This window comes from Bidens hawaiensis, unplaced genomic scaffold, assembly GCF_021521415.1.
Source record: "Bidens hawaiensis isolate Kalapana, Puna unplaced genomic scaffold, B.hawaiensis_p1.1 tig00034178_1, whole genome shotgun sequence".
In the NCBI taxonomy this organism is placed as follows: Eukaryota; Viridiplantae; Streptophyta; class Magnoliopsida; order Asterales; family Asteraceae; genus Bidens; species Bidens hawaiensis.
The window spans coordinates 40,254-112,342 of record NW_027495890.1 but is presented as its reverse complement, the minus strand read 5'-3'; the positions used below and the strand labels follow the sequence as shown (position 1 = coordinate 112,342).

At 38.0% G+C, this 72,089-nt stretch overlaps 2 protein-coding genes and 6 pseudogenes across 3 annotated transcripts; all 8 read right to left on the bottom strand.

Annotated features, from left to right (window-relative positions):
- Positions 1 to 1,350: 1,350 nt before the first annotated feature.
- Positions 1,351 to 3,596, bottom strand: LOC143585830 (protein HOTHEAD-like; annotated as a pseudogene). The gene is made up of 5 exons (XR_013144604.1): positions 3,500 to 3,596; positions 2,749 to 3,390; positions 2,168 to 2,556; positions 1,514 to 2,049; positions 1,351 to 1,402 (listed from the first exon to the last, which is right to left on the bottom strand). The product of XR_013144604.1 is annotated as a protein HOTHEAD-like (transcript).
- A 15,355-nt stretch (positions 3,597 to 18,951) lies between these two features.
- On the bottom strand, positions 18,952 to 19,290 carry LOC143585828 (uncharacterized). The gene has a single exon (XM_077067518.1). It carries the CDS (start codon positions 19,288 to 19,290, stop codon positions 18,952 to 18,954), a length of 339 nt encoding a protein of 112 aa, XP_076923633.1.
- A 3,884-nt stretch (positions 19,291 to 23,174) lies between these two features.
- Positions 23,175 to 23,873, bottom strand: LOC143585821 (dehydration-responsive element-binding protein 1D pseudogene; annotated as a pseudogene).
- A 7,399-nt stretch (positions 23,874 to 31,272) lies between these two features.
- On the bottom strand, positions 31,273 to 32,363 carry LOC143585827 (rop guanine nucleotide exchange factor 3-like; annotated as a pseudogene).
- An 8,161-nt stretch (positions 32,364 to 40,524) lies between these two features.
- On the bottom strand, positions 40,525 to 41,118 carry LOC143585820 (ethylene-responsive transcription factor ERF026 pseudogene; annotated as a pseudogene).
- A 2,943-nt stretch (positions 41,119 to 44,061) lies between these two features.
- Positions 44,062 to 44,624, bottom strand: LOC143585826 (ethylene-responsive transcription factor ERF025 pseudogene; annotated as a pseudogene).
- A 15,534-nt stretch (positions 44,625 to 60,158) lies between these two features.
- LOC143585825 (putative F-box protein At3g16210) lies at positions 60,159 to 61,098 on the bottom strand. The gene is made up of 2 exons (XM_077067517.1): positions 60,385 to 61,098; positions 60,159 to 60,335 (listed from the first exon to the last, which is right to left on the bottom strand). Exons 1-2 carry the CDS (start codon positions 61,096 to 61,098, stop codon positions 60,159 to 60,161), a joined length of 891 nt encoding a protein of 296 aa, XP_076923632.1.
- A 1,786-nt stretch (positions 61,099 to 62,884) lies between these two features.
- On the bottom strand, positions 62,885 to 63,307 carry LOC143585816 (ethylene-responsive transcription factor ERF026 pseudogene; annotated as a pseudogene).
- Positions 63,308 to 72,089: the final 8,782 nt, after the last annotated feature.

Genomic DNA, 72,089 nt, shown 5'->3' with positions numbered 1-72,089 from the left:
GAAATTTGGTTAACTGGTTTTCAATCTTGTTCATAAACCATGGGTGAAGTTAAAACACACAGGTGTAACCGAAACCAAATTGGTTAAGCTATTAAGACAATGGCCAATGCAAAGCAGTTAAGCTGTTAAGACCATGGCTAATGCAAAGCGTTTATCTTGCATTTGGGTTATATTGCGCATGCATTTGAAAGACTATAATGGAAAAGGAGGTGCGGTGATGTTTGTAACTTTGTGGTGAAAGTGCGTTGTATTTGAAGCATTGTGAGAGAAAATGAGAGAGAAGACGGAAAAATGTAACGGGCACGGTGATGGATATAAACATTATTTTTCCCATGATAGAAAATAAGAAAATACACACAAAAGACATATCAATCAACACTTCTTTGGGAAGAGTGAAACAATCAATAGAATTAGGGGTGTTCATGGTCTGATTGATGTTTTTCAGGTCAAATCGTGAGCCAAACAACTAGTAACGGTTTGGTTTCACATTTTGAGCTTTAGGCCTTTATAAAAAAATACTTTACTTTCATAAAAGAAAAAAAAATAAATATGGCCCATGAACAATATAATGAACCTTGGCCCAAGTGTCATATTCGGCCACATCAAAGTGGCCCATCTTTAAGAGAAAAGAAGACCAAAAAGATGTAAGAAAACCCATAAATTCATATATTCGCATATCGAATATTTGTTTTTAAAATTCGGTTGCTATTCTAAAAGGTTACCCTTTAAAAGATAGTGTTCTTTGATTTTACTCTTACTCTGGCAAAAACTAGCACGTGTAATTCAGCTTTATTTGATTTTACTTAAGTTGAAGGTAACTCTATAATTAAACCATCCGAACAATTTTTTTTTAACTTAAATATGGCTAGCTAGATTTTTCTTGAATGGCCATTTCGATCATCGATGGGCCACTAACCCACCTAATCATCTTCATTCCACCGAGAAAACCCCTCTGAACCAACCTGACCCTGTAACCATACAGTTAGTTTGATGTTATAGTCTTTAATATTATTCTATTTTTGTGGATCATTATCACATGCTATGTGTTCTAGTTCGGTGATAATATAAATGCATGACTATTTTTAGATCATGTACACAATAACAATCATGTTTGGAAATAGCATATGATGTTGATGATACATAAATGTTTTCATATTATTTTGCAATATTTTCAACCAACTCTCTTATTTTTTCTATCTTAAAGAAACCATTTGACATTACATAGGTACTTTATAAAAACATATAATAGTAATAACTTATGAAATTAAGAAAAAAAAATCAAAACATGTAATTAAACATCTATGCTTAAAATATATGATAATATATAAAATTGTATATATGAAACACAAGCTACTTCCTTTGATGTGCAGATCTTTCTTCTAGCATTTTTATGCCCATATACCTGTAATGGTCATAATGTATAACAAAAGAAAAAAAAAACTTTGTTAGTTGATATTTTAATTTATTATTTTTCTAAATATTTATTGAACAACATGAATATATATATATATACCTTCCAAGCATCATCATAGTAGCTTGAGGGTTTGTTCCGGGGGAATTTAGAAGAGTTGAACTATCAACGACGCGTAGGCCAGCAACACCGATAACTTTATAGTTGTGATCAATAACTCTATCAACTTGGCAACCACCATGATAATGCCATATTGTCATCACAGTGTCTTTGCAATATTGCGCTAAGTCAAACGGGGCGTTCACATGTCTAGGTCTCAAATTTAAAGGCAATGCAACCACTAAAGCGAATAATTCTTGAACCGATAACAAAGGATCGCGAAAATTTGACAATGGTTTTGATTCTAACACCTTTATAATGGTTTCCAAGCCTTCAACGCACGATTGAAGGTCTCGAGGGTCTTGGAAGTAGTTAAACGTGACTTTAGGATTATCTTATGGTTTTTCTGTAACGAGCTCGAGACTGCCAAAAGAGAGTGGGCCCATCACCTTTTCGAGGATTATTCCGGTGTTAAGTCCTGATAGATCCAAGGCGAATTGATGGCCGATAATGGATTTGAACTTGTCAAGACTTGTGGTCTGAAATAACGCAACAAAACAAAAGGTTCACATGTAAAAGTGAATTATGTGGTTCTTCTTACTTTTAATATATTGTTAATTATGAAATAAACGCCATAAAATTCTAAATAATATATACCTGGTTAGAAATAAGTCCAAATTTGAAACCCGCTTTTTGTATTAATGGCAAGTTAATATGGGTACTAGCGGCTTTAATGAAGCTCCCAAATCGGGTAATGCCCACAACCTCAATCAACGAAATCTCTACGGGCTGGCGTGAAGGAACGAGTACTAGATTCATCGGGTTATCAGACAGCCCCTGTCCAACCATGGGTTGATCCAACACCACCTTTATTCCATGGGCCATTAGATGTTCCGAAGGCCCAATTCCACTCAACATCAACAATTACGGGCTCCCAAGCGTGCCCGCCGATAATATAACTTCGTTCATCATTGACCCTTCGTTTAAAACCGCCGTGTGCCTTTTCCCTTTTGAGTCCACGTACAATACTCCATGGGCCCGTAGCTCTACACCGTACCCAAAAAAAACACAAAATTTTAAAATATTTATTAAAACGTGTAAATTTTTTTCGACGTTCGCTTAACCCGACCCGACAATTAAAAAAATAAAAAATAAGAAAATAATAAAAAATAAAAAAAGTTTGATCCTAAACAAGTTTTAGACTTTTAGCCCATTACAGTTGCATTCAATGTGGTTACCATGTGGTTTGAATAATATTTGGTGCACAGTTGCATTCAAGTACACAACAATGTTGCTAGGATCAGCATACTCTAACAAATCGGCAGCCGTGTGCCACTTGCCGTCGCGGTCAAAAATGCTACCGCCGACTTTCGTTCCATATATATGTTCATAAGTAAACCCGTTATCCGGCAACACTCCGGCTTCCAACAACCCGTCTCTAACCGCCGCCTGCCACACCAACACATTCGGCTCAAACGCCACTTTTTTTTCAACCCACTCAAAGGACTCCTTCACCAACTGCGGGTCCCACCCGGCTCTGCTGACAAAGTCAGCACTAGCCCTGGTGAAAAAACCCGCGTTCAGGGCGGACCCACCGCCCAGAACGCGAGCCCTTTGGTTGACCACCCCGTCAGTGGACACAAATGTCTGGGAAGCCGAGGTGGGACCCAGGTTTGCTAGTGTGTCTAGGAAACCGTTAATGGTGTTCACTGACGGGATTCCGTAGGGTAAATCACCTCTTTCGAGGACTAGAACTTTTGCGCCTTGTGAAAGTGTCGCCGCTAATGCACACCCGGATGTCCCACCGCCGATTACTAGTTAGTCGTAGGATGACTCCGTCAACGCTTCGGTCGCGTCTTTAGCGAATGTCATATACGGAGCTGAAAATAATTAAAAAAATTATTTTTTAAACGTTAAAATAGATTTTTTTAATTTTTCATAAAAAAAACTGTGTTTACATCGAAACAGAAGGCAAATCATATTACGTACGCTTTTCAGAGGTGGAAGATGAAGCGAATAATATTATGATCGAAAACATGAACCGAAAAACGAAGGCCGATCTCCGTGTGAAGCTGTTGTATTCCATGAGAGAAAACAAGAATGCAATGAAGTGGATGAACAACCAGCGTTGGGTTTAAGTAATTGCAAACAATATTTTGTAACGAGTAAGTGACGACATATAACCTTCACCTTATATTGTGCAAAATTTCCCATCCGTTTACATATTATATATATATATATTTGAATTTATTGCCAACTAATCAACGTCTATCACTTAATTTATTAAGATACCTAGTTTTATTTTTTTGTAATGACATAAGTTCTAATCATTATTGATTAATTTGAGTTTAGGGATGACAATGGGGTCGGGTTTGGGTTGGGTTTACGTATTCCTAAGCTCATAGCTGATTATTAAAGCCTGTCCTATACCCATCGGTATTAATCAAGAAATTACCTGTCGGGTTTCAGGTTACCTATCGGGTTTTGACAAAACACCCGTCGGGTATACCCGGCCCAACCCGTCGGATTTGTATCGGGTTTTGACAAAATATAACTAATCGGTCACAAATACGATTACTGTAAAGATAAAATGTCTCAAATAATTGTTATAAACAAGTTTAGACAAATAATATATTTAGAATTTTTATATTTATAATGTTTAAAAAATTATGTCGGGTAAATGGGTCAACGTTATCGGGTAATCAGGTATTTACAAATTCCAAACCCACGAAAAATTTCAAACATAATCACAAACCCTAATAGATGATGTATACTATTACCTGATCCATTTATATCAGGTTTCGAGTTCCCATTAAGTTCAAGTTTCACAGTCATCCCTATACGAGTTTCATTTAAAAGCATGTATAGTATCATAAAAAAAACATATATTATGTTGTTCTCTTGACATATTTGTAAGTCATGATTGGGCGTATAATTAAGTATTATATGATTATGTCTAATGATAACTCCAGTATGTGAATTTATTATTATTTTTAAATAGAGTCATGTCTTAAAAATAAAACCAAAACCTTTTGATTATACGATAATGATAAGAAATCAAGGATTTTGTTTATATAAATACTCATCACAAGTAGTATTTGATGATCTTAAAAAGTGGTCACATTGGAAAACATCTATGTTATTTTTACATTAACGTATAAATTATTTATAAAAATGCTGTTAAATGAGCGATTTTTTTTAATGATGAATTTCTTTTATTTAAGGGATTTAAATCCCATTTGTGTGAAATGTGTGAAATTTAAGTAGATTTATAGAGAGTGTGAATTAACCAATTCAAAAAAAAAATCATGAAAGTATATGTACTTAATATAAATAAATAAAATATAATTTAAAATAAATCCCAATAAACGTGCATGCCTGTTATTAACTAAAACAACTTAATAAGAGTAAATTACTAGATGAATGCTAGAATGCTCAAACCAATGTAACACTCAACTTTTTAAAGTCTTTTATGCTTTGATGTTTGCATTAAAGACTACTTGTATAAATCATAGTAAAAATGAATAGAGATTAAATGGTAGATGGCTACATGCCTACATTCACATGTACAAGGTTAGATCTGTATAGCTTTAATCTGCCACATAAATGTTCTTTTTTTTTTATTTTGTCATAATGTTTTGCATATGAAAATAACTTGTTTTGTTATTTTAGCTTTATCTCAATTTCATTTATAATCATTTTTATCTATCTATCTATCTATCTATCTATCTATCTATCTATCTATATATATATATATATATATATATATATATATATATGTATATATATATATATATATATATTATTCTAACTATTGTTTTGTACTTTGAAATTAGGGATTTTGCAATCTTAAACCTTTATCAAATTAAACATTTAATGCATTTCAATACTTCATTAAACAGATGATGATGAAAATGTACACTTGTTAATTGATAACTCATCATAAAACTTTACAACAAAATTTTGTGACTTTTTGGCCAAGAGGCAGGATTCATGTTCACATGTAACAATCAAACAAAAGACAAGGCAGCAATCTGCTTGTCAATGGAGCTTATGGCTACACATCTTACATATTTATTTTCAAACTTTGTACACCACTAAAAAAAACGTTTTAAATTGAAAAACATACAAATTTCCAAATATCATTTTATTAGATTTTATTAGGATAGCAAAATGTAGGTGTACATAAATCGTATAACACGACATAGTTTGTTTCTCAACCGACTAGGCGCTCAAATTGTTCGATTGCAATTATTTTCTGTTTTCTACTCGGTTTTATATAATGATAAAGTGTTCGATCTATTGAAGATGAAAACAAATAAAAGTCTTGTCGAATCAATTGCAATAGACTACACATACTTTAACATGTTACCCAACTTGCTATCATAAAAATTTTTTTTCACCTTTTAATGAAAGTAGAAAGACGTGCAAGACATTCCTCTACTTATTAGGCTAGATTTAGTAGATAAAAGTTATTAGTTATTGTCGCTTTTCACCAGTTTGGTTCGTGCACCTACCATCATCATCGTCGTCGTCGTCGTCGTACTCAGTAATCCCACTAATAGCAAAGTTATGGTAGGGTCTGAGGAGGGTAAGATGTATACAGCCTTACCTCTACCCCGTAGCAATAGAGAGGCTGCTTCCGATGAGACCCCCGGCTCGATAGTAGTTTTGTATCAAGCCATGGACATAAGGCACATAACACTCAATCATCGGCACACCGGCCGATTGATGCATATACCCTTGTCTTTCAGCTATCAACACCACCACATGATGCATGATTAACCTTCCGCCATTTTAACGTTATTTTCACGAGATTAGTAAAATAACGTCAAAATTAGTGCACTTTCACTTTTGCTCACCCTATGGTTCACACATATATACATTATATGTGCGCACCGCAAGCAGGGTTCACACATATCATTATATCGTGCACCTACCATGTTGAATAGAATTGCGGTTATATAAGATACCGTTCATTTCATAACGATTAACCAATGAGAACCGCCTAAGCATGTGTGAATAACGCTTTAATGGAAAATGTTTAACGAAATAAACTCTATCTCGCTCTGTCTACTATTTATTTGATGTTATTTCACTTGTCACGAAATTTAAATAATTTATTAAAATATATGCATATATGCATATGCATATGCATATACATATACATATGTGTAGTTTATATCCACACATGCATTTAAGCTAAATACAATAAATACAAATTTTTTAAAAACAAATCTCAAAATATATTAAAATTTACATGCATTTTAGTTAATTTATACGCTAAATAGTTTAACAGATAACGGTCCTCGGAATTCTCGACAAATTATTAGGTTTAAAATGAACATTGTTTTCTTTAATTGCACACACGTATATAATGAAAACGAACAATTCACAACTATATAGGATTGGCTACAAGCATGGTTGTAAAAATCACCGGTTAATCCAAATTAATCGATAACCCTTACCCCACCAGTAACTAACGATTACCACAACACTAGCTACAAGCATGTCTTATATTACTTACATAGATGAAAATGGGGTCAAGTTGCCTAGACTTACCAACTTTGAATCGGACCCCGGACAGATTACTGGTAACCTGGGGGTTAGATAGATGTTTCCCACGAGGGGTTAGACCCTTGGAAGATGGTTCTTCTGATAACCTGCAAAACAGACACCGTGAGCTCGTCACTGAGAAGGGGGGGGGGGGTTCCTCCTTGTGACCACCCTCCGGCGTGAGAATCAGACTAGATTGTTCTTTAAATATAAAAGTATATTAAGAGATTGCTAGAGCAGATATCAGGTATAATATGATGATATAAGATAAGATATGATAATAATGTGATAAGATGAGATGGTCATACCATTTGTAGTATTTATAGCCGAAGGTAGGTTTCCAAGGAGGTATGGCCGGCTGCAACAGTGTTCCTGTTCCACCAACAGTAGCCTACGCACGTGCCCTGCTGGTAGTTGGTGGGTAGGTAGCGGCTGATAGTGACCAGACCTGCTGTATACTATTCCTTTTCCACCAACTGCCGGCTACGCACGTGGTATGACAAGAGTTGGTGAGTAGGCAGCGGCTAATAGTGACATACAGTGTAGGAGCATGTTGCTCGCCATACTGTTGTCCATAAGCTGTCGTATCTTTAGTCAGATCTTTTTCCCATACCTCGTCAGGTACAGTACAGAAGATCTTCCCGTATCGTACGGACTGGCTTATTTGGGCGGGAGTATTCCCCCTCCCGCCCTTGTGCGGGATTGTTCCCGGCTTCGCTCATTCCTTCAGGTGACACTGAATGAGAGCTAAGTGCCTTGTGCGTGTAGCCATGCTGCGTGGGTGGCCTTCCCTAATGGCTTGTATCCGAGGCTGCGGGGACAGGCGGAGTCCTTCACCATTGGGAGGCATTTCCTGCGGGACCAGCTTGCGTACTGCGCGTAAGGACGTCACGTCTCTGAGCATGGTTGGTCCTGCGGATCCAGTTGGTTTCTGCGCAGACGTCCCTGTTTAAGGTGAGTCTTGCGGGTACAACTGGGCTTTGCTGGGACCTACCTCTTCAGTGAAAGATATAATTGATTATCCTACTTAAAGAACAAAGAGTTGTGTCAAGTGGTTCAATCGATACCGATGGTAGCATGTTAGATGATCCGGTTATTGAGGAATGATTGCATTTTCGATAGTGTTCCCTTTATATTGTAAAAAATGGTGAATAGCATCACACCGGCTTTTCTTCCTGTGGATTAAATAAAAGAGCAAAAGGGCGAGACTTGAACAAGAGATGTGGTGCGTATTCAACTTTGTGGATGTCCCAATTTAAATGTTTGATTCCCTTGCATTAGTCGTTTAATATTATTTGTATTTTCTTATGTTCTGTTTTTTGAACTACTTGTATCTTATAAGTGGTCATTTTGTTTATAATAATATTTGGCATTTCAAAAAAAAGTAATAATAATAAAATAAAAATGGTGTATTCGTGTCATTTGTTGTTGTTAATGCTCAAACTAATGAGAAGAAAAATGTCAAAGACCTTAATAATTAATTATCAAAGTGGTAACTTATGTGACTGATAAATCATTTATGATCCAGGCGCCTGCGCCTGCTCCCGCTGGTTCAGTTGCTCACTCTGAGCCGACTGTTCCAGCCGAGTTGACGTCACCGCCGGCCGTGAGTGCGATTTTTACAGCATCCTTCACCGAGCCGGCGGTTACGATTGCTGCGGATTCTGCGGCAGCGACTGCGGCGGCTGCCACCATGCCCCCGCCACCGGCACCGACGGCCGGCCCATCAGGTACGCATGGGAGTACTCGCCAATCTTTTCCACCTTCCCGTCTGCCTGACCTCTTGGATGGGTTTCCTTTGGGTTCAGGTGATGGGTTCGGCGGCTATCGGCCTGTTATAGACCCTACAGGTGCGTAGGGTTCCTTTGGCCCTTTTTCACTTTTATTTTTTATCATCTTTTTCCTAACTGCTTTTTTTGTTTTTGCAGTGTCGGATTCCAATGAAGTGTATGTTCCGCGATGGAACATCCGCCGAGGAACAACCCTTCGTACCCCTGTGGAGTGCGTGGAATGGGCTCGCCACGCTGCTCCCCATGGTGCGTTGAGGGAAGCCATGGCTAGCTACCAGGAGGGTAGGCTAACCAATGAGCTTCGGGTTCTCCAGGCCCGGATGCAGCCGCGCGTCGAGCTGCTTTGTCGTGAAAACGACAAGTTAAAAGCAGCTCGCGCCAAGGAAGTATCTCAAGCGCGGGCTCTTCGGGAGGAGAACCAACAGTTAGCCGCAGCTGCTGCGGAGAAGGAGAATGCCTTCAAGGCCCTCGAGGTTGAGGTTCAAGCGCGACTCGAGGCCCGCTCAAAGGCTGCCCAAGCTGTTAACGAACAGCTTCGGCTGGCTAAGGAGACTGCGAGGAACGCAACCGAGAGGGCCACCAAGGCTGAAGCCGTTGCTGAGCCTTTACGCGTGGAGAACGAGGAGCTCAAGGCCAAATTGGAGGCTCTCCAACGTGCTCATGATGCCTTGGCGATGGAAGATGCCAAGAAGCTCCAAGAGATCCTGGACCAGAGGGGCGTGCTTGATCACACCGAGCGGAAGCTTAAGGGCGTTGAAGAGGCTGCTGCAAAGGAAGTGCTACTTGCCAACCTTAACCAAAGCGAAGCCGAACGCGCCCGCACCCAAGCTCAAGCCGCCCTCCAAGAAGCTCTGGTTGCCAAGGAATGGCTTCTTCGAGAAGCGTTGACTCAGGTATGTTTAGCTTTACGTCTTCACGCTTTCCTTTGTACATAGAAAAGGTGTTTGACACTTGTATTTTCTTTGTAGGTTGTGCATCGGGTCTTCTCAGAGACTACTTACGATGATGCCATGAGCGCAGCCCTCAACGCTTCTCATGAGGATGGGGAAAAGGTCGGCTTCCTGCTTGGTCTAGGGTTCGTTGAGAAAGGCGTCCCGCCTTCCAACTTCCCTTTGTTCGATGTGGACACCGAAGCTGCATATGACCAAGCGGTGAACCAATATGCCGCCTTCCCGCATCCGGTGGTGGAGAAGGTGAAGGAAGTCGCTGTTGCTGATGATGGGCTAGCTATATCAAAGCTTTCCTTGAACTGCCACGCTCTACTGATGGGGCTGGTCCAAGTGGAAGTGGCCCTGAAGCCTGATCCTGAAGATCCCTTCCCACTGCTAGGATAGTTTTAGCTTGTACAGATGTATTTATTTTTTCTTTTCGTAGGCGGGTAGTTACCCAGCCATTCTTGTAATAATTCGTTTGTGAAATATAAATCATTTTGCGTATAAGATTGTTATTTCCTTCTTCGGGTTTCTTGCTTTATAAACTTATGACTTGCATACTTAGTTTAAATTAGCAATTTTCCAAGTGTTTAGAATAAGTTAACCTGTTGAACGTGGTTGATAATGGGTTAAAGTTTTACTTCCTCTTTCGTGATTGTGCGGGTAGAACCGTCACTTGCACTTAGTAGGATGGCTAAACTTTAACCTTCATCTGACCTGCGTGTAGGTTTTCCTCATCTTTTGAGGATAAGTTAACCTTTGAACGTGGTTGATAATAGGTGTGAAGTTTTGCTTCCTCTTTCGTGATTGTGCGGGTAGAACCGTCACTTGCACTTAGTAGGATGGCAAAACTTTACCCATATCTGACCTGCGTGTAGGTTTTCCTCATCCTGAGGATAAGTTAACCTTTGAACGTGGTTAATAGGTGTGAAGTTTTGCTTCCTCTTTCGTGATTGTGCGGGTAGAACCGTCACTTGCACTTAGTAGGATGGCAAAACTTTACCCATATCTGACCTGCGTGTAGGTTTTCCTCATCCTTTGAGGATAAGTTAACCTTTGAACGTGGTTGATAATAGGTGAAGTTTTGCTTCCTCTTTCGTGATTGTGCGGGTAGAACCGTCACTTGCACTTAGTAGGATGGCAAAACTTTACCCTTATCTGACCTGCGTGTAGGTTTTCCTCATCCTTTTAAGAATTTTGTTTTGAACCGTTCGACGCGCGGTTGTCAATAGGTTAGTGTTCAGTTTTCTTTTATGATTCATGCGGATAGACCGGCACTTTCATTTAATGGGATAATTGAACTCTTCCCCTTCAACTGACCTGCGTGAAGGTTTGTCACGTTATTGGGTTTGTGCGGGTAGGACCGCCTTCCCACGCAACGACTTCACGTAATGTGAATGCCGTCACCAGTGTTGCATAGTTTAACCGTTCGACGCGCGGTTATTGATAGGTTATTATTCAGTTTCCTCATTATGATTCGTGCGGATAGACCGGCACTTTCATTTTTGGGTGCTGAACTTTTCCCCTTCAACTGACCTGCGTGAAGGTTTTGTCCTTTATGGGTTTATGCGGTCTTTTGCCGTCTTCCCCATGCCACGATTCTTCACATAATTATGCGGTAAAGGCCGGCATATTAGTGTTCAGAAAAGTATAAATGTAAAATCATCAGCTTCGATGTTCTAAAGAGAATCATTTCCATTAGAAGTGGCTCTTGGCCTTTTCTTTACAAATTGGAATTGATTTACATGCAAACTGTGTAAATGAGCTCCCTTCCATGTTGTTGGGATGGGAGTGCCATCGAGCCGATACGCACCTGGTTCGGGATCTCGTTCTTTACGCAGCATGTAGTCTCGACATTGAAGCTGGAATTTTTATTCGTGTTTTCCCCAGCTGGGGTTCTACACGCACCCGCCTGCTCAGCCTTTATTGCGCCACGAGGTGCGCGAGCGTCCCATCTCTGACAAATGCTTCGACCATGTCTTTTACGTCTATGCATTCTTCAGTGTTGTGGCCTTTTGTCTTGTGAAAGTCACAGTATTTGCTCCGATCAGCATCGTGACGATGTCGGATTATTGGAGGCTTTGGCCACGGGAGCTCTTCAGTGGCGAATATCTCAGTGACGCTTTTGGTGAGTGGCGTCCATCTGGAGTTCCGGTGCGGCTGTACATTATCCCTTCCGCCCAATCGATGTTGCAAGCCGGATGAGGTGTCAAAGTTTACCCTTGACTGCCAAATGCCTAGCTTCCGCTTTTTATTTAGTCGGGCGGTGAGGACGTTGTCTTCTCTCGTCTTCTGAGTGTAGAGGTTTGTGCTCTGTGGGAGATCTCTACCCAGTTGCTTCTCCGTTTCCGCATAGCGTTTTGCTGCTGTCATGATGGCATCCCATGTGGATGGCATGCCATCTTTACCCGTTAGGGTGCGGATGAGCTCTGGGTCATGCGCGCCCTGGATGAAGGCAGCGCGAACAAGATCTTCGCTGATATTGCCCAAACTTAGCTTCTTTGAGTTGAAGCGAGTGATGAAGTTTGGCAGAGATTCATCTTCTTCTCGTATGCATTTGAGGATTGTCCATTGCTCCTCGGTATACTTCCGTTGATGGCTGAAGTGTTGTCTAAACTTCTGCTGGAAGTCTGCCCAGTCGTAGATGTGGTTGACCGGTAGACGATCAAACCAAGCTCTAGCAGCCTCAACAAGCGTCATTTGGAACATGTAACACCACGCGGGTTCCGTCCAATTGCTGACGGTTGCCCCCGCTATGAACCTGTTCAAATGATCGTCTGGATCAGATATACCGTCATATGTGCCTATGTTAGGCATTTGTTTGGCACTCTTTGGGGCGATTGCTTCCGCAATGTCCCTTGCAAATTTGGACGTTCCCGCATTTGCAACGTTTGGTCTGAACGTTTTGGAGAAGTCTCGTGGACTTCCACCTGTGCTTTTTGGTTTGAAGGCTTGTCCAAAATGCCTTTTCGGTTGGGATTCCATTTCCTTACGCTTCACTTTTGCCCTATGGCGAGGGTTCGCGTCGGAGTCGGATTCCTCCGAGTCATCCTCCCAGTATTCGAATTCGTCGGCCTGTTGTACGGAACGCAAGCGTTCGTCCAACTCAGCCTGGAATTCCTTTTGTCGTGCCTCCGCCCATGCCTTAACTTCATCGAGGGTTTGGCGGGGGAGTCTTCGTTTCTCAAACTGGGTATCAGTGGATCCCAGTAGGCGATCATTTACTGCACTTGCCCCAGCTTGAGTAACTGGGGTAGTGTTCGTAAAATTTACTTCACTTGCCCCGGCTTGGGTAACCGGGGTAGTGTTTGTAAAAACTGTGTTACCGGTATTCCCCCCAGTAGCTGGGGTTGTGGTTACCGGAATTTCTCTAACCATCTTTGTAGAAGTTTGAAAAAACTGGAGAAAAATAAAGTTCTAGCTTTATGCACGGATGGCGCCAATGAAGAAACACTAACCGGACCCCGGACAGATTACTGGTAACCTGGGGGTTAGATAGATGTTTCCCACGAGGGGTTAGACCCTTGGAAGATGGTTCTTCTGATAACCTGCAAAACAGACACCGTGAGCTCGTCACTGAGAAGGGGGGGTTCCTCCTTGTGACCACCCTCCGGCGTGAGAATCAGACTAGATTGCTCTTTAAATATAAAAGTATATTAAGAGATTGCTAGAGCAGATATCAGGTATAATATGATGATATAAGATAACATATGATAATAATGTGATAAGATGAGATGGTCATACCATTTGTGGTATTTATAGCCGAAGGTAGGTTTCCAATGAGGTATGGCCGGCTGCAACAGTGTTCCTGTTCCACCAACAGTAGCCTACGCACGTGCCCTGCTGGTAGTTGGTGGGTAGGTAGCGGCTGATAGTGACCAGACCTGCTGTATACTATTCCTTTTCCACCAACTGCCGGCTACGCACGTGGTATGACAAGAGTTGGTGAGTAGGCAGCGGCTAATAGTGACATACAGTGTAGGAGCATGTTGCTCGCCATACTGTTGTCCATAAGCTGTCGTATCTTTAGTCAGATCTTTTTCCCATACCTCGTCAGGTACAGTACAGAAGATCTTCCCGTATCGTACGGACTGGCTTATTTGGGCGGGAGTATTCCCCCTCCCGCCCTTGTGCGGGATTGTTCCCGGCTTCGCTCATTCCTTCAGGTGACACTGAATGAGAGCTAAGTGCCTTGTGCGTGTAGCCATGCTGCGCGGGTGGCCTTCCCTAATGGCTTGTATCCGAGGCTGCGGGGACAGGCGGAGTCCTTCACCATTGGGAGGCATTTCCTGCGGGACCAGCTTGCGTACTGCGCGTAAGGACGTCACGTCTCTGAGCATGGTTGGTCCTGCGGATCCAGTTGGTTTCTGCGCAGACGTCCCTGTTTAAGGTGAGTCTTGCGGGTACAACTGGGCTTTGCTGGGACCTACCTCTTCAGTGAAAGATATAATTGATTATCCTACTTAAAGAACAAAGAGTTGTGTCAAGTGGTTCAATCGATACCGATGGTAGCATGTTAGATGATCCGGTTATTGAGGAATGATTGCATTTTCGATAGTGTTCCCTTTATATTGTAAAAAATGGTGAATAGCATCACACCGGCTTTTCTTCCTGTGGATTAAATAAAAGAGCAAAAGGGCGAGACTTGAACAAGAGATGTGGTGCGTATTCAACTTTGTGGATGTCCCAATTTAAATGTTTGATTCCCTTGCATTAGTCGTTTAATATTATTTGTATTTTCTTATGTTCTGTTTTTTGAACTCTTGTATCTTATAAGTGGTCATTTTGTTTATAATAATATTTGGCATTTCAAAAAAAAGTAATAATAATAAAATAAAAATGGTGTATTCGTGTCATTTGTTGTTGTTAATGCTCAAACTAATGAGAAGAAAAATGTCAAAGACCTTAATAATTAATTATCAAAGTGGTAACTTATGTGACTGATAAATCATTTATGATCCATTACGTTTTAGTAAAAGTCAAGCCATTGTTCAACAAACCTAAATTGCAATCAACACTCTTCCCATTTTGTCCGCTTTATGTTTTTTTTAAGGTAAAATATAGATTTATTATTATTATTATTATTATTATTATTATTATTATTATTATTATTATTATTATTATTATTATGTAAAGTATAGAAATACAAATAATTAATGGGTGGTACTCCAATAAATATAGTGAAGATGAGCAAACTTTTGGGTTATATTTTTGACCATTAAAATGATAATTTTTCTAATTTTCTTGATATAAAAATTTTCTTTCACTTTTCTAGATTTTTTGGTTAACAAGTAGGAAATAAATGCTTCAAAAGTGGCAAACGCATGCATTTTTTAGTAAATCATTATTATGTTTCAACTAGTACATGCTAAAATATAATTTTGTTCTCTCAAATCGCTTTGGATCCGTCCGACGTGCCAAAAAGCCTGGTTTTTTTTTTATGTTTTTTTTGTTCCAAACCGGTTTCAACCTGATGTACACCTATTGGATCAGGCTAAACACTCTTACCTCCAAACTGGTTTTAAACCCGATCCAATTTTTTTCAAACCAGTTTTGTGCTTGCCTTGATCAACCAAGACCAGTTTTCACCCGAACCGGCATGGGATATAACCTGTTTTTTACATGTCTAGTCCACGATATAAACATTATAAGTTTCGGTATAACCGTATAACGGTTGCAAATAGTTGGGCCACATCTTAAAAGCAAAAGGCCAGAACTATTCTAGTAGGCTCTTAGCATGGATCAAGTTTGAAAAACCTATGGGCCTGAAGCTATCAATTGGCCCAATAAGAAACCATCTTTGGTCCAGTTAACACTAGATATAAATTATCATAAAAGCTTGCTTGGTATGTTTAAATTCGTTGCGTTCACTCAGAAGCTTGCGGTATAAAAATAAAAGAATCCCAAAATAATAATAATAATAATAATAATAATAATAAGAACAACAATAACAACAAAATTTAACTCAATCTAGCGCCTAGCTGTGAGCATGATTCAATTCGGTTTCAAGCTAAAATTGAGCATATAACTCTGTAAGTTTATATAACCAATCGGTTTTGGTTACAAACTGTTCGGGTGCTGGATTAGATGGATCATTTAATATGGTTAACCGTCATTATTTGCGGGCTTTAAACGTTTGGTTCAAGCATAATTTAAGTTATTAAATCCATTTTTAATTTGGATCAAATAGAAAATCGAAAAAATAACCAATGTCGCATAAATTCATTCACCAATGATTATTAAATATATAAGCAATGGTAGTTACACAAAGTTTTGGCTTAGACGAAATGGGATTTAGTAAAAATACGAAAGCAAGAAGCATGTGTGTAAAAGTTAGTATCTTTTAATAAGCAAACTATGTGTTCATCAAATAAATAATTAAACGTCAATAAATGATTAATTTCATCAAATGAATAATTTTGACCAGTCTCAGATAGCGATGAGCAAATAGAACCGGGTACATTTAGTATTAATTTGGTACCCACATTTGGCCCTATTTTTTGCCTTTGGTGCCGGTGCCGTTCGTGTACTGAAAGGGCATTGTACCTACCGAGCATTTTCGATATTGATACCCATTTTACCAACTCAGGTTATTATCATTGTTTATAGATAAATAAATAAATAAATAAGCTTATAAAAAAGATTTTGATCAGTGTACGTATTTATTTAACCTTTTGGTTTTATATTGTTTAAGAAGGGTCGGTGATGATTTACTATGTTGGTGGAAGACTAAAAGAGAGAAAATAGATAAAAAATAAAAGTAGGTATTTGTGTGATTATGTGTTTAATAAAAAACGAGTCTTCGTATAATATTATAAATGATTTGAGTAAGGTTGACAAATTAAGTGTTGGGTGGGGTGCATATAAAACATATAAATATCATAATAAAAAGTTAGATAAATAAAAAGCATAGCTTGATACTAAAACTAAATATCTCATAGGCGGTATGTTTAAGACTTGTTTGGAAATTAAAGATACTAAGCAAGGCTATGTTTGATGTTTTTAACTACACATCATTGTTCAGTCATTATAACGTAAACATTGAGCTTTAAAGTGAACCACCATTTTCACAAGAATGAAGTGGTTTAAAATAAAAAATAAGTTAAACAAAAAAAATGTATGATTGGTTGATTGCGGATGGACCCCATCTATCACACTTTTTGACGCTGTGTAATTGTGTTGCTTAGAGGTGCACAAACCGGTTTAAAACCCAAAACCGGTTTGCGTTGAAACTGGATTGGCTCGGGTTGAACCGTTTTCTTGACCAGGTTAGGAACGGTTTCGGTTCGGATTTTGATTAGTTTCGGTTCGGATTTTGATCAGTTTCGGTTTGGGTTTTGACCGGTTTCGGTTCGGTTAACCGGTTTCGTCAGAAAAAATTGCAAACTGGTTTCAAACCTACGGTTTCAATCGGTTTCAAACCGGGTCTACATATTCGGTTTCAACCCGGTTCGGTTTTGGTTCGATTATTAGGTCAGCTCAGTTAACCGGTTCTTTTTCGCAGCTCTAGTGTTGCTCATGTTAAAAGGTAATGCGGCATGAGTTTGACGCCTCATGAAGTCCTCAATATAATATATGTTGAATATTCATATCTAGTGTATTATAACTCTCGTATTCACTCATGAAACATCATCACTCGAAACAAAAATAAGCAAGTTCAATGAAAGTTGTTTAGATAAGGGGGGACCACTTTGAATTTGATGGTGGAAAAGAGTTTTTATATCATTCGGCTTCTTATTTTACTTATGACGATTTTAAGTTGTTTGGAATATTCCACTATAAATTATTAAATATTAATGACTCATATTTTATCTAAAAAAAGAAAAACCACAATAAATGACACTGAGGTAAATAAAACAAGACATTGGTTATTCACACACCTTATCCACACACCCTTTAACGTGGAGTTTCATACGATCGTATAACCCCTATACGATCGTATGTAGGGTGTGTGGATAACTAAAGGGTGTACGAATATCATATCCCAACAATAAGCCACTTTTATCCTAGCTTCCTAGGGTATTTGTTACTTAATACATTTTTTTAAAACAAGCTAGCAAGATGCTAGATGCCAAACAAAACACAATATTAGAAAACAAAATTGCACCAATCTTTTCCTAGTAGGTTTTTCAAAGAGGTACGGTTTTTTTATACAAAGAAAGGCCAAAGATTTGATGTCTTCTATCGTTTAAGAAACACATGACTTGTTTGAAAAGATGGCTTCGAATCTTAACTTCCAAATGCACCAACACCCCGTAAGAATGATCTTATGATGAACTTTTTTCCCATTGACCCAAGATGCAAGATTCATGTAAAATAAGCTAAAATCACGAACCTTGAACACATAAATTAGAAGAATATGACACCAATTACTAATAATATACCTTACCAAACTAACGAAGTAAAGTAACAAGTAAAAAGGTGTTCACAAGTTTCCTTATGATCCCCATATAACCAATAACCATTGTTGCAAAAATCCCAACTAAGCATCGATTAATTATAAATTAATCGCTAGTTCTTACTTCACTGATTAATGGCTAATCGGCTAATTAATCGGTCAATTGTCAACTCCGGCCAAAATCAGGATTAACCGACCTTTTTTGATGAGGTTATGGCCAAAATTGGCGGTTTCCGAATAGCTTTAGGCCATAGTCAACGGTTTCCGGCGAGATCCAGCAAAAGACAGTGATTTCTAGCGAGATTCCAGCCAATTTCCGACCAAAATGTATTTGTGTATATATAAAACTGAAAATTACATATAAAAATGTGTGCTCGTATATATAAAACTGAAAATTATACATTAAAATCTGATTTGATTAATCTTGATTAATCCTGATTAATCGATAGTCCACACCCCACCGCCCGACTAGTGTTAGCGATTTTTACAACACTGCCAATTACTATACATTTTGGTTTATAAACTACACAATCATAAATTTCAAAGCTCCATAAGTAATAAACTTGTAACATTAACACATCTAATTGATAGTATATGACACGATACGATATATGCTAATTCATGATTCTCTAGTTTGTTTATTTATTAATTAATTTATTTATTCATATAAACACACACTATTGAAAAATACAAGGTGAAAAATCATAATAAAATTCATAAATCTATATATACTTCTTATGACTGAAAAACGTGACGATGAAATTATCATGTACCAGAAGAAGGGGTGATCTTGATAACAAGACCCGGAAAAACATCATCCGGGTCATGGATATGCGGGTTTCTTTCAACGATAAACGGGTCGCCACACTTATCGCTTATCGTGTGAAGCGTTTCGCCTTCTCCCACGACATATATCTCGTCACACGGCCGTATACTCATCACTGGCAGCATGTTTACTCCTCCGCCTCCGGCCGCAAGCGAATAATTATACTTTTGATCTTTGAAAGCACCAGTGAGCATGAGGGTTATTATGGCTGTTGCACAACAAAATGAAAGAGTATCTGCTATAGCTATTATTGTTCTAGGTTTCATGAACTCAACCATGTTTAAATAACTGAATATAAGTTTAATAATATGTATTTATATATGTATAATATGAGAGTGTGTTTGTAGTGGGATTTGTGGGAAGACTTTATGGCTTGATATATGGTTAGTACCACCAGATTATCACTTATCATCACCCACCCACCCACTTAATTAATTATAACTCACATACCACACCCAAATAATTAATTAAAATCAATATGCTGCTAGGTTAGGTGTACTATATATAATGTAAAAACATGTATAAACCCTGAAACTAGAACGGTATATTAATTGATTAATTTAATACCAAAGTTGAATAAACATATTGTGTTACTATGTTTTTCTAAGTATACATTTAATGAAACAGTTAATAACAGAAAAAAAATAAACAACAAAAAATCTCAACCATAAACTGATGAACCACTCGCCCACTAAACCGCACCCACTGCTAGTAGTAGATTGTGAATGGTCACCATGGTGATCATGTAGCCATTTTCCTATATATGGGACCGTTTCTAAATCAACCTTTGATAACTAAAAATAAAAGACATGCTTATAATGTTATAACATGAGAGTTAATAATGACAAAATACTAAGCATTTTTTTAGGACCAACAAAAGATTTATATATATAACAGCGCTCGGGAATTAAAAAAACCCAGCTACACCATCAGAAAAGAAAAAACAAAACATACAACAATCCGTCAAAACTCAAAACAAATGTAAAAAGTTGTGATGATTGGAAACAAGAGCGGGACATCATTGGGGCCAAGGTGGGCCATATTCCCTGACTTTATGCTAACTAAAACTAAAATTTGGGTGTGGATAGTCAAATTGTAATTGGATCATTTTGTTCAGTATATGAATGAAAAGATTTTAGATTTAAAAAACGGTCGTTGGACTGAGTTGTAATTTTTATTCTTTGTCGTTTATGTGTAAAAACAGTTTTTTTATGTAGTGTTTATTTAGGAAAAATTTTGGGTATTTTATGTGTAAGAACTTATTTTTATTTTTTCTAAAGATTTTTGTCCTCTAATGTAAATGCTTAAGTTTCGTCACTTCGTAGAAATGTAAGGGTTTGTATCGGTGAAGAAACTTCTTTTTTAAGTCTTAGATGAAATCTAATGTGAAAGTTGAATTTTTGCGTTTATGCTTGTAAAAGATACACATTGTCAAAGTATATAACAGTTATATTTGTATATACCTTGTAAACTTACACCTATGCAAAAAGAAACTTACAATTTTTTGTAATAACAAGATAATATATTGTTTGTGAGACAACCTTTATTATTATTATTTTTTTGGTACACACCGATGTTTTATAATAAAAATTAATGTAATCAGAAAAAACATCTCTATCTAAATTAAACTTTGTGAAAGTTGTAAAGGTGCATTTAACTTAATAGCAACAACTCTCAATAAAAACTACTAAAAAGTGATTGTAACACAACAGTAGTATTCGTCACATCATAAAACGATATATATTATTTTATTTTGAAAAAAATCATAAAATGCTTAAATTGATTATTTTATTCTAGTCATCTTGTGATAACAAATTAGGCACGTATAGTAACAAAATTGAAACCAAACCAAAAACCGAATTAATTCGAAGAATCTATTTTAACAAAACACCTATATCATGTTTCGTTCTTTTATTCTACTTACCTGCTAACTTTGTTTATAACAAAAGATAATTAGTTAAACATAATAAATACTTTATTTAATATTATTAGGTTTAATCCCGATAAATTATCTTTGTCTCACCATATGATCGATCATCATCACTTACTCACCCACTCAATTAATTATTACTTTACAATTTACATCATAGACAAATCATTAAATAAAATCATTTTAGGTGGATGTTGATTGATTAATTAAATATATAAGTACGTTAGAAAATACATGTCGTGTGTAGATGGCTCATACAACCAGTCAACCAAATTGTTCTACGTAATGAAATTACTAGAGAACATTTTTTTTCTTTTCTTTTTCTAAATACGTGTTTAATAAAACATGTGATAGCAATACGAAATAAACATCCAACAGAACTGGGTGCATAGAGAAACTGCCAGACTGGAGGTGTGATAGTGATATATTCCCAAACACAACCGTCACCCGCATGTGACCAAACAATCTCAACCTCAAACCGATGAACCACTCGCCCACTAAACCGCACTCATTAGTAGCCATTTACTGTACTCCATTTCCTAAATGGCTAAATGTGTTAAATTACTTGACTAAATCAACCTTTGATATATATAACTTAAATAATAAACAGTTAAACAATAAGCATGCATATAAACATGAAAGGTAATAAGCATGTTAACGAGGAAATGACAAAGTACTAGGTAGTAGAAGGTTTTGAATCATCGATCAATCATATTCTTAGGGTGCACATAATGCATCCCATTGCTTGCTCCCCTCTCATCAGTCATCCCCAAGCCCGACTTCCAAATGGTAAAACATGTGTGATGCTTTGACGCCTCTAGACATTCTTGTTCAACCATGATGGTTCGAAGGGTTGCTTGGCATATGTTAGCAGCCCCTGTCATGTGACACCCTAGTTACTTATTTTTATTTAGCGTATTATTATTATTATTATTATTATTATTATTATTATTATTATTATTATAAATAAGAACTTTGGTGCCGCTTGGGGCACCTATTGGACCACATGTCATGTTATCATTAGGTCACATCATCTTCTTTGTTTTAATTCCGGTATCGTAACATACATAAACGGAATCGATCAAATTCGCGTTGACTCTCCGCCGCAGTGCTCGGGTTTTACCGACCAAATTTGCCACGCAATGCGTGAAAGAAAATAAGCGTTGTTACCGTTGCGAACTTCTTAATATGTTGATTTTTAGTTATGTGAGCGGTGCTACTGTTTTCTGCGTTAACGTACAGATTAATTTTTTTTTAATTTAGTGTCGGTATCTTAACGAACTTAACCCATATCAATTGAATCCACATTAGTGCGCCATCGCAACAAGACAGTTACATAAACAGATCCCAACTGCCCGGCGCAATACGTCGGGTAACAAAACTAGTATATATTTAGATTTAGTAATTTAATATTAAAGAAATGGTGGCTTGGTAATGGAATTAAAAGAACTTTTGCTGGCCCAAACGAGGAATCAACAACAAAAAGCTTTGAGCAAACTTAATGTGGAAAAAGGGCCAAAAGGCCTATCAAATTAATTAGTGGGCTGAGAATTGAGATTGAGAGTTATTGGGTTATTGTTTTATGGTGGGCTTTAAATGGATCCAAACCGGCTAATAATAAATGTTTTATATGGGTTTTATTTTTTGGTGGGCATAAACTCATAAACTGATCTCGTAAATTCAATTCTTAATCGATTACTATAAAAATAAACCCAAAATATTCAAACTAATCTACTCTTAGAAACAAGAGATAAAATATAGACATTTGAACTTTTTTTTTTTCAAAGCATATTATATTCACAACACGAACTAGCAACTAACTAGCCCACAAAAACAACGAAATTATAATTTCCCAACATTGAAATTACATTACATCAATATATCCAGCCGACTCCTATTTTCTTCAATCTTGATTCCACCCAAAGATAAACATCTGAACTAACAATCCTATTTGCATGGAACAGATAATCTAGGTCGGGTGGGTTGGCTGGTCAAGTCTTGTGATGGCATGTTTGTATCAACTCTCTTGAAAACGTTCTTATCCTTAAGAACACATACCGTAGAAGGATAGGCGGTGCTTCATAGTAACCGCCATTCGGTTCTACTGATCGCATTTGGAGAGGTCCTAAAGAAATATTGATAATGAAATCAACCTTTATTATGTTTTATTGGCTTAAAAAAGGTCTTGCTTGTATATATTACAATCACATGTTCTTGCTAATATACTCAAAGGGCTAAATCAGTGAATTCAAAAACTCCATAAAGACACGTCAACATAAAATTCCACGTCATCCTCAAATCCAACAGTCCTAGGTGGAGGCAACATCATCCCTTCTGCCATGTCAGCAAGTATACCCTCCATCCCAAAAATACTCTCATCATCCACATAAACCTCATTCCCAACCACATCCTTATTTTCCGTCATATCAGCCGACACATCAGATTCCACAGACCTAATTACAGAAGTTACATCTGACACATCAGATTCCACTGGCCTAAACGCCTCTGCAGCCTCCTGAGCCGCCTTCTGAATATCCTTCACATCACTAGACTCCGGAACCGGCAACCGCCACACCGAGTCCGCAAAATTCAAGCACGCGCCCCGACCCCGCATCGCCAGGGCCGCCACGTCATGCGCCCTGGCCGCCATGTCAGCGGTCGGGTACGTCCCGAGCCACACCCTTGTTTTTTTATTAGGCTCTCTCACCTCACACACCCATTTCCCCGAATCCCTTCGCCGCACTCCCCGGTACACCGGGTGCCGCGTCTCCCTAAACTTCTTCCTCCCGGCTCGCTTTTTCGGGTTTTTCGATGCCAACATCACCTCCTCATCCGAAGTTGAACAAGATGATTCCATTGCAATATTATTATTAGGTGAGAGTGAAGTGTATGATGATTGGAATTGGAAAAAGGTATCCATTAAATAAAAAATGTGTGAAATTGTGAAATATGAATTATAGTTTATGTTGGTGTGAGTGTGAGTGAATGTGAAATGGATGATATATATATAGATATAGATATATATAGTTATATAGATATGTATAGAATAATAGATACGGAAAGTACATATAGAGACAGAATATGATAAGCGAAATGGACACGGAGTGAGAGATGATAAGGAGACAGCTGGGAAGATGAAAGTTAGGAGAAAGTGGGTTTTGACGGTTAACTTGAAGCTGGATTACAACTGTTAACTAACTGTTGAACCTTTGACCATCTTGACTATTTCTTAGCACATCAGCCACTTGATTATTATCTTTATTTTTAATTAAAAAGGTGACACTTATGTCACGTCATTTTCAATTATTCATAAGAAAACAAACCATGAAATTGTTTGTTTCACACCGGTCCCAAATTCGATCACATGCTCTAAAGTTCAAACTCATAAGGCTGAGGGGTGTGGGGGGGGGCGCGAGAGGGGGTGTGAGTGGGGGCGCCAGCCAATAATATTGTGACGTGTGGCAGAGAGAGAAACTTGATAAGATGGGTGTTGGTAGTGGTGATAGCGCCCCGGGCCATGGTGTGGAGGGGCGCGAGAGGGGGCGCGAGCGGTTTATTTTTTTATTTTTTTATAAATGTATTAAAAAAACGTATTATTAAAAAAACAAGAAATTATTTAAAAAAACACACATTAATTAAAAAAACACATTAATATATAAAAAAAAATTAAAGTACTAAAGAAAAACATTATTCTTATTATTCGGCTTCGTCTTCTTCGATCAACCTCTTCCGGATACGTTCCTTTTGTTTTTCCATCAGCATTTGGTCGACCGGATTTAGGTGGCTGAAGTCTCTTGCAAGGAAGTCCAAATCTCTCATTCTTTTTTTTTCCTTTTTGTCAATAGAGACCACCTCCATGGTTTTGTTGAATTTATTGAGGGATTCAACAAGATCGTTGATGTTTACGGCTTCCCCCTCAGCCGGTTTTTTCCCCCTGGCGTCCCTTCCCAATGGCCGTCTCCTCGGCGGTGAAGACGTTTCCTCCCCCGCAACGTTTAGGTCGAATCCAACCCGGCAATCCGACCCGGCGGAAGTGCTGTACGCTCCAGACGAACTAGTTTTAGTCCGTTTCGGCCCTACTTCCGCATCAAGGTCCGGCGCCACCAGCTCAACCCACTTGGAACACCTTCTCAACCTCTCCCACACCTTTACATCGTCCCACGTCTTCACCGTCCCATACCTCCGCAGGCACTCCTGCCTCCACTCTTCGACAGTGAAATTATAGACCGCCAAATCGTCACTGCCACTTGGTCTCATACGACCGGCGTTCCTGTTGAACAGATTAGTAAACAAGCCGACAAATTTTCTGATTTCGGTCCACCGACCCGAAATCATATCGGCGTTCCGCTCTGTACTCCCAACGAGCGAATAGAACGTCTCCCTAACCTTTGTCCAAAAGACCTTGCTCTTTTGGTAGTCCGCTGCAAAATGCATAATAAATTTGTATGTCATTTAACTTTTTTATTTAACTTTTTTATTAAAAATCATTTTTAAAAACGTTAAAACAATTACCGCAACGCCGATCCTCAGAAGTGGCTATCCAAGCCCGACACAGGGCTTCCTTCTCATCCGATGACCACGGAGTGATTTTCCGTTTCGCCCTTCCGGTCGAAGCCGAACCCGACCCGTCCGTTGCAACTTGTTTTTTCCGGTGGACGCGTCTTCTTTGTCCCGCAGCTTCACCTTCTGGTTCTGGTTCTGGTTCTTGTGTCTCCGGAACTACAAAGTTAGGAGACGGTTGTATGTTGGATGGTTGAAAGCCGGATGGTTGTTGCGACCCCGAATAAAACATCGGTTGGTCCGGTGCCGACCATAAATCGTCGTAACTGTAATCTGATTCTAGGTTTGGGTACCAATTTCCAGCCATGTTTTTAAAAAAAGGTTTGGAAGATGGGGTGATTTTGGGTTTTGGGTGTGGTATGTGATATTGGTATGTGATATTGGTGTTGGTTTGGGTTTGATATAGGTTGAATAGAGAGAAAAATCGTGTTTGATTTTGTGTTGATATTGGTATGTTATTATATAGAGTAGGAAATTTTTTTTTTAATAAAAAACCCACCCAACGGCTCTTTTTCACGCATCCCAAGCCTCATTCACGCTCCCCCTAGCCGCTAGCCCACCCGCGCCTGCCTCTTTTTCCGCGCTCGCGCCCCTATAGCGCCTCGGTGGTGTGGTCCTCGCGCCCCGGGGCGCGACCGCCTCGCCACTTGCGCCCTGTCTCGCGCTCCGCACCCCTCAGCCTAAGAAAACTGCTCACATGAGGGCCACATCGATAGGTTTAAGATCAGATTTGACGGGGTTAGTGATGGGTTTATTGCAAGTGAAACGAAACAATAGAGACGAAAACTGCAGTTTATTCTATATTAAAAATCAGGTTTTAATTAAACGAGTCAAATAAACAAGCTAACAAGTGAGCTTATTATGTTTTGGGCTCATTGTTGAGAGAGTCTCGTTTCTCGCAACCCTAATAATCCGTTTCATTTTTACATGTTAACAATCGATCATTACTTTGTAGTTCATCAAAAGCTGTTTATTTTTATTCATTTGTTAATTAACATGCTTCTTTATTTATGGAAGATGACAAGTTAAATATAAATTAATAAAAAATAGTGTGTAAAGTATTAACGGCTAATTTTTAACGATTACATGTAACATATAAAATGATAGTAAAATCCATTTACTTCTAACAATGTGTCTTAATCAACACAAAACATATTACTTTACCAATGGCCGTCCATAATTAGGGGTCAGCGTAAACCGAATAAGATCCTTATGAGTTATGAGAGTAGCATTGATGTTGTTTGTTACATAAAAAGATTAAATAACATTTTTGTTCTCACCTTCTTGATAAGTGTCTTTTATTTTATTATATTTTCTGTTAATAAAAAGTTAATAAAAAAATAAAAGTGTTCCTATCATTTTTCATAGACACAATTACAAAGTTAGTCCCTGACGTCTTCATAAATTAACAATATTGGATACTAAGGTTTTAAAGTTACAAGTTTGGGTACTAAGGTTTTAATTTTGTAACAATGTTAGGTACTAACTTTAACTTTCGTTAAAAGTTAACGGAATTTGCGTCAACTCGCCGCCGTAACACTCGGGTTTATCAATTCCCAGGCTTCAAACGCTCGGATTTTAACAACGCCAATTTTTTCCGACCGAATAAACATCGTTTTAAATATTTTAATTTTTTTGTATGTTACTCTGTTTATGTGTTAATTCAACAAATTTATATTTTTGGGTTTTATTAAGGTACATTTAATAACGTAATCAATACACACGTCAACTCGCAGTTGTAACATGATGCCCGGTTTTACTGGCCGAATAAATATTGTTTTAAACGGAAGTTAAAGTTAGTACCTAATATTGTTACAAAATTAAAGCCTTGATATCCAAACTTGCAATATTTAAACCTTGATGCTCAACTTTATTACTTAAAAAATACTTTAGGGATAAATTTTTTAATTGTCTTTTTCATATGACTATATGAGTGTGCTGCAACTTGAAAATAAATATATGAAAGTTGTAAAGAAATCTAGAAGATTCTCTGTACGGCTTTGCCTTTAAAGGATACCATTATCTAGCTAGCAAGTGGTTTTGTAGGGTTTCCGCGTAGTTTTTTTTATACAAGAGGATGACGACTTATAAAAATGACAACTATACTATCATCATAGTTATATTTCTCACCCCCTAATTTTTGTTGAAAGTGCCACCATTATAAAAACCTAAAAAAGAGGCAACTTAGAAGACAAAAGAGACCCAAGCCAACCAAAGAAACAACAATCTTTACACGATAAACAAGAACATCAAACAAATCACAAAGAAAAATTAGCAAATTTGAACTTGCACCAATCTTCCTAATCTGCGCTCGATCTACGGATCCTATGCATCACCCATAAGAACAATGTTGCTTTTATATCGATTACCATATTGTTTACCAAGACTGGTTTGTTATTAAAGATCTTATCATTCATCGTATTTCATATCATCCAACATGTTACAAATGAAACCGCTTATACAATCAAACATTTATGCTCTTTCTTCTTTATGTACTCTAGAAGGTCTATGATCGAATCGAACTGACATACCTGACAGTTTGTGTAGCATCCAGAAAATTTTCGTGCCATTTTTCCAACTTTTAAAGTTTAGTGGCTAAATTGTAAATAAACCAAACTTAAAGTCCATAGTCTAATATGTAATTTTACAAAATTCAGATGCTACGGACCTTCTAATTTTTCGACGGTTAGTATCCAATGAGACATGGATATTAAGTTTCCTCTTGAGACGGGGTGCCTCATATGCATACCATTTTGTGACACCCCGCATCATCAGCCTACAACTTGATTGGAGGACAAACACGTCAAGAGAGTAGGAAAACCATCGGTTGCGGTAATATGTTTTGGGAGGGAGTGGGTGGGAGGGACATAAACATAATCTCTCTCTATAAAAGAGATGTTTTGGGAATTTTTCCTATTCTTTTCCAACGGCGAAAACAAAAGGCATGAAAAATATATCTGCAAGCAACATATGACAAAATAGTTTAGATATTTGAAATTTTATTATTCATATTTATATTCTCTTATAAAATCCAACAAGTTCAGATTTTGTGATATTAAAATCCGTTCAACCCGTTTGGTTCGGTTTGACTTGGTTTACTTTCAAGTTTCAACTCTTCAATGATTTAGTCTTAGTTTACAAAAAACTTAGTAACCGCTAATGACAATTTAACTCGTGGATCAATAGAAAACTCTTAAAACCTACACGTTTTTACGTTGATTGAAATTATTTATTCATAATCTATTTTTTTAAATATATAAATTAAGATTTATTATAACACTTTCATAATAAAAAATAACTTGATAAAAGAAAATGTTTCTAAAGTTATAAGGAGGCAGGCTGGCCCTCACCTCAACCCAACGGCTGACGTGTCCCATGTGAATGTCGTGTTCTTGACTTCTTGACCATTACTTCACTTTTTCCTCTTTTTACTTGATTATTTAAAATATAATTATTATTCCACAATACACTTATATATATATATATATATATATATATATTTAACGTGTTTAAATATTGTAACTTTCATTAATTTCCCGTGTAATACACGGGTCTCAAACTAGTATGTGTGTATATATATACACATACTAGTTTGAGACCCGTGTATTACACGGAAAATTAATGAAAGTTACAATATTTAAACGTTAAACAAAATACAATCAATAACACAATTATCATATATTGTTAATACAATTACAACTTTCATTAAAATTACAGGAATTAGAAAGAAAAACATTACGAAATGAGTTTACAAATAAGAAAAAATTTCGTTGTACACTACATTTGTAGTTTTATTCGTCAGATTACCTTGTTTATCAAGAATCAGAATTTTGAGCCCAAACCTGCTTGTAACTCTTGACAAGGCGACGTATAGCTATCCATGTGAGAACACGGGTTCTTTTAAGTACAAACCAACCCCAGATAATGATTGACCTTGGCTTTTGTTTATGGTCATCGCAAAACATACTGCAAGGGGAAATTGTCGTCTTTGAAATTTATATACTATTTTATTGTCTGTTGGAGTCAGTGGTGATCTATGGATCAAAACTGTATGTCCAATGTTAGTTACAGAAATAATTTTTACTTTAATTATCAATTAAAATATAATGGAATTAATTTTGTTACTATAATTAAACTTGCATGAATTGGGTTTGAATCTTTGACTTGAAGAAAATACCTATTTGACAATATTGTTGTTAATAAGTTTTTTAACAAAATATAAGTTTTGTAACTAAAAATTTTATCTTGTGAGATAAATATAAATTTGAATATTTAATTAAAGTATTTTAGAAAATACAAAAGTGGAGGGTTGACCCGTTTAGTATAGATATAGGTTGAACCGTTTTTAGTAAATACAATTTTTTGAGTATTTAATTAAAGTATTTTAGAAGTGGTTTGCAAAATTAATTTGAATTGCAAATATCTTTCCTACTAATTCTCTAAATTAGTTGCAAATTCCGTAACAAAAATGTAAACCATTATAATTTAATAAATGTTTTGAAATTTAATATGAAACTGTTACTTTAATTAAAAATTCAAATATAATGAAATTAATTTTTGGTACTATAATTAAACTTGCATGAATTGTGGTTTGAATCTTTGACTTGAAGAAAATACCTATTTGACAATATTGTTGTTAATAAGTTTTGTAACAAAATATAAGTTTTGTAACTAAAAATTTTATCTTGTGAGATAGGAGCAACATGTAGAAATTACCTCCTAATACGGATCATATGCAAATAGCCATCGCTACACACACAATATTAATAAATAAATAAATACTATGAAATTTACTTAAGACTTTTTTTCGTTTACCTACATTTACCAATAAGCATCATCATCACCTCTAGCCTAAAGTGGGCTAAGGGTTGAATATTAGACAAGGAATGTTTAAAATTTAAATGCTAATCACATGTGATTAGTCAATATTTTAGTAAGTTGTTACAATATAAAATTAATTTGATACAGTGATTAATTATTTAAACAAATAATAATCCATGATCCTAGCTTTGCATATTTATCTTGAATAACTTTAGTAAGTATATTTTATTAAATTTGTTAGTTTAAAATAGTTGATTGATTGATAAAAAAAACTTTAAATTTTGAATATTAACATATACGTGTAATTAGTATATATTTAGGAAAGATTGAAATATTTAAAAAGTTTTACATAATCTATTTTAGTATTTCTTAATTAATTATGTACAGTAGTAACATTATATAAATGTCAAAAAGGCTAGCCCTCTTCTAGTAACGTTATGTTAGATTTGATCTTCATTCACATCTATCCTATACAAAAAAATTTTCAATAATAATATTGTTGTTAGTCTCTTTAGCCTTTACATAGCAATCTTTCGATCAGATAAACGACTAATAACTATATTATGATGTGCTTCAAGCTACCCGAAAACCGTAATTGTAGCTTTCCAAATGTATCTTGAATGATTTTGGTAAAGCCAAATTTTAGTAAAACCGTTAGTTTCTATTAGTTGACTGATTAATAAAAGTTTCAAAACATCTTACCCGTTTATGCCGTTTATGTTTATGGACTTCAAAAATGCTAATAAATTATTTAACATTCAAAATAAAAAAAAATGAAATTCCATAAATTCAGCCCGGTTAGTTTTTTTCGATTTTAATTTCATCCAAAACCAAAAATTTGGTTTTTACAAAGACAGAAAACCAAATCAATGGTTTTTGTTCGGGTTCGGCTATTCAGATCTTTCTGTTAAAATTGACCAAACTCGTTGTGACCCGATAAAAAATGAAGTTAAATATTTAAAAAATCGTAAACCTTAGGAAGAGAACTGATGTATGTCTACGGAATTTCCATTTCAGCCAGAATGCTAATATTGATAGCCATTGCTGCTTTGTGGATTTGATTGGTGGAGTTGCGTTTTGTCTCAAATGCTTCGGGCCTTTTCCGAGAGGCCTTCCGGGCTTACACAAGGAACAGGCAGCCACCATTTCTCATCTTTCCTCTGAGGTTGAGGAATCTTTCTAAATGATCCCGTTCGTGAGTTCGATGACATGCTTCCTTGATCTACATACCAAAATTGCTTCTCTATGAAGCTGTCAAGTATTTCCTGTAATAAATAAAACAAAGCAATTTTGTTAAAAAAAACACAAAGTTGATAAAAAATTAAAAATCATAGCTTGAGGAGTGAATAAAAGTATAAAACAGTAAAGGTGTTTTGGTCATACCAAGAGCAGCGCGTCAAGCTTCTTTAACGCTGGAAGGTTTATATAAATATCCGGTCTCGGACGGCTAGACATCACCTGAAAATAATTTCAACCGTATTTATGAATTTCAGAGCAATTACTAATAAAATAGATCTAAAATCTCATAAAAATTTAAAATTTTTTTGTATGTACCTCCATGGCTTTTCCATTATTTAAACTATGCGATGTTGAGATGAATTCAACAATGTAATCACAAACCGAGAATAAGCAATTCATCTCTCGTTTCCACATCATCTTCTTCTCGGGATGCAAAGGTTCCAACTTTTGATGTTGGCCAAACATAGAAGCTACAAAGATATAAAAAAGACAACTTAAAAACACACGAACACATTATTTTTCAAGAAAATACAGATTGAAGACGCGTACCATAAAGATTTGTGATGGCATTAGAATCAGTGACTGCAGTCGAAACGCCTTTAACACTGCCAGACATATCTTCTCCAAGTAAAAGCTTTGCAAATCTTCTTTCATCATTTCAAGCTCTGATTCAATTCTTATATATTTAACAAGTCTTCAAAAAATGAAATCAATCATGATTACTCACAGATTTGGATACAAATCCAACAGATCCGGGCCTGTACAACTCTGATTGTGGGTTGTTTTAAAGAAAGTTTGCATGATGCAGCAGCACTGTATACATTTCCAAACATCAATAATAGTAAATTATCATACTAAAAGATTGAAGCTTTATAATAACTTAAAACTAACATTTTGAATGATGCAAAGTTTATGAATACATCAGCAGTAGGGTGCGCAGCACAAGCTGATTCAAAGCTACAATACAGATGTAAAATAGTTTTTTATTAATTATTATGTTATCACAATCAGAAATATTTATGTAAAACATACGTTGAATGGACTGGTATGGCAATTTCCTCTTGGCCAAAAAATTAATTTCTGAAATCCCTCGGCACCGGGGTTGATGATGCCAGCAACTGAAGGTGTTTCCCTACCTTAAAACATTAATAAAAATTGTGTGATTAAGTAATTAAAGTTTAATAAAAGATGAATGATAGTTAGGAATATGTAACACAACACAAAGGAAGTCAAAATCAAGCATCCGTTGAATCGGTAACTGCTTATAGTTATAGAACAATGCTTGTGTCGTACGGGAGAATATAATAAATTCAATACCATATACGTAAATACAACTAATTAAAGTACTAAATCGTCGTCAAGATAATCTGAATCAAGGTTTGGGAACCAATTTCCAGCCATTTTTTTTTAAAAAGTTGAGAAGATGAATTGATTTTGGGTGAAGGTTTGAAGTTTTGGTATAAAAATGGGTGAAATGGGGTATAATTATATAGGAAAAATAAATTTTTTTTTTGGTTTGTTCGGCTCCCAACGGTCAAAAAACCATCAAAAGTTGTGCAGCCCTCTCTCTTCTCCCGCTAACCGGCTCACGCCTGCATTGTTTTTCGCTAGCGCCCTGGTGGTGTGGTGTTAGCGCCTGGGGGCGCGAGCGGAGGGGCTCTAGCGCCCCCGTTGAAGCCCCACACCCCCTAAGAGCAATTTTCTATCCTCAACCATCAATTCAATTGCCAAAGTTTCTACTAAAATATAATAATGCCAACAACACATATCAATCACCACAGGGCTTACAAAAGTCAATTCATGGTAGATAGAAAACATATCAAGTTACAATACAACTGTAAAATGACTAACATCTAATTGAACAACATTGTTTTAAGTGAATTAATTACTATAGAGGAGGGAATTGCAATGTTACCTGCTAATAAGCAGCAAAGGAACAGGGAAGATAAATGTTCAGAAGAGAAATTGAAGAACCGATCTGAATCAGAAGCACATGTAATCGGAGAAGGAAGAACGCAAATAGCAATTAGCAGCGGCGACGGCGGTGGCTGTTGAGACATCAAGGGTAAACGTTAAACACAAAGAATACGGTGATGGGAGCAGGAGATAATTAGGGTTTGATGAAAACAAAAACAATAATGAAAAAACTCGACCTCTACTGGGTTAAACCGAATGAGATATCATTTTATGAAAATGGGTTAAATGGCTAAGAAGATGACAGTACTTATATTTATTAGTGTGTGTGTATATATATATATATACACACACTAGTATGTATTGATTTAATTTTTTATCATATCATTACATTTTCCTGTATTTATTAAAATGTTGATAGGCTTTTCATACGAATCGATAATTTTGGATAAACGTTTTGATTTTTATTTGTTGATAGTCCCTTTTTCTCATTTAAAGATTATTTTAATAATAACTTATTAGAGAATTCCATTGAGAATTTTGATGTTTAAGATTGTTGTACTTTTATAGAGAATTTCATTGCTACGGACATTGTTCTTAATTGGAGCAATAGCGGTATATGTGTGTGTGTGTTTGACTTGTCTAGTCACTCTATTTATGTTAGCGAATATGTCTAATGATTGATAATTCATTTCAATTATTTTTTTCTCCAAATACTTTTAGTCGAATCTTAACATTGGAGTCGTAAATTAAAAAAAATTTAAGCCGTAATGAATCCCTCATTAATGGCTTCGTTCCTACCAGTGAGTAAAGGGATCACTGATTGAGTTAATCTCTCTCTTTCCCTCTCTCTTCCATCACAAACAGACAACGTCGTTGATTTTAGTCACAGATGACAGATCCGTGGATGTGAGGTTTTATTTGTGGGGCCATCCCAAATTTTGGTTCATCACGGTTGCCAGTGATAGCAGTTATGCTCCGGTGGTGGTGAAGATTGCAAATGCACATGTGGTGTGTTTGTGTTCATCGAGGTTGTCGACGATGTTAGCTTGCTTGTACCATAAATTTTGTATGAAAAAAAAAAGTTGGCGTGGCTAATAAAGTGACATGTGAACCAATTGGATTATGACTATGTTCATATCTCAAGAACACAAATACGACATTTGATCACAAACTATTAAATCAATGAACGTATCAATTAATTTAATATACCTCTTAAATCTTTTACGATTCACCCCTTTTGATCGACCTTCACATATTAACCAACTAGGTTAACCTTCAATAATATAACGACATGGCACTTTGTGTAGGGACTTAACGTATATAAATTTATATTAAAGATGAAAATCATATGTGTGACATTGATATTAATTGTAATTTGTAGCAATTATACATGTTATTATTGATGACGCAATCATAATAAGTAGGAAAATTATAATCCCACCTTTTGTGTATTGGCCGATAATAATACCACCTTTAAAAATCACTATCAATGATCCCACATTTTAACTATTTTTGTCTCACTGGTCCTCCGTTAAAAAATACTTAACGTCGTTATGTTTTTTCCTTAGTTTCAAACCGATGTCTTAGGGCTTTTGATCGGAAGAACGATATGAGCTGACTGATGTAAAACTTATTTCGAAACGGTGATTCAAATGGCTTGATTTTTGTTAATTGGAAATTCAAGCACTCTAATTGAAACATTGTTTTGTCGTTTTGATCACCATTTCGAGATAAGTTTTACATCGGTCGACTCGTATCGTTCTTCCGATCAAAAGCCCTAAAACATTGGTTTGAAACTAGGGAAAACACATAACGACGTTAAGTATTTTTTAACGGAGGACCAGTGACACAAAAATAGTTAAAAGGTGGAACCATTGCAAGTGATTTTTAAATATGAGATTATTATCGGCCAATACACAAAAGGTGGGATTATTTATTTCTAATTTTCCTAATAAGTATGTAATGAAACAACCTAATAATAATAATAACAAAATACAAATATGCAAATACTTATAAAGTGTCATAATTGAAAATCAGCAAATACGAACATAAATTAACAACGCAAATTTATAAAAAAAAAACATAATAATAATAACAAATTGTTTTTCACTGTTTTCATGCTAAAAAGTATTTATTTGAACCTACAGTTTCGTAAAAGTTCTGTAAAAACATTCAAGAATTTGAATTTATAAGTGTTTGCTGATATTTGTATTTGTATTTGTATTTGAACCTACAGTTCTATAAAAGTAACATTCAACCTAAAAGTATTCCAGAAGATGCTCTCTCATAATTGTTAAGCTTGTGAAATAATAAAATTGTGGTGTTAATCTTGTAGACATGTTAAAAAGTATTTGTATTTGTATTTGTATTTGTATTTGAATCTGAATTTATTATTATTATTATTATTATTGCAAAAATCTTATTAAAACTTTTGGTGTAATGAGACAAAACAAAACTATAAAAAGTATACTTTTGGTTAGTTGCTAACTTGTTGGGTGGGGATGAAGAGGCAAGACGGGGCATGAAAAGCACGTGAATCATGTGCCGATATCTAAATGGATCACGTGCTTATACCAGTGTGTCCCCAGTCCATTTCCAGGTAGATTTTTGTAACTAGACTCTTCCAGCAACTTGCAAGTTGACATGACGACCAATAAAATAATTTTAATTTAAGGCATACAATGTGACTCGATTTGATTTAGCAATACACAGCCGACTTTATAAAATCTTTAACCTCAATGAACCATTTTTTAGTTTGTGTTTTGTCACCGTTTGAACTCTGGGGTGAGAGTTCAAATCTTGTTGTGGATATTTCGCGTGTTAAAATTTTAAAAGTGTGTTGTTATTTAAATAAAAAGGCACAAATTTTCAATATATTTATATCTTAAATAAAATATTAAATAGTTGAAGATGTATATATACATTATCTTTTGCATTTATTATACATATATATGCTTTTAGTAGTTACAAATAAATTTATAATTATTTTATTTATAAGCTGATAAATGACGTTATGACGATTGTTTATTATTATTTTTAACAATACATACAAATTGTATATTCATCCTGATGATTTAAATTATTTTTAAAAATCAATAATGAGATTTAATTGCTTTATAAACTTTTTATTGAGAAAGAATTTCATGAAAGGAGTTGGAGGTAAAAGCAAATTAAGAGATGCCATCGTGTAGCTTGCCTAATAGAGATACTTGTCTCTTAGTAAAGAAGTCTTAGGTTCAAATCTAGACAAAAACGTAACTAAATGATCTCTGTTAAGTGTTAAAAGGAATAAATTAGGAGTAACATTTGCTTTAAAAAAAACAAAACAATAAATACCATTACACTTATATTAGATTATTCTTTTTTGTTTTTAATGTAATATATAAATTTTATACCTTAAATGCATCTCAATATTAAATGTCTAGATAGTTACCATTCAATAAATTTATATTTTTTGAAATGTAAACTAAATGACTAACTATATGATTAATTATGAATCTTTATTATAGTTTTTGCTCCACAAGGAACCAAAACAACTTTTTTTTTTAAATATTCTTGTGAGTTAACTAAAACCATATATTTAAAAATATAAGATAATCAAAAAAATATATACATATCAAGTGACATTATCATCTCTTGCATTATGGGGCGCATTTTCCTTTTCGTCGATGTTTTTTTATAACGCGTCGATATAAAAATGTGGTTTACTCAATTTCCCATTCATAGGCTCGATATCTGATGCTAGACTGTCGCTATATAGTCAAAAACAACTAAATCAGTGTTCCCAATCACCTAAGCGAGCTAGGGTAAGTAGGGTGTCGAATCACGAGGAGTATGTGATCAGTGTAGAGTGAAACCGATTCCTAACATTATGAAGTAAAATCTTAACAAAGTGCTGATCACACTAGCAAACAAGTTGGTTTTAATATCAAACAAGTAATGCAAGCAAGATTCAATCAAGTAAACAAAGACAAATCACACCCGAGAATCCAAGTAAGCAAACTAACAGCAAACTCATGCACATAACAGATAAACTATCTTGTGTCAACTATAGACTGACTAACTGGTTAAACCTTAGGCATCCACGCTCGCTAACACACGGCACTGGTTATCAAACGGTCCCTCCCAGTGTGACTCAACTAAGGGCAAACGTATGCTTTCTCACAATTAACAGGTCAAAACAATCCTATAAGCAATTATCATAGCAACTGGCACACTAATCGTTCCGATCGAAATAAACCTAAACTGACATTGTGCACAATAATACTAGACATCAATACTTATAGATTAACATCAAGATAATTACAATCAATCGTTCTAGTACATGAGAAATAACTGACAGATTACAAACTATACATCCCGGGTATGACTCGAAGGGTCTAGCCGTGTCTCGGCATCTGTCGGTCTTCGGTTATGATGTTATAGAACATGTAGATGACCTTGAGATGAATGGGAGTGATGGTGGACAGCTATTCTCCTCAAAAAATGCTCTGGAAACTCGATGGAATGTGAAGAATCCCGTCTAGGGTCGTCAAAATGTATTATAAAACAAAACCCTAACTTTCACGATTTTGGGGATCATCGCATAGCGCGATGGTCTCCTCTTCTGGTCCATCGCGCTACGCGATGGACCAAAGTCAACGCAGATCATTTATAGGGCATCGCGTAGCGCGATGCCCCACCTTCAACACCCATCGCGCTACGCGATGGGTCACTTCACTCAGCAAATTCATAAAATTGTCTTGGTAAGCGTGCTGGACATCCCGGGTCTTCATTCCATGCTCGTACAGGTCCAAATTAATCGCGTTAAGTACCTGTGACCTGAAACACAATAAACATGTATGAAGTACCAAAGTTCCTAAACTAAACGAGTAAAACGACTAAGTTAACAAACTAAAATATATACAAATAAACCGAACATCGAAATCTATATTAGCAGTAGGAGGCTAGGAGTAATATACTAATTTGGAGTTTGTGCAAGATCTCTTCAATCTCCGTCTGATCATTCTTTTCCTTTAACATGTGCAACTTGTCTTGTGTTTGTTCGGGCACACTCATAAAACTTTTCACTAGTAACCATCTTCTTGTCTTGTGTTTGTTCGGGCACACTCATAAAACTTGGCATCATTCTTTCAACCTCTCGCCTAGATGGCCACACCATTACGTTGTCTGTGCCTTGATCGTTTAAACCATCGCAAACGATCATGCTTGCTTTCACTTCGCATAACACACTTAGGGATTGTAGCCTCTTGATCAAAGCTAATCTTCTTTTCTCGAGGGTAGACCTTCTTATTCTTTCATTAAGAATCCTAGCAAGTTTCATCCTAACCCTTGCCATATATTTTGGTTCTTGGTTGGTTATATATGATGATTTTGGGGGGTATATATAAGAAGTACAAATGGGTACTGAAACATGTGAGTAAAGGCTTTGTTGGAATAAAAATACCGGGCATTTAATTCTATAATAGTTTCTTAGTCATGCATGAGATGTCATACTTTGACTATAATATTAATTGCAATAGTTTGTATGACCATTTTAAATATTTTCATCATGATTATAAAACAAGTATTAAAACTACTAAATAAATCACTCTAAATACCACATTCATCTATATCAAATTTGACTAAAGGCACGCTGGTCCACCGGTAGCTTGATGATTTTTTTTTGAAGGTTGCAGATTCAAGTATCGGATGGAGAAATTTGTTTCGGGTTGAAACAAAGTTTTTATTTTCAGTTGTGGGTTTCCTTATGGATGATAGAACAGGTCACCACATTCTATTATTCGAGTGAAAGAGTGATCCATTTGTTAGGGTGATTTGGGGTCTCTGAATCTTTGTTAAAAAAATCTATATTGCTATAAATATCAACATATTCACTTGGAGACTTTTGCTTGATAGTGATTTGGGGTCTCTGAATCTTTGTTAAAAAAATCTATATTGCTATAAATATCAACATATTCACTTGGAGACTTTTGCTTGATAGACTACTGACACGGGTTAACCTTTATAATAAAGGCTTCGATAATACTTTCATCATGTGTCCGTTTTGTGTTTCCGAAATTGAAACAATGGATCATCTTTTTGGTATGTGTCATATTGCTATGCGAGTTTGGAGATCAATCATGATATAATATTGATACAACAAAATTACGTTGCAAGTTCAAGTCATACGATTGTTAACGTATTACTTATATATCGGTTTTTATTTGTTTAAAGCAGATCAACGTGTGAAACAAAAAAAAATATGTTAAAAACAAAAAAAAATAATAAAATTAAATTGTCTAAATTAACCGGGTTGACAAAAAAAGAAGTGTATGACTCTCGGTTCCTACCAATCCATATCCAATATAAAAACACTCACAACAATAAGCCTTTATAAACCGTCTCATCAGCTCCATCTTAGAATCCAAAATATTCTAGAAAAACCATTTTTCGTTCTCATTTCAACTCTTTCCTACAAAGAGTTACAATACAACCATTCAAATCAACAATGTGTGTCCAAATTAGTTCCGAAGTACAACACCAAAGCCATGGTAAGAATTCTTTCACACAAACAAAAACCCTCAATTAGTGTTTATTGAACCATTACAAACTTAAAGATTAATTCCAACACATTATTGTGAAAAACACAAGTCACACAATTCACATACACCAACTGAAATCATAACTATAAGAATTAATATTAAATTTTCAATTCCATCCACAAACAAAATAACTAGTTATTTATACACACAACACAACACAACACTACTTTATATTAATATCCATTGATCAGCCGGCCTTCTTATTTATTCAAAATGCACATCAACTACATCCAAGAAGTAGGATATGCATATTTATTACACAATACTTTTAAATAAAGCCACTTCCAAACTTTGTTACAACTTGGTGACTTATAATATATGCCACCAATGAAATCCAACATCTTAATAGTTAATACACACAATTTATTTTGGGACAAATTAAAGCACACTTATAATTATACATTTTCACACACATGCATCATATGCTTACCGGCTGATCATACATTCATACTAAGCTTGATTCAGTAGTCCCAGAGATTACCTCCACCGGAACCATCTCCATCGTCCGGTGGGGGAGCGTTCATCCTCGGCGGGGTAAGCAGCATTCCCTCTGCCATGTCCGACAACATATTCGGCATGCCAAATACCTCTTCATCGTCCATAAACTCTCCAGCATTCGCAGTTGAGCTCCCACCGCCAATTTCATTAGCTGGATTTCGAGCTGCGGCTGCACTGGCAGCCGCAGCTCGAATATCATCTGCAGTGGGAGACTGTGGGAGAGTAATGGGGAGAACGGAGTCAGGAAAGTTCAGCACCGCATACGATCCTTTCAAAGCCAATGCAGCCACATCATAAGCTGCGGCCGCCATTTCTGGCGTGGGGTATGTACCGAGCCAAATACGTGTGGACTTATTTGGTTCGCGGATTTCAGAAACCCATTTTCCACCTCGGCATCGTATGCCGTGGAAAATGGGGTGTCTGCCGGAACCAGTAGAGGAACCAGCAGAAGTTCTACTAGTTCCACCTCTATTGGTTCCGGCAGTTAGAGCAGGAGTAGGAGTAGGAGGAGGATTAGTATTATCATTTGTGGAGTTACGGCGTCTACGATTTGCCATGCAAGATTTGGAGGCATGTGTGGGTTGTTATAGACCAATAGATTTGATTTGTGGCCCAGAAGTGGTTGGGGTGCCGTGGGTCTAACTGGAAATTAACATGATTATGCGTGGGGATGTCGCGGATCTATTTTCTTTTTTTGAGTAAGACAAAGCTTCTAGGAAGAAGAAACTAGACATACTGTTTCTAAAAAGGTACATATAAACCCCTTTACTATGTGAATATGAAATTTTAGGTAAACAAAAGGTAGGGGTGTAAACCAGTAGACTCGAACTCAGCTCGTTTTAAGTTTCTTTTCTTTTCTTTTTCTTTATAGAGCTCTAATTACATGTTTATTGTTTATTAATTAATTAGTTTATATATATTCATTTTTATTTATTTTTCAGTTAAATTGTTTATATACAGCACATATTTTTTAGTATAGTTTATTTTATATAACATTGGAAGGGGTTATCTTAAAAACAAATAGTTTTTTAGAAAGACTAGGAATAAATCATAGTTATTAAATCAGGTTAATCAATGGTTAAGATTTAAAATTACCAAAAAAGATATAGTTTCCAAGAATTGCTCTTTTACTAGTATAAACCACCATAGTTTTCTAGAATTGTTTTCACCAAAGGTTTTCATGTCATATGTCAAATATCTATTGGTTATTACCATTTATAGGAAACTTTTTATTTTTATTTGAACTATAATATATATAACATAATATATATATATATATATGGGAAAGCTAACGTACAAATGAAATTAATGTGCTAATTGTGATAATCAAATAGAGTAATTACATAATTAGTTACATAATTACTCTACTTGATTCTCACAATTAGCACTCTAATTTTATTTGTCTTTGATCCGAACCCTATATATATATATATATTCTATATATGTCATTTTTTTGTTGAAAGGCCAATAATATTAAAGAAGGAAAAGTGGCTATATATGTTAATATAAAACTAAATAAAAATAGGCTCGATAAATGAAACTCAATTGTGGGCTAGTGATAGGAGATTTGAGTTCTCTAATGAATATCCAAGTTCGATCTCCCACTTGTGACACTTTGTGTGGATGTTGACAATAAATGATTTGAGCTAGGCCTTGCGAGGTTATCAGTTCGAATTTTGAGCCCACCTAGGCTTTAGTCCCACCAATTATAACACAAAGAGTTCTGGTCTTGTGGTGGCACAACAACTGTCAAGTGGCAGCCGGCGGTATAATTCCCCAAGCCAAACTCTGAAGCTAGCGTGAGCCAGGTTAAGACAGCATAGTATGGCCAGAGTGGGGCAACGAGGCTATCCAAATCTGAGAGTGCGATGGCCTAACACATAAAAAAGTAGTCGTTCTAAAGAGAGATCAATCTCGCTTATTAAGCAAGCTAATTTTAAGGAGCTCAAGTCGAGTTCGTTATAGCTCAACTTAATCCAAGTTTTTAATAAGTTGATCTCTGATCCAAGTTTTTAATAAGTTGATCTCGAGGAGCATAGAGTCTTGGCTCATGTGCACTCATTGTCACATTGTAATCAATTTTAAAAATCTGAATAATCACATTCAGGCATATTTGTGGGGCAATGTAATGATCTATCTATGAAGTATGAGGGGTATAAGATTTATTTCCTAACTTAAGTGACTAACTGACTATTGGTAGTGTGCAATATGTGCGACTAGCTAATGACTATAATGCAATATAACTTTCTTAAGACATGTTCTGTTCACAAACGATTACAGTTTAACTCCACCCGTTTACACTCGTTCATAAATAGTTGGACATTTGTATCATAAGTTTCACATGTTTTATTCAATTTTGTGAAAGATTAAACATACAAAAAGGTTGGTGATTTCAATGAAAATGAAAGTAATGTTATTTTCTTCTGTTTGCCAGCTTACTTATATTATTTTATTTATAAATGATAACGACAATACTTCTAATTGTAAATTTCATCTTGATTTAATATGAGATAAGAAGAGTTAAACAAATAATTAGTTAATAAAATTTATTCTTAAATAAAAAAAGTTCATTGATGACATACTTGCTCAACAATTTATATTTGCGAGCATGACTTGAATTTTAAAGTTAGGGCTGGATATATGTTCTTTATTGATATGAAGTTTGAGCTCGAACATGGCTCGATGAGCCCGGTTCAAAATCAAGGAAAAAAAAGGCAGGGATTAAATATTCAAGCTAGCTAATTACCAACGAGTTCATCATAGCTAGTATTTAGCTCAAATTTTTAATGTGCCCCCCTCGATTTAGCTTGAAATTATTCAAGTTGATTTCATACGGTAATTTTTTTCAAACGATGTACGTTGCGGTCATATCCTATTTGAATAAGCATGGTTACGTCTGTTTTCAAAGTCATCAATTTTTTAGATGACCTTGCATTTATACTCATGAAGTGTTGCGGTGGCCGGTCCAGTGGTATGGTAAATTGGGATGTAAAAGAAGTAGTCATTTAAAATAATTGGAACTGTTTTGTAATTTTATCTTATGAGTATTTCATTTAATCCTTTTGATTCTATAACCATAAATTAAGGTTTAATGTTCTCTTTTTTTTTCTTTTTTTCTTTTTTTGTCATTTTATTATTAATAAGATGCGTATGTCCCATCTAGATTTGAAGTCTCAAAAACAAATATTTGTTGCAAAATGCTACAAAATAAAATTAATTAAACCGATATCGATGATCAATCAATCAACCAACCAACCAACCAACCAACTGGCCTTCTTATTTATATATAATGCAACATCTACTACTTTGAAGAACTAGGATATGCATATTTGTATATTTATATTGATGATACATTTAACTTATATAGATGGTGAGTTATATACTTATATATGATCACCAATGTAAAAACAACTTCTTAACATATAGTTCTTTCAACCACAATAATAATAATACTTTTGCACACACATTATTTTGAGCTTCAATCTTTAGCTTGTCTTTGATCAGTAATCCCAAAGATTCCATCCACTGGAGCTATCGGCGTACTTGTCCGTCGAAAAAGAGCTCATTCTTGGTGGGCTTAGCAGCATTCCTTCCGCCATGTCCGTTAACATATTCGGCATGCCAAATACCACTTCATCGTCCATAAACTCTCCCGGAGTGGCACTTAAGCCCCCACCGCCAATTTCATTCACTGGATGTCGTGCTGCGGCCGCAATTTGCGCACTACTATCATCAGCGGTGGGACACCCGGGAAGAGTATTATGGAGAACCGAGTCAGGAAAGTTTATACCGCATACGTTCCTTTCAAAGCCAATGCGGCTACATCGTAAGCAGCAGCCGCCATTTCGGGTGTCAAAAATGTGCCGAGCCAAATGCGGGTGGATGTGTTTGGCTCGCGGATTTCTTACACCCATTTACCATATCGGCATCTGATGCCGTGGTAAACAGGGTGACAGCCGGAACCAGCTAAACTGGTTCTGCTGGTTCCGGCCATAGGAGCAGGAACATGAGGGTTGTTATCGTTTGTGGATGGTAAGGAGTTACGACATCGATGATTAGCCATGCAAGGTTATGGGTTGGTGTATGTGTGTAGTTGTAGGCCAATAGATTTGGTTGTTGACTTGACCCATAAGTGGTTGGGTCTTTAAGTGTAAACATTATGGGTGCGTGGCGGTTTCGCGGATGCTATTTTTAGTATATATACAAGACATTTAAAGAAAGTTTATTAAGGATATTAATATTTGACCATATAGTTCCAAAGAAGTGCATATCAAATTGAACCTTAATATCTAATGGTCATTCTGGTAGACTTCGATGCTTAAGTTTAGGTTTTGGTTTGATAAAATATCCATGATTGTTTTAGCTATTACATATGGGCTTAAAATGGTACACATGGTTGTGCATAGTTTTGATCATCTAGCTCTAAGGTTTAAGTCAATTTGAGGTGGTCTGGCTCAGTAAAACCATAATAAAGCATGGTAAGGCGGCTTCAAAGCTTTGATGTGCGAGTTCCATTTAATCAGATAAACTAATGAAATTGTCACGCCTTATTTGTCCCGGTAAGTATTAGGGCATGGATTTAAGTGGATACCAATATCGACGATCGCGGTTTTTGTGTTATTTGTTGATAATAAAAATAAGTTAATTAATTAGTAAAAACAGTTTTCGGTTCTTATTTCATTGTACATATTTTTCGGGACAAAAAAGGATAAGTGTGGGAATGTGACGTAGGCTGTCGTGGTCTACTCAAAAACAATTAATTAAACACTTAAATACCTATAATAAGTATATGTAAGTAAGGTCGTCTCCACAGGGACTCAAGGAAAGTGCAAGTTTATTATAACTAAATTAATTATTAAACTAAGGCGGACAGACGATGTCAAGCGGTTTTAGAAAAAGGATTAATTAAAAACTAACAATTACTTAAAAACGATTTGTGAATAATTTTAATAAAAACATTCATTCTAGGTTCGGTTAATGTGACATTCAACTTAATTCCAGATTCGGTTATATTGATTACGCAGTAATTACTAAACCTAGTAGTTGGATTGTGATGTCAAACAATACCCTAATCGAATTGATGACACAATGAAACTCGGTTTACCTAATTACCAACTTATGTTTGTTAAAACCAATTAAGAGACAATATTTGATGATAACTAGTCAATGACACAAGAGTTCAAACCCTAAATGTTGATAAACACAACCAAACAAATAATGCATCAATCAATAATCTCAAACACAAGTTGTTTAGATAATCAATCATAATTTAAGCAAGACTAAAGCAATAACTTAATCAAGCTCATAAACATTAAGCATACAAATCTGGTCAGAAGTTAAAATACACAAAAACCTAGCCTAGAATGAACAAAGCACTTAGCCGAACATGATCATAACGTAAATACACTTATCTTGGATGAACATGCAAACCCGACACGAACCGGAAGCCTTGGAATGATGGAAGATCGTCCTAAGCAGCCTCTTTTGCCTCTGGAAGTCGATAATAAATGAATGGGGAGGTTAAGAGGTTTATATAGGGAGAAAACTAAATTTTAGGCCGACATAAGCATCTTCGCGTATCGCGAAGATGTCCAGTTATGCTTATTCGTGTATCGCGAAGGACAAAATAGTCGCAGCCGCCATTATGCAACTTCGCGTATCGCGAAGTTGCCCTTCATTGCAACTTCACGTATCGTGAAGATGTAAAATTTCAGATTTTATTTTTTTTCTTTTATTGAATGCCCCGTGATGCATGCACTTCCAATCTTTCACTTCTTGATCTTCGTTCCAAGCCCGTAAATATCCTTGTTAAGCTCCATAGCCTCCAATGTCCTGAAACACGTAAACAACGCTTGAAGTACCAATGTTAATTCGTTTATTAACCTAAATATAACTAATTAATATATAAAACTAACTAACTTTTACCCAACCATCACATCCCCACACTTAACCCTTTTTCGTCCCGAAAAAGACTTTGCAATGGAATCAGAATCAGAGATCATTCTCAAAATACTTCATAGATAATCTTAATTAAGCACAAATAACACAAAAACCGCGATTGCCGATATTGTTGTCCACTTAAACCCAACCGCCGATAATTCAAACCTCTAATCATGTTAGATTTAAGTTCAAGTTAACATTCAGCCTAAGGGTCTCACACCTAAAATCACAAATCCACCTAATTTGTTTCAGGCATGTCAAAGCACAGATAAAATCATAAAGATTATTTCTACCAGTGTAACCTAAAAACTTGTAACTATCAAAATTTAATTTATTGGACAACACATATGAATTAATCGAGCATTCTGCATTTTTATCATACTTTAGACCTCACCCATGGATGTTCTCACCGTGGTTACTAGCCCAATGAGAAGCATGTAAGCTGTTGGTCCTTATTCATTAGCGTTCATCAATCCTCACCAGAGGCCTATCAGTCAAGCTACCAACTCGAAAGAAAACACATAGGTTGTTGGATTTTTATTTATTTTATTCTGATCCTCATCCATAGATGTCATCTTCAAGTCACTATCCCAGAAGGAGACACATTAAATTATTGGATCCTTTTTACTATTATATCTTTTTCATGCTCCTTCCTTAATATGTCAACAAAATTAAATTTTGAAATTTACAAGGCTTTACCCTACACTGGTGCTTATCCATTACCTTACGCATTTCAGTTTTTCTATATTCCTAAGATGAGAACCCACAAGACTTCCTGATTTAATTTAAAGGTACATTTATTATATTTTCAAAAGCCTTTCACTATCAGCTGGGCCTACCGACACATCCCAAATTAAGTGTGTTCCCGTTTTTATTATCTCATATTATGTAATAATTTTGAAAAATAATCCCCAATTTTTCTATCATTTTCCATTATTGTGCAAAATTCTTAATTCAAGGAACATAAAAACTTTAAAATTTTCAATTTCTCCCCCATCCCCACACTTGAGACAAACATTGTCCTCAATATTTAAAATTTAAGACATAAAATAGGGACGGGGTTAAAATTCACTTCGACAATTTTAAAAACCGGGCCTAATGTGATGGTGGTTATTAAATTTACAAAAATACAATTACACTTTTAACATAAAAACTAATAAAACAAATAAGGTTATGAAAACGAAATCACCTGATAGAAAAGAAAATTCTCATATGCAACTCTCGTGTCCTCGGTGATCTCTCGGTGAACCTTCCTCTTCGTCTCTCAAAAGAAAATCTGCAAACTCACAAATATGTAGAAGCACGCTTCTCACAAATGTTAAAAATATAGGTTTTTTAAATCGTTTGCAAAACCATTAATTTTAAATTACCAACCGAGATTAATTAATTCATAACCCAATTTGTTAAACGAGTAAAAAGTTAAAAGACCTAACTCACTTTCGTAGGAATCACGGTTGCATTTAGCATATGCAACAAGCCCTTTAAACCCCCCGGTAGCCCGGGTGGACGAGTATGGTCTCGTGAGGGTTTATAGTGAACTACACTCACAAAGTTCAACTACAACAAAATTATACACAAGCAACCACCCACAAAAACAAATTCCATCAAATATCCCAACCGAACCACCCATACTGCCCATCAGCATAATAATAATATCAGTATAACCCATACTATAATGAAAACATAATAAAATAAACAACCAAAATATGGCTCAGGACAACTACTTTCATCAACTCCTACTCCTCATCATCATCATCCTCCTGATCATCAGCATCACCACCAGCTCCCGATCCTCCAACACCTGCATAGTAAAAATCGCTTGACCCATACTGACCATAGCTACTATACCCAGATCCCCCAACACCAGCTCCATACTCATGTCCAGGTCCAAACCCAGAACCACCCATGTCAAAACCACTGGTAGTAGGCGGCGGCGGCGGCTGCAAAGTAGCTGGCAATGGAATATGCCAGTGATCAAACATGGTTCTGAAGTAACCCCGCGACTCATCTCTATACCCTCGAAACTCGTCTTGATACCCATGCAATTCATCCCGCATCTGTAGTTGTTGATCAAACATATAGTCCAATGTCATGGGCTGCGGGTGCTGTGCTGCCGACGTGACTGGGCAGGTGGCCTCTCTGTACGGTGCCTTCTCGAACTACCCTCTGTCCACACATCCGCCATGCGTGGTGGATCACCATAAGTCATAATGCCCGCCTTTTAGGCATCATCAAACGTCACTACACCAGTATCCGGCCCCTCTGTCAAATACACCGGATAACGTCCAAATACCCCCAAAGACCGAGCGATCCTCATAATCATGGGCCCTAACGCCAACTGAGTTGTGGCCGCACTCGCTCTCCGACCTCCTCTACTAAATGAACTCAACAATAATGTGGCCAAATTCACATTCATACCGCCAATCATAGACATCAAACACATTAAATCAATATTGTTACACTTGTCCTTTCCCGAACGTCGACCCGTGAATGTCGACGTGACCACCCTGTGAAGATACCGGTGCAGTGGGTCCCGAATCTGCGAAGCCACAACACTGCTCGAATGAGCACCATTTCCGATTGTACTCCAAAATGTCGCCAACTCGTTCGTCGAAATCCAATGACGCCGAGAAGCAGTTGATCTAGTGGTAAACCCCCTAATACTCTCCCGAAACTCGGGAGCCTCAACTTCATGGGGCGTATAAAGACCCGCAATTACCGCAAACCGAGGCACCGAGAACTGGAATAACTCGCGTCCCAACGCAAAACTTAGTTGCGTAGGGCTCGTCAAAATCCTTTGGGTCATACCTGAAAGTGGAGTAGAACTCGAACACTAATTCCTCATACTGTTTCTGCTCAAAACTCAATATATCCCTCCATCGTCCCGGGTAACAACGTCTCAAGTTTCGAAACCTGACCAATAGTCTCCAACACCGCCCAGTCAAACGTCCTGTGCCGGAATATCTCCAAATCTCTAATCTGCTGAAATAACTCATACTCAGGAGTACTGGGAAGAAACCGTAAAATAATGTGGTCCTCATCTTCCCCCCAGTAATATCCTCAACCGGAGCTCCAAAAACCTCGATCTCGTGAACGGCATATCTAATCTCGGCGCACGTGTACTGCTGAGAAGTGTTGTCAAACACTTGTTGTTTTGACCGTTTCCTCGACATTTGCAAATAAATATACCAAGTAAGTCCGGGCAACATAAATATACCAACTTTTTTTTTAAATAATAAACACCCTAAATTCCTCAAAACTTGCACAAGCAAAGACACAACTTAACCAATTACATTCCCGACATCATACCTAACAAACCGACAAATACAAGACACAAACTTTTGATAAACTTTTCCAAACCTTAACTCGAAAATTCACCGGAAAATTATTCCGGTGACAAAAACATATCTCTAACAATACCAAAAACATATAAAATTTTGACCAAACTTCATATAATCCGATAAACCTAACCGGAAAAATTCGTCAATGTCCCGTGTAACTATACCCGCAAATCCCGTCTAAACATCAACCCATTAACATGTATTCCATACCCATAAACAATCTCTGTAAAAACCCGATTCAAACTAGAACAAACCAATTGCAAACAAATGTAAACACATACCTTTCAATCGGGCTAAATGTACTTGACGAGAAAAGACAATGAAATTGACGGTGTTGACGGTGGTGGTGGTGGCCGGATTCTTGATAAGTGGTGGATAGGTTTAAGATAGAATTGATAGGTTGAAAGTGATGGTGAAATCTAGTTTTTAAAAAAAATTTCGTCAGATCCGCGCATCTTCGCGTATCGCGAAGATGCAAGTTTGACCGTTGACTGTTGACTTTGACTGGCAGTTTGACTTTTTAGCATCTTTGCGATACGCGAAGATGCAAAGCAGAGCATCTTCGCGATACGCGAAGATGCATTTTCACAGAACTGATTTTTTTTTTAGGTTGAAAAATGAATCTTTTGTGTGGTATTGGAGCTAATTTCCTCCGCCACCTGCTTCGGTCGCCACATACCACTTACGCACGTACCTGGGGCTCCCTCTAGCGACGTATGTGCTCGCTTCCCCACACTCGATCCTTGCTCCACACTGCATGATTTGAGGAAGATTATTAGCTAACTAGACTCAATATACAAAAATAAAACTTATAAATGCCGGGTTGCCTCCCGGTAAGCGCTGAATTGAATGTCTACAGCTCGACATTCCTTGGTTCTTTAATCAACCGAGTATGTCGGCTCATCTGCCAAAAAGCAAACTTCCGACTCGTGTATCTCTTTGTTCAAATCCGCATCTTCCAAGTAAGGCTTCAATCGATGACCATTCACCACTTGCCTCAGATGATCATCAAAATCTTCAATCTCAACCTCTCCAAACTTTCCAACTCTCTTGACTTGATAGGGCCCTGTCCATTTGCTCTTCAATTTTCCCGGGAAAAGTTTCAATCTTGAGTTATACAACCATACTCGTTGCCCTTCTTCAAACGTCCTTCTTCTTAGCTTAGCATCGTGAACCCTCTTCATCTTGTCTTTATATGCAGATGCACACTCATAAGCCTCATCTCTTAATTCCTCCAACTCACATATATTCAACTTCCTTTGTTTACCTGCACACTCATAATCAAGGTTAACATTCTTAATTGCCCATAACGCACGATGGACTAGCTCAACAGGTAAATGACAACCCTTTCCGTAAACCAACCGGTAAGGAGAGGTTCCAATAGGCGTTTTGTAAGCGGTTCGGTAAGCCCATAAAGCATCATTTAGTTTATTTGACCAATCCTTTCGATCGGGCCTTACTGTCTTTTGTAAAATCTCTTTGATTTGCCCATTAGAAACCTCCACTTGCCCACTCGTTTGAGGGAGATATGGAGTGGCAATGCGGTGGTTTACGCCATATCGTTTAAGTAGTTTGCCAAAATTGAAGTTTTTGAAATGTGAACCCCCATCACTAATGATAACGCGGGGAACACCAAACCGTGAAAAAATATTGGACTGGACAAACTTACAAACAACGATATGGTCATTTGTCTTGGTGGCAATTGCTTCTACCCATTTAGACACATAATCGACCGCCACTAAGATATATAGGTTACCAAATGAATTAGGGAATTGACCCATGAAATCAATCCCCCAAACATCCAGAGATGTCGACAACGAGGATTGGTTGCATGGGCATCTCATCCCTCTTTGAAATACCCCCCGTCTATTGGCATCTAACACAATTTTTCACAAAAGCTGTTGCATCCTTAAATATAGTAGGCCAATAGAATCCACATGCGAGCACTAGATATCCCGTCTTCTGGCCGCTGAAATGGCCTCCACAAGGTGAAGAGTGGGCATGATATAACACACTCCGCATCTCCTCCTCCGGTAAGCACCGCCTTATCACTTGATCCGCTCCAACTTTAAACAAATCCGGATCTTCCCATGTATAGTGCTTTGCTTTCGAGAGAAAATGTTGTTGCTTCTTCTTTGGCCAAAACTCTGGGATCGTATCTGCAACAAAAAAATGGCAAAGTTGAAACAGAAAACAATTGTTCATCCGGGAAAGCCTCATTAATAGCCTTCTCGTCTTTCTCCTCTTCTTCTTGTCCCATAATTCTCGACAAATGATCCGCCACCACATTTTCGCCCGAAGCAATACACTGTCCATGACACTCCATCTTGGCCCGAAGCATGCCAATCTTTTTTGTTCATTTTCAAACCCCGGTGGCTTCCTCACCTTCTCCTTCTTTGGCGATTTCTCCTCACTTGTCTTACCTGTCTCATCATGAACCACCTTTTTTCTTGCATGTTTGAAATCATCACCTGACTTTGCCACCTCTGCAACACGTATCTCTACCGCATTTAGCTCCTCTTTTTCTCTCTCCCGCTTCGACCTATCAAACATAAAACTTTCTTCTTTGGTGTCATCCTCACTTACATGAGGAAGACACATGTTAGTAGCACATGACCTAAAAGATTTATTTTCACAAGAATAATCAAATGAATTTGAAAAGATATGCAAAACTAACTTACGATTACCAAAGGCCATGTACACTGTTTCGTCTCGGCAATTGATTTGAGCATTTGATGTTGCCAAAAACGGTCTCCCCAATATCACTCTTGACTCTTCTTCATTCTCTACCGGTTCATAATCCAAAACAAGAAAATATTCAGGATAATAAAACTCACCAACCTTTACTGCAACTCCAACCAACTTCCCTCGAGGCCGTCTTGGAGTGAAATTAGCTAACACCAATGTGGTGTCAACTTCTTGTAAAGGTCCAAACTCAAACCGGTCATAAACACTTCCCGGTAGAACACTTACACTCACACCATAATCAACTAGCGCCTTGGTGGTCTTGAACTCTCCAATCTGAATGGGAATAAGTGGTGCCCCTATTTCAAATTCTTCAACTGTGTCGTTCACCCCATGATCTTCAATGGTGATTGCACTAATGTGTACATTTTTACCATTTGATGAACTGCTACTATGATGGCTTGGGTTCTTCACAGTATCACTTGGTAGCTTGGATGGATTCCTCTTCAAACTAGCCACCTCTTCTGCAAGCTGGCTCACCTGTTTGTCTCTCGCAGCATTAGCTTTCTCTTGGAGCTCTAATCTTTGATTCACGCTTTTATTCTGAGCATCCTGATCTGTCTTCATCTACTTCAAAAAGTTCATCACATCCTTAATCGACTCTTCCTGATTACCTGAAGAACTTCCTTGACCTTGTGCTGCCCCTTGACTTGCTATACGATCATTCGACTCACTTCTATCAACGGCTTTCACAACCGCCCTTTTATCATGCGATTCGACTGAGCTTGCCTTTTTGAATTCATCGCATGCCTCTCCAAATGTTGCCAATCTTCATTCTCGTCATTAGTCAAAAATGACCCGTTTGTGGTCGACTGAATATCACGCACATCATCACTTGATAACCCGTCATGAAACGCCTTGATCAACTCCCACAATGCAATCCCGTGATGCGGGCAAGTTCTTAACAACCTTTTGAACCTCGTAAATGCTTCATGAAAAGTCTCATCTGAGCTTTGCTAAAAATTTCTGATGGAAGTTCGGGCTTCGGAAGTTCTTTGCGGTGTATAGTACTCGTCTAAGAATTGCTGGGCCAGATCTTGCCACAAATAGATACTTGCTGACGGTAAAGATAAAAACCACTGCTTTGCTAGATCTTTAAGGCTGAACTGAAACACAACTAGCTTGACTTCATTAGCAGTAAACCCTTGACTCGAGATGGTGGCACAAATAGCATTAAACTCACTCAAGTGTAGATATGGCTCTTCAGATGTTTTCCCAAGAAAAGTAGGCATCCTGGTCAAGTTACTTTGCCTTACTGAAAACGTTCTTCCTTTTTGGACCGGGATTACAATGGGAAGCGGGTTCGTGGCCACTTGTGGAATGAAGTGGATTTTAACCCCCCGAACGGGCGGTGGAACAAATGCCCTCGGGACTCCATCGTCAAATTCATACTCGGGAAACTGTGGCTCTGGGACCTCTTGTCTTCTTCTTTCTTGACGGTTTCTTGGTGGAACAGGCTCGGGTGTTCAGTTTTTGGGAGATTGTTGTTGTTGTCTTCTATAATACCGGTCCCCTTGCACGTCTTCCATCTCTTCTTCATCCTCGAACTCATCAAAATCGTCAAATACCCTCCGCCGATCATACTCGACCTCGACTCTATTGTGCGGTGGTTCAGACCTGATTGAACGATCATCTCTCATTTGATATCTTCTTTGAGCTCTCGGGTTTCGGTTTTGGTGAACGGGTGGGTTAAATGGTGGTAAGTCATGGATTGGTGGGTTTTGTGGAATGGGTTGTTCTCGATTGTGCGGTGGGTTAATGTTATCGGGTTGAAACACAGGTGGAACCGGGTAGGGGTTATCTTCTTGATGATTCATGTCTTCTTCTTTCAGTCTTGAAGTCTCGCCCCTTCTTTGTTTTGCTCGGTTCCTTCTCTCGGCTTTCTTAATCTCGGGATCAAACTGCAACACCTCTTGTCTCGAGCAAACCTCGTATGCATCAACCTAGACAATTAACTGCACACCACAAACAAACACACCCCGCGTAAAATAAACGAAGAAAAGAAATTAAACTAAAACTAAATTACGCTAATTTAAACTAAACTAAACTAGCACTAAGCGCGTTGAGTCCCCGGCAACGGCGCCATTTTGACGTAGGCTGTCGTGGTCTACTAAAAAATAATTAATTAAAGACTTAAATACCTATAATAAGTACAGGTAAGTAAGGTCGTCTCCACAGGGACTCAAGGAAAGTGCAAGTTTATTATAACTAAATTAATTATTAAACTAAGGCGGACAGACGATGTCAAGCGGTTTTTAGAAAAAGGATTAATTAAAAACTAATAATTACTTAAAAACGATTTTTGAATAATTTTAATAAAAACATTCATTCTAGAAAAACTAATAATTACTTAAAAACGATTTTTGAATAATTTTAATAAAAACATTCATTCTAGGTTCGGTTAATGTGACATTCAACTTAATTCCAGATTCGGTTATATTGATTACGCAGTAATTACTAAACCTAGTAGTTGGATTGTGATGTCAAACGATACCCTAATCGAATTGATGACACAATGAAACTCGGTTTACCTAATTACCAACTTATGTTTGTTAAAACCAATTAAGAGAAAATATTTGATAATAACTAGTCAATGACACAAGAGTTCAAACCCAATGACACAAGAGTTCAAACCCTAAATGTTGATAAACACAACCAAACAAATAATGCATCAATCAATAATCTCAAACACAAGTTTTTTAGATAATCAATCATAATTTAAGCAAGACTAAAGCAATAACTCAATCAAGCTCATAAACATTAAGCATACAAATCTGGTCAGAAGTTAAAATACACAAAAACCTAGCCTAGAATGAACAAAGCACTTAGACGAACATGATCATAACGTAAATACACTTATCTTGGATGAACATGCAAACCCGACATGAACCGGAAGCCTTGGAATGATGGAAGATCGTCATAAGCAGTCTCTTTTGCCTCTGGAAGTCGATGATAAACGAATGGGGAGGTTAAGGGGTTTATATAGGGAGAAAACTAAATTTTAGGCCGACATAAGCATCTTCGCGTATCGCGAAGATGTCCAGTTATGCTTATTCGCGTATCGCGAAGGACAAAATAGTCGCAGCCGCCATTATGCAACTTCGCGTATCGCGAAGTTGCCCTTCATTGCATCTTCGCGTACCGCGAAGATGTAAAATTTCAGATTTTATTTTTTTCTTTTCTTGAATGCCTCGTGATGCGTGCACTTCCAATCTTTCACTTCTTGATCTTCGTTCCAAGCCCGTAAATATCCTTGTTAAGCTCCATAGCCTCCAATGTCCTGAAACACGTAAACAACGCTTGAAGTACCAATGTACATTCGTTTATTAACCTAAATATAACTAATTAATATATAAAACTAACTAACTTTTACCCAACCATCAGAATGTGATGTGTGTGTGAAATAATGTGTGTTAAGTAAGTTATATCGTGTATTTTATGTGTTTATATGTCTTGGACACGATTACTTTGAGTGGTTTTACGTTTACAGGTGAGCGGAGCTTAAAGGAGCTAAATTAGCGCATATGAGATGGAGTGGAAATGGATAATATTATTGCATGTAATGATAGAGAATTTGAAGACGAAGATGTGGCCGAAAATGGTGCGTAAAACGGAGCTATAACGAAGAAGTTATGGACAAAACAGTGCGTAGGGGCTGTTACCATAAAGCAGTGACTGATGACCGTAGGCTACGGTTCCACCGTAGCTTACGGTGGGGAGACCGTAGGCTACGGTGACCTGCGCGGAAAAACGCGATTTTTAGGTTTTTGTTGACTATTTTAAGCCCGGTTCAACCCTAGGCCGCCTATGCTTCATACCCTAACATATTTGGGCGATTTTGAGGCCATTCTCCACCATTCTAACACCTACCAATCACCATAATCATCCATGGTTTCATCATTCCAATCCATAATCGAGCTAATCATGATGAAGAGGCAAGACTAAACCACTTGTGACCACTTCAGGTGTAGGGTTTGCATATGAACTGATTATTTTTATGAACATTACATGTATTGGGATTTAGTTTGATTAATCTTTTGGTTGTTTGAATCTATATGTTTATTGGGACTGATTAAACAGTTGTGTTTTTGGGACTTTTGTTTATCATCAATTATCTGGTTTGTGTTCATCAACATTTAGGATTAAGTTCTTATCATCATTGAACCGTTTACCATTAATCATTGATAGATGCTTAGTTTTGTATTAATGAACTGGTAATTAGATAGACCGTGTTCAGTTGTGTCAATTCTTCAGATTAAGTTATGTGAATCATCATAACCAAACTATTGTGTCTAGTAATCATTTATCTATTCTAATAAACGAATCATGTCTATGTGATTTCCCAATTGGTATAAATTATCATCAATCAGTTCATTGCATTACCTGAATCTGAAGTGTAGTCACTGTTTTCTTAAATTGTTTTACAACCAAATTAATTTTCAACTTGCTTGACATCGTCTGTCCGCTTAACATAATTATTACTAAGTATTGAACTTGATTAGCACTTTCCACTAGTTCCCCGTGAATTCGACACCTTACTTGCTCTTGCTAGTAAAGGTATTTTATAAATGTTTTTGATTGACCTTTTGACATCGATCAGTTTAGTTTTTCTTTTTCCTTTTTAGTGTCTCTTATTGGAATATATATATATATATATATATAGTCTAACAGGTTTGTCAAAAAAGGGTAAAATATAGTTACTTTAAAAGAAAAGTTAACACATGTAATGGAAATTAGTATTTGAATACAAACATTAATTTGTTGTCCCTAACAACAACTCATTATAGAAGATTAGAAGGGAACACTCATAGGCCTTGTTATAAAACTACTAGAACGAGATGCATCTAATCTAACTACTATAATAAAGTAATACATGTTTCACATGTCTTTCAAATATGTCATTCACATGGGTTGCCAACTAATTTTCATTTATACATATTCCACCTAATTAACTAATTTTTTAATGACCATTCATTCAATTTAATTATTTTTTATGTTAAATGATATGACAATTAATGCATTTATTGCTATTTAATATTTATTAATTAACTCAATTAAACCAATAATTAATTTCTTAAAATTATATTATTAACAATTTCTAATTAACTCAATTAAGTATAAATTGGATGTGACTCAATGGTAGAGCACTCACTTTATTAGTGAGAGGTAGGGGGATAAAACCTCATTATCACCAATTTATATTGGAGATATGAGGGATGACCCTGGCTTGCCAGGGTTCGAGTCATGATCTCACCCGCTTTTACCGGCTCATCGCTGTCGTGCCATTTGGCGGGCGTGGGGGTCGGGTTTTATCCGGCGAATCCCTCAATAGGTGGACCGCTAGGGGCTCCGTCCGTCCGGACTCGTGGCCGGCTCGGGCTAACTTTAGCCATTGGGGGCCGCGTACAGAGTACCCGACATTACTTAGTTTGTCGTTCCAAAAAAAAAACACCCAATTAAGTTATTACTTGGAAAGAATGGCTGGTTTCAACAGCTTGATTAATTGGTTTATTTTTTTTAACAAAAATATTGTAGATTTACGGGTCAAAAGTGTCTGGTATAAGTTGACTGTATTTGAATATAAAAATTGGAGCATAGTTGAAAAGAGGTTATAGCATTTTGACATATTTTAGGTTCAAGGATATGGATCGGGTTCGTGTTTGGTTCAAAACAAGTTTAGATCAATGTGCTTTTAGAGTAAAATAAGTTCGGGTCAAAACAAGTTGTTTTAAAAGTGTATCAAATTAGTTTAGATCAAAACGGGCGGGTAAAAAAGAGTTATGATCAGAATGAGTTTGAGTCGAAACGAGTTATTTTAAATGATATTATTATTTAACTTAAAAGTCAAATTCATTATTCATGCATTTTTAGTTTTATGTTAATTTGAACGTGCGGTTCAAGTTCATATATGGTTCAAAATAGTTTGTTGAAACAACCAGTATTTTCAAACCGGTGAAAACCTTTTCCATTGAATTATTTCCTTTATGAACAATTTATGTTTAAATCCTTCGTCACTATTATAATTAGTGTAATATATAATTTAATTTATGAGAAATTGTTATACCTTACTAAATTATTTGGCATTATGGATTTTTTAAATAATTATAATTGTTTCATATGCTTGATTTCACTTATAACTTGTATCAAATATGTAAATATTTTTTTATTGACATTATATTATTTTTTAACCCGTGTAATACACACGGGTTATTAACCTAGTATTACATTATAACTTATACATTTGGCAACCATTTTGGAGGGTTTGGAATGTTAGCTGCTGGAAGTGATCGGGGAGTTAATGAGTTATATAAGTCATTTTGTTTGAAAATTTATTCATATATCTAGTTAAGGTGTATGAAACTTGTTATATATGATTAAATGAAAAGGGGTATTAGAGGCTGATTTCACACATGTACTTTCAAGGCTTGAGAACAGATTAATTGTGATATAAAAAGAAATACTGGTTGGTTATCTTAATTACTCTCTTTTTTACTTTTATGATGCTGAACCAGATTTTGGTGACTTTTAATTTTATTCCAGACTACAAATTGCCAAGAAATTGGCTATATATGCTAGACGATGCAAGACCGCTTCGTTTACTAAATGCAAACCTTTAATAAAAGATAAACCGGATGTTTTAACTGGAGCAGACTCTAATAGCCAAATTGAGATTCTGAAGCTGGATAAGTATACATATAATATTGATTGTGGTAATTAATTATAATTATACAGCTTTTGTATGAGCATTACATAAGAATCATACAGAAACAATCTTTATGTGTACAAATGGCTAAGTTTGGCTAGGAGATGGAGGAAACCGTGTTGTTAAGACTTAAAGACGCAATATGCATGTTTTTCTATTAAGCTTCCAATCACTTGTGTCATGTTCAAGTTAATTCACGGGTCACGTGTCTGACCCACGGGGATATCAGGACACAAATAAACGACTTAAAGTTTCCTCAAAATACGATACAATTCAACCGCCTAAAAGTGAGCCTTATGAATAGAACACAATAAGTAAGATACTATAATCACTATGAATGTTGGTCACATGAAGAACTCAATGTTGTATGTGTCTCTTGACAAAACTAACAGTATTTTTCTTTGCAAATCATTTTCTTCATTAAAGAATAAAACACCAAGAAAGGCATTCAAAGTATGTTAAAAGATAATAATAATAATAATAATAATAATAATAATAATAATAATAATAATAATAATACACCAAGAAAGGCATTCAAGCATATGTGAAATTAACATATAAATGCAAACTGCATCAAGATTCAAGACTCATACCAAGTGTATTGTACAAACATATACTCCATGAACAAAGATCATTTGGAAAACTCTATACCTTGCTTGTATGCTTCAAAGGCTATTTGCTCTCCACCATCAAATGCAACCATTAAAAACCATAAGATCTGGCTTATCAAGCAGAAGTAGTGTCTCCATGTAGTTATACACGTTAAATGAACCATATAATGCCGCAATCCCAAGGTAATAAGAGCGGTTTGAGTAGGGGTCGTAAACACGAAGTTGTCCGCGATTATGCCATTTCCGGACACGAACATCTAAAAAAATTTCTCCAGTCCTCCGAGGACATGTAAATCATAGATGGTTGGTGCAATAGTGAACAGCTTTGTAAACAATTTTGGAAGACCATACTCCATCATAGATGCATGGCATTCAAAACTAAGTTCGCCACGTCCGTCTTTAGTAGCAACAAAAACAGCAAGAGACTTCCCTACCTTAAACAAGTCACAGGCTTCTTTATTTAAACCATCAGGGAAGGGTTACCTGTCTAAATTCTTCGCTTGTCATATCAAACGAAATAATCATACTCGCACCCTTATAAGTAAACCTATCTCTAGCAAGCCAATAATGATATCCATCTATTTCTATGCCAGTTTTACTAATAAAGTGTAACCGATCAATTATTTCATTAGTAAGATCACTGCCGCCATATGAACTCCTCCAAGCCCCTGTGCTTAACGCAAAAACCTCAACCCGAGACTTGAAATTGTTTTCACCTTCCGTACCAGTATATACAATTTTGACAATCTTAGGGTCATCGGTTTCACGACAAACCCCAAAACCTACAACGGTTCCATACATCCCTCCTTGGATACTAACGACTTTTCCAATGGACGGATTCCAAACAACAAAGCCGTTGTAAGACGAGTTGAACGTGTGCATACACAACAACCCGCGAGAAGAACCAATGTTGAAACAGTAATCAAGATCCTTAAGAGAAGGAGGAATAGGAAGGGAAAGCTTGTGTTTAGGAAAAGTGTGATCGTCAGCAAATGCAACATATATTGTTGTTCGGTTGTCATCTAAATCACGAGCCTGTACAAGCAAATGGTCGGGTCCGCTATAATGCTTAATGAAGTGAGTGTCGATGATTGACTTCCATGTTTTGGATACCGAACGGAATCGTAGTAACGGTTTCACATGAAGGATATTCAAGATTTCCCGTTGGATATAGACAGGAGGTATGCTATCTGACATTCTTTTGATGAACGAAGAATACGGCGCAGGCGATGTAGGGTTTTGTTTTGCTTATTTTTTGTGTTTTTATTAAGACGGCGACTTTCTTGTTAGGCCACCGCACTTCCAAATTTGGAGAGCCCGGTTGTTGACCACTCTAACCACACTATGTTATTTTAACCGGGCCCACACTGGGTTTAAAGTTTGATTAGGACGTTCCACCATGATACCATACCGCCGGTTGGCTATGTAGCACGGGGATGCCACTTATGTGGCGGTACCCGTCTCGGGTACTCATCGAGGACGGAAATGCCATGGGTACTCGTCGGGGACGTTTCCTAAATGTTTCCAGGTTTGCAGGGACGTATACTAAACGTTTCAAATGTCGGGGTGTATCTAGTAGAACTATCCAGCCTGTTTCCATTTAATTTTAGGGTTTTAACCCTTTCCAATTTCAAAACCGGCCATTAAATAAATAGACCATGCAATATTTCGTTTCTCTAATCTCTCAACTCTCATCATCTCCATCCATTATGACTTCTCAAGAAACACAAGGATTATCATCTACGTACATCAGTAGTAGAACAACCTCCATTGTGGGGATTTGTTAATTAATATATTTTTATTTATTCTGTATTTTTTTATTGTCGTACAAGTATATATCTTGGGTTTTAGAGATTTGTCGTTCCCCGTTCCCATATCTTCCCCGTACCCCTTTCACGTAACATGACAGCCGTTGTGTCGCCACAAATGCAGAAGTCTCTGGCGTAACACACGGTGAGACTAAAGCTCAGGTGGACTCGAGAATTGAACTGACAACCTCACAAGTCCTTGTTCAAATTCTTCATTGCCATAGGGTTTTGTTTATGTTTTTAAAAAAAATGAAACGGGTATGATAAAACTTCGTTTTATTCGTTTGTTATAATATAACTTTCTCTTAAATGAATTGGAATATTGAGACTTTATGTACTTCATAAATGGAATATTTTTTTACACATCAGAAATAACAATGAAGAAGATATACGGTGGCCAATAACTTACATTCTTGATATCGAGACCAAGATAGCACATTGCTTGTCTGACACATTGAACATTGCTAGCAATCTGCAATTTTTTTTCTCTCTGAGTTGTATTACACAAAAGCATACACAAAACATGACTAAAAATGTGCACCTAATTAAAACCAACCATATCGCAATCTAATGCCTTGACATCTTGTGGTGCTTCATCTAGGCTTAAATTAACCAAGGAATATGGTATATGAGCGAGATTCGAACCTGCGACGGTCAAACAAAAGACACCCTTAAAGAGAACCTAATTAGATAAAACTTCTTATAAATAGTCAATTGGTTTGTCAAAAAGGATAAAACAATCATTTTAAAAACGTTCACACATTTTGTAATGGAAATTAGTAATCGAATACAAACATTACAACATATGTTCCTTTCACCAAACCACACTATACCATTGTCCCTAAAATAACTACTCGGTAGTGAAAAATGATGTAAGCCACCATTGGGCGTGATATCTCACAACCAATACAAGGGAGGTAAATTAAATGTTTCAGAGTAAACCTGATGGTATTGGAGTTTGATCCTCAGACATCCACAATAAAACATGGAACAACAACAGCCGAACAACTTATGCATATTACATCATAAGGTATAAGTAGCACGTACACTTAGTTTTATACATTCACCAACATACAACAACTTCATACTGCTTTTTTAACTTTTTAATAAGCCCAAATGCACACATACACTCAACAAGTTTTCGACCAATATTAACTTATAACTTCATACTGGCTTCATTTGTCCACCGGATTACCTCCACTCGAACTATCTTCCCCATCGTCACATAACATATTCGTCGAGGATCCACTTCCACTTTCATTAGCTAGAGCTCGAGCAGCAGCCGCCCTTGCGGCTGCAGCCCTGATCTCATTAGAAGTGGGAAATTCGGGAACCATGTCTGAATAATTGAATTCAGGAAAGTTCAACATGGCGTACTTACCTTTGAGTGCCAATGCCGCTACATCATAGGCGGCAGCCGCCATCTCGGGTGTTCGATACGTGCCTAGCCATATACGGCTTGACTTGCTTGGCTCCCGAATTTCAGAAACCCATTTTGTGGCTCTGCATCGGATGCCATGGTATACAGGGTGGCGGGTGGAGAAGTTGCCACCCTGTGTACCAGTAGAAAGAGGGTTGTGGCGGCGACGGTTATCCATGCTATGTTATTGGATGAGTTTGGGGTTGTTATAGACAACCAGATACTGTCGGTGGTGACAAGAAACATTATGGACCGTGGCAGGTTCGCGTATGTGCTTTTTAACAAACGACAAAGGTTTCTAGATAAGGTAAATGTGACCGCTTAATCTATGTATTTTGAGGTAGTAAAATGTTTAAAATGCCTTTGATTGTGAAACAAGTAAAATCATTGAGTGTTGAATATTAAATGGACAATCATCATTGACTAAGCTTCGCCAAAGCTATTTGTTTGATACTCAATAATTAGGCTTAGATCAATAGTGGCTTTTTTTTATACATTTATTTTACGGCAGGTATAATATATCATATAAAAAACTAAAACTAACATTTGATGGGGTGTGGTAGACGTATTAGAAAACGACAATGAATCTCAAACAATTTTTATTTGTATATTTTTTTTACGGCAGGGGTGGTAATATATATATTAAAAACCAAAACTTACACTTGATGTGGGTGTGGTAGACGTATTAGAAAACGACTGCGAGTCTCATACAGTTTTTATTTATATATTTTTTCAACGGCAGGCATAATACATCATATCAAAAACCAAAACTTACACTTGATGGGAGTGTGGTAGACACATTAAGAAACGGCAACGAATAAAACAATTTTTATTTATATATTTTTTTACGGCAGGCATAATATATTATATAAAAATCAAAACTTGCACTTGATGGGAGTGGGTAGACGTATTATAAACGATAACAAATTTCAAACAGTTTTTATTTATGTATTTTTTTTTACGGCAGGGGTAAATATATCACATCAAAAACTAAAACTTACACTTGATGTGAGTGTGGTAGGCGCATTAAGAAACTGCAACGAATCTCAAACAGTTTTTATTTATATTTTTTTACGACATGGATAATATATCATATCAAAAACCAAAACTTACACTTGATGAGGGGTGTGGTAGACGTATTAGAGAACGACAACGAATCTCAAACAGTTTTTACTTATATATTTTTTTATGGCAGGCATAATATATTATATAAAAATCAAAACTTACACTTGATGGGAGTGGGGTAGACGCATTAGGCTAAGGGGTGTGGGGGGCTCTAATGGGGGCGCAAGTGGGGGCTCCAGCCAATAATATTGTGACGTGTGGCAGAGAGAGAAACTGGATAAGATGGGTGTTGGAGCCCCCGTTGGAGCCCCTGGCCCTGGTGTGGAGGGGCGCGAGCAGGGGCTCCAGCGGATTTTTTTTTTTTATTTTTTTACAAATTTAATCTAATAATAAAAAAAAATCTGACCAGAGATCTGACCAGGTATGGGCAAAAGATCTGACGAGGTATGGGCAAAAGATCTGACCAGAGATACGACAGCCCATTGACAACAGTATGGCGAGCAGCATGCTCTTGTACTGTATGTCACTATTAGCCGCTACCTACTCACCAACTCCTGTCATACCACGTGCATAGCCTACAGTTTGTGGAAAATGAATAGTACACAGCAGGCCTGGTCACTGTCAGCCGCTGCCTACCCACCAACTGCCAGCATGGCACGTGCGTAGGCCACAGTTGGTAGAACAGGAATACTATTCAGCCGTCTATACCCTCTTGGAAACCTACCTTCGGCTATAAATACCCCAAATGGTATGATCATCTCATCTTATCTTGTATCTTATATCTTATACCTGATATCTGCTCTAGCAATCTCTTAATATACACTTATATTCAAGAGCAATCTAGTCTGATTCTCACGCCGGAGGGTGGTCACAAGGAGGTACCCCCCTTCTCAGTGACGAGCTCACGGTGTCTGTTTTGCAGGTTATCAGAAGAACCATCTTTGCCGGATCTAACCCCTCGTGGGAAACATCTATATAACCCCCAGATTATCCGTAATCTGCCCGGGGTAACTTAGTGTTTCTTCATTGGCGCCATCCGTGCATAAAAGCTAGAACTTCATTTCTTCAGTTTTTTCAAACTTCTGGAAAGATGGTTAAAGAAACTCCGGTAACCACAACCCCAGCTACTGAGGGGAATACCGGCGACTACACAGTATTTACGAACACTACCCCGGTTACCCAAGCTGGGGCAAGTGCAGTAAATTTTACGAACACTACCCCAGTTACCCAAGCTGGGGCAAGTGCAGTAAATAATCGCTCACTGGGATTCACCGATACCCAGTTAGAGAGACAACGAACGAGGCTCCCCCGCCAAACACTCGATGAAGTTAAAGCGTGAGCGGAAGCACGTCAAAAAGAATTCCAAGCTGAGTTGGATGAACGCTTACGTTCACTCCAACAGCCTGAGGAATTCGGAGAGTACTGGGACAATGATTCGGAGGAATCCGATAGTGACGCAAACCCTCGTCATAGGGCGAAAGGGAAGCGTAAGGAAACGGACTCCCAACCGAGAAGGCGTTTTGGAGAAACCTTCAAACCAAAAAACGCAGGTGGAAACCCACGTGACTTCTCCAAAACATTTACACCAACTGCTGCAAAGGCGGGAACGTCCAAGTTTGCAAGGGACATTGCGGAAGCAATCGTCCCGAAAAGTGCCAAACAGATGTCCAACATCGGCACTTACGATGGTATATCTGATCCAGACGATCATTTGAACAGGTTCATAGCGGGGGCAACCGTCAGTAGTTGGACGGAATCTACGTGGTGTTACATGTTCCAAATGACGCTTGTTGGGGCAGCTAGAGCGTGGTTCGATCGCCTACCGGTCCACCACATCTACGATTGGGAAGACTTCCAGCAGAAATTTAGCCAACACTTCAGCCAACAAAGAAAGTATACCGAAGAGTAATGGACAATCCTCAAATGCATTCGAGAGGAAGATGAATCTTTGCCAGACTTCATCACTCGCTTCAACTCAAAGAAGCTAAGTCTGGGTAATATTAGCTAAGATCTTGTTCGCGCTGCTTTCATCCAGGGCGCGAACGACCCAGAGCTCATCCGCACCTTAACGGGTAAAGATGGCATGCCATCCACATGGGATGCCATCATGACAGCAGCTAAATGCTTTGCAGAAACGGAGAAACAACTGCGTAGAGACCTCCCCCAGAGCACAAACCTCTACACCCAGAAAACAAGAGAAGACAATGTCCTTACCGCCCGACTAAACAAAAAGCGGAAGCTAGGCATTTGGCAGTCAAGGGTAAACTTTGACACCTCATCCGGCTTGCAACATCGGTTAGGCGGAAGGGATAACGTACAGTCGAACCAGAACTCCAGATGGACGCCACTCACCAAAAGCGTCACCGAGATATTCGCCACTGAGGAGCTCCCATGGCCAAAGGCTCCAATAATCCGACATCGTCACAATGCTGATCGGAGCAAATACTGTGACTTTCACAGGACAAAAGGCCACAACACTGAAGAATGCACAGACGTAAAGGACATCGTCGAAGCATTTGTCAGAGATGGGACGCTCGCACACCTCGTGGCGTAACGAACGCTGAGCAGGCTGATGCGTGTAGAACCCCAGCTGGGGAAAACACGAATAAAATTGCAGCTTCAATGTTGGAGACTACATACTGCGTAAGCAACGAGATCCCGAACCAGGTGCATATCGGCTCGATGGCACTCCCATCCCAATAACATGGAAGGGAGCTCAATTACACAGTTTGCATGTAGATCAATTCCAAATTTGTAAAGAAAAGGCCCAGAGCCACTTCTAATGGAAATGATTCTCCTTAGAACATCGACGCTGATGATTTTACATTTATACTTATGAACCTTCCACACGGGTATGCCGGTACTCACCGCATAATTACGTGGAAAGTCGTTGCGTGGGGAAGGCGGCAAAACCCGCATAAACCCAAAAAACGGTAAACCTTCACGCAGGTCAGTCATAGGTAAACTTTGGTCATCCCACTAAATGAAAGTGCAGGTCCTAACCGCACAAATCATGATAGAGGAAACCGAACTAACCTATTGACAACCGCGCGTCGAACGGTTAACTTATTCAAAATACTTAAGAAAATTTCTAACAGAAGAATGAGGAAAACCTCCACGCAACTCAGATGTAGGTAAAGTTTAGCCATCCTACCAAGTGCAAGTGACGGTCTTACCCGCACAATCACGAACGAGGAAGCAAAACTTCAACCTATTATCTACCACGTTCAAAGGTTAACTTATTCTAAACACTTAGAAAATTTCAAAGGAAAAGATGAGGAAAACTTCCACGCAGGTCAGATATAGGTAAAGTTTAGCCATCCTACTAAGTGCAAGTGACGGTCTTATCCGCACAATCATGAAAGAGGACGCAAAACTTTAACTTATTATCTACCACGTTGAAAAGTTAAATTATCTAACTACTAAAGAAATTGCTAAGTTAAATCAGAATATGCGTGAAATAAACAAGGCAAGGGATTGGCAAATAATCTTTATTCCATCGAAATTCAAATATTACAAAGATTGTTGGGTACATACCCGCATACAAAAGAAGCTATACAAAAATAAAAATCTACTCTAATGGTGGAAAGGGATCTTCAGGATCAAGCCTCAGGACCACTTCCACTTGGACCCGCACCATCAGTAGAGTGTGGCGGTTCAAGGAAAGCTTTAAGGATAGCTAGCCCATCATCAGCAGCGGCAACTTCGTTTACCTTCTCCACCACCGGATGCGGGAAGGCGGCATACTGATTCACTGCTTGGTCATATACAGCTTCAGTATCCACATCAAATAAAGGGAAGTTGGAAGGCGGGATGCTTTTCTCAACGAACCCTAGACCAAGCAGGAAGCCGGCCTTTTCCCCATCCTCATGAGAAGCGTTGAGGGCTGCGCTCATAGCATCGTCATAAGACGTATCCGTGAAGACCCGATGCACAACCTACAAAAAGAAAAAATACAAGTATCAAAACCTTTTCTATTTACAAAGAAAAGCGTAAAGACATTATGAAGTTAAGCTTACCTGAGACAACGCTTCTCGAAGAAGCCATTCCTTGGCAACCAGAGCCTCTTGGAGGGCGGCTTGAGCTTGGTTACGGGCGCGTTCGGCTTCACTTTTATTGAGGTTGGCAAGCAACACTTCCTTTGCAGCAGCCTCTTCAACGCCCTTTAGCTTCCGCTCAGTGTGGTCAAGCACGCCCCTCTGGTCCAGGATCTCTTGGAGCTTCTTGGCGTCTTCCATCGCCAAGGCATCATGAGCCTGTTGGAGCGCCTCTAGTTTGGCTTTAAGTTCCTCATTCTCGAGGCGTAGAGGCTCAGCAACAGCTTCAGCCTTGGTGGCCCTCTCGGTTGCGTTCCGTGCAGTTTCCTTAGCCAGCCGAAGCTGTTCGTTAACAGCTTGGGCAGCCTTGGAACGGGCCTGAACTTCAACCTCGAGGGCCTTGAAGGCCTTCTCCTTTTCCGCAGCCACTGCGGTAAGCCTCCTATTCTCCTCCCGGACAGCCCGCGCCTAAGCTACTTCTTGGATGCGAGTTGCTTTTAACTTGTCGTTTTCACGACAAAGCAGCTCGACGCGCGGCTACATCCGGGCCAGGAGAACCCGAAGCTCATTGGTTAGCCTACCCTCCTGGTAGCTAGCCATGGCTTCCCCCAACGCACCACTGGGAGCTGCGTGACGAGCCCACTCCACGCACTCCACAGGCGTGCGAAGGGTTGTTCCTCGGCGGATGTTCCATCGTGGAACATACACTTCATTGGAATCCGACACTACAAAAAATAAAAAGCAGTTAGGAAAAGATGATATATAAAAAAAAAAGGCTAAAAGAACCCTACGCACCTGTAGGGTCTACAACAGGCCGATAGCCGCCAAACCCATCACCTGAACCCAAGGGAAATCCGTCCAAGAGGTCAGGCAGATGGGAAGGAGGCAGAGGTTGGCGAGAAGCCCCAAGCATACCTGAAGGATCGGCCGTCGTTGCCGATGACGGAGGAGGCATGGTGAAGGCCGCCGCGGTAGTAGAAACCAACGGAGGTGAACTCACAACCGTGGTCGCCACTGCGGAGTCCACAGAAAAAGTAACCGCCGGCTCAGTGAAAGATTCAGTAAATATGGCACTGACAGCCGGCGGTGATGTCATCACAGTTGGAACAGTTGGCTCAACTGGGTGAGCAACTGAACCAACTGAAGCAGGCGTAGCCGCCTGGGTCGTCGCCTCAGGTAGGCTGACCAAGCCTACCGTCATGGGTCCGGAGGTACTCCTGCCCGCTCCACCCTGGAATGCGGTAGCATCCACGCCTGCACAAAGAAGATAAGTATTAATGATGGAAAGCTATGAAGTTAAAAATAAAGGAAGTCTGTACTTACGGGTTTTCTTGAACCTAAAAGTGCGGACAGGCGGGGACGAACCCGATGGAGCCGGCCTCTTTACGCCGCTCACCGTCGTCATCCTGGGCTCTCCGGAGGTGACAGTCGTCGCAGCCTCCGGAGCAGTGGTCTTATCACCACCAGGGTTCCCCGCCACCTCCTCGCTCTCGGTCTCTGAATCAGACCGAGGCACCGGATCGGCAGTGGAGGCCACCTTCGCCTTCCCCTTCCCGCCGGCAGCCTTCTTCTTCCGCACCAACGGAGGACCATCTGCGGATTCCTCATCAGAACACAAGATTAGAGGAATTCCAGCAGAGGTTTCAGCATTGAGGGGTCGAGGGTTGAATAACGCCTTACCTGGCCGCCTGGCGCTCAGGATCTCGTGGCCTGGCGGGTAGACCTCCACGAACCGATCCGCCGTCTGTTCAAGGATGGGCAACTCGTTCTCATCTAGAGCACGAGTACCCATACGAGCGGGACTATCAGCCTCCCGCGGATACAGGAGCGACTGCAAGTCGTTCCCATCTGAAATAAAAGAAAAACAGTTAGAAGACAAACCTATATAAACAAAGTAGACAGAGCATACCGTAAGGGACAGAGTTCAAACAGTATTCAAGGACGATCGGGATCTTTTGCGCCTCCGCATCCTTCCACACCCGGCTCATCCCGAGCATCACCATCCCGGACTCCGCAAAGCGGTAAACCGGAGATTGGACTCGGGAAATCTTTGAGAACCATTCCGCCTCCTGGTAGTTGGAGGCGTGAAGGCTGGGGAGTGCTTGCCCATTCTTAAACTTCATGGCAAGGGGGATGGCGCGAGCAGAGATATAAAAGAACTCCCGCTTCCATGAACGAAGACTGCGCTCGGTTGCGCAAATCTTCAAACCTTGATCCGGGTTATCAGAGTATACCACCCCTGGATGCACCTCCAAGAGTAGATAGTCATCAGGCGGTCGACGAAGGGCTCAACGCCCAGAATCCGGCACACCCACTCGAAGTGGCGAATCTTTGCGATCGCCATCGGGTGTACCTCGGTCAGATGTACACCGTGCCTCTCCAGAACACGGTACACAAACTTCGTCAAGGGGAACCTAAGATTCCCATAGACAAAGAATGCGGCATATACCCCGATCTTGCCTCTGGGGGCATCATACACCGTCTGATGAGGTTCAGGAAACTCAGGCTCGAAAGACTCGAGCATGAACTTCCTGACGATGTACTGATATAGATCGACAAGCAGAGCACACTGGCACTCGCCAGCAGTACTCTTGTCATCCTTGTCGGACGTGGATGACGGGTTCTCGGCGTACACCCCAGCCTCCTGGGCTGTAGCCTCAAGATCGTGAGCAGAAGACATCTTGCAGGTATGAAAGAAGAGAACGATTTCAAGAGAATGCTCGATTGAAAAGGTGAGTATTCGCCGGAAATCGTTTTGAAGATGAAAAGTGAAAGTGTGGATTGCAAAGGACCCTCTCCCCCTTTATATACTAATCGCAATTAATGCGATGAATTTAATGCGGAAGAGAGAGAAATCGCAGGTGCAATGAAACTATGACACGTGGCAATAAGCAAGCTGGCAACAGCTGTTGAAAGGACGCGTGCCATTAATTTCGCGGCCACGAGCCCGAAAATTCGCGCCCACGCGCCTGAAAAAGCGCCTGGAATGACCATATACTGTCACGTCGCCATAACTTCCTGCACGTCCTGACACTGTCAGAAGAAACCGTCGGACGACGTTTCAATAGTTTGGACTATTCTTATCCTTTCACCAACTATTCGAATTTCAAAATTTCAAAAAGATTCAAAAGTAAGCGGGAAAATACCCCTTACCTTGGCAACCAAGTAACTGTAAGACAGGTGCGGGTACAGTGTTAAGGCAAAACCCTTCACATACTTAGCACCCGCAGGGAATTGATGCCAGGAATACCTTGGAAGTAAAGTAACCGTAAGACGAGTGCGGGTACAGTGTCAAGGCAAAACCCTTCACATACCTAGCACTCCGCAAGGAATTGAAACCAAGAAGGATCTTCTGGGCAATGCTTGCGGAAACGGGAATAACATCCCCGCATAGCGGGAATGTCGAGAACTACATTGTTTGAAGCTTCAAGATGGAATTGGTGGGTTTAACATAATTGATCACTATGTTCAAAACTACCAAAACCTCATGGAGAATCCACACAAGTGTGACTCAACGCTCCTGACTTGCGTGGAGGTTACAGACCTACCCGCATCATACCCAAAGATCAAGCAGGAAAGTCGGGAATTTCTGCAAGTGACATAAGGACTTCCGTGGGAAGAATCCCCATGGAAAACCTTAAAACTAAACCCTTTTCAAAAACCCTTTGCTTAAGTCCAAAAGTTCACCTCACTTATTAAACACTCATGAGAAGAACATTGGACTGGGGGGACTTGAAGAGGTAGGTCCCAGCAGAGCCCAGTTGGACCCACAGGACTCACCTTGAAGAGAGACGTCTGCGCAGAAACCAACTGGATCCGCAGGACCCACCATGCTCAGAGACGTGACGTCCTTACGCG

What these genes read in the sequence shown, in the direction of transcription:
- LOC143585825 (XM_077067517.1), bottom strand. Translation starts at nt 61,098, where the DNA reads ATGTCAGATAGCATACCTCCTGTCTATATCCAACGGGAAATCTTGAAT. An exon ending in CAAGCGAAGAATTTAGACAG is followed by an intron (nt 60,336 to 60,384) that starts GTAACCCTTCCC and finishes GACTTGTTTAAG; the next exon opens with GTAGGGAAGTCTCTTGCTGT.
- LOC143585828 (XM_077067518.1), bottom strand. Translation starts at nt 19,290, where the DNA reads ATGGTTGAGTTCATGAAACCTAGAACAATAATAGCTATAGCAGATACT.